This window comes from Equus quagga, chromosome 15, assembly GCF_021613505.1.
Source record: "Equus quagga isolate Etosha38 chromosome 15, UCLA_HA_Equagga_1.0, whole genome shotgun sequence".
NCBI lineage: Eukaryota > Metazoa > Chordata > Mammalia > Perissodactyla > Equidae > Equus > Equus quagga.
In genome coordinates, this window is record NC_060281.1 from 38,687,599 (window position 1) to 38,759,687 (window position 72,089).

At 37.8% G+C, this 72,089-nt stretch overlaps 1 protein-coding gene and 1 non-coding gene across 2 annotated transcripts; one reads left to right on the forward strand and one right to left on the reverse strand.

Moving 5' to 3' along the window:
- Positions 1-411: 411 nt before the first annotated feature.
- TRNAM-CAU (transfer RNA methionine (anticodon CAU)) lies at positions 412-484 on the reverse strand. Its single transcript has one exon. It is a non-coding gene; the product is annotated as a tRNA-Met (tRNA).
- Positions 485-20,828: 20,344 nt separating this feature from the next.
- On the forward strand, positions 20,829-44,107 carry ZNF322 (zinc finger protein 322). Its single transcript, XM_046640630.1, is given in 4 exon segments — positions 20,829-22,370; positions 23,190-23,276; positions 39,776-40,034; positions 40,037-44,107. Coding segments are annotated over 2 exon segments (1,302 nt in total). The 5' UTR covers positions 20,829-22,370; positions 23,190-23,276; positions 39,776-39,862; the 3' UTR covers positions 41,167-44,107.
- Positions 44,108-72,089: the final 27,982 nt, after the last annotated feature.

Genomic DNA, 72,089 nt, shown 5'->3' on the forward strand with positions numbered 1-72,089 from the left:
TGGACGCTGCAGGCGCCAGCCAGCACTCCGCACTGTTAGCTGTTTTGGGCAGGTGGTTATTTCGGAACTAGCTTTATGCTCCACCTCGTTTTTCAGGACTGCTAAGGATTCCCGCGCCTCAAGGCCACCAAAGCGGCGCGTCTCCAGAACCTCTCAGAAAACAGCTGTTGTGCGAAGCTCATGTTGAATGAAACTCTGAAACGATTACTGTGAGAAAGGTCTGGCACTAACATAGTTTTACTTTCTTGATATTTCAGGACAGAAAATACTACGTCCCAGCTTCAAATAAGTGCAGCTATCCAGGATGCTCTGTCTTATCTCTAAAAGGAGTTGTGGTTATCTTTTGTGGTTAGAACAAATACAAGAAAAATGAACATGCTTCCAGACGCCAGAGGGAAGAAAAAAAACACCTGCCCTCTCTGAGGCTCGAACTCAGGACCTTCAGATTATGAGACTGACGCGCTGCCCACTGCGCTAAGAAGGCAACGAAAACCAACCTTTGACCGGATTCTAAAGGAATCATCTAATTTCTTTGCCCGAGCCAGGCTACTTTCTGGATTTACAGTTTTCTTGACCCAGGGTTACTAGTTCTTCGAGATATTTCCAAATATCTTTTAGTCCCGCGCTCAAAAGAGCCTCACACCTGGAAAACGGGATGTACTCACTTCTTATTTTCTATTGATGTAGATCGTCGTTCCCACAGAGGTATCGATTCATTTTTTACTGTCATTAGTCTCCTCTGTCGGAATAGTCGACCCTCACTAAATAGGATTTGGATGAATAGCTCCCAAACACGTCTACAGTCTACACTTACCTATGGTAAGCCCACATTAAGTCAAAATATCAGAAACTGACTTTGTGTCTCCATGTTTTCTTCACCTCTACGTACCCAAAATTCTATTAAAGATTTTATTCACATAATTTCATTTAGTCCAATTTAAATTTTTTTGCCATAAATCTATATATCATTATCTCCACTTTACTGATGAAACCGAGGGGCAGCAGAATCAAATCCACGGCTGCTGAGTGGTAAAGCCAGACCTTGAAAACAGATTTTGTTGATTCCAAAAAGTGTGTTTTCTCTCCTCTAGATCACGTTCTCTCCACCTGGCTTCCCCATATCACCACATTCACTCATTAAGCAAATATTTATAGAATTATGGATTCTTTAGTCCACTCAACAGACATTAGTTCACAACCTGCCATGTGCCTGGCATCTGGGTTCAAAACTTCCAAGGCAACCTCGGCTCTTTGTCCCTCAAATCCCCAGAAATATGTTTAATCATCAGTTCTCAAAGTGTGGTGCCTGGACACCTGGGGGTCCTGAGACACTTTCAGGGTATGGGTGAGGCCAGCAATATTTTCATAATAATATCAAGGTTTTGTTTGCTTTGAAAAACGACAGTAGGTAAAACTGCTGGTGCCTCCTGTGGATTAAGGCAGTGACCAAGCGGTGCTGGCAGTTATTGTGTCCATAAGTGCCAAACATTCAGGAAAAAAAATATTTTACTTAAGAATATCCTTAAAAAATATAATTTTATTAGCTCTCACCTGTGCAAATAATAATTTGAGTTCTGAACTAATCTACCTGATTTTTTTTCATGGAACACCATTTTTACTTGAAAGAGTAAGTAACAGACAAAACTATGATATATTCAGACATTTTCTTAAAAATTAAATCAGCCTATCACTTCAAAGAAAATAATTGACAGAATTTGTTTGCAATGATAAAATAATAACTATTGATTTCTTTTTATATTTCCAGCTTTTGGTGAATTGGACTTCTTGAATCTTTCTTTTCCTATAAATCTTGAAATTATAGGTCAAAAAATCCTCATGTATTATCTGTTCAGTTTTTTAGTGTGAGTCCCATACCCAAACTCCTCTCCTTGTAGATAGAAGTTATCACAATTGTCACTGAACATGCCAGTGTTCAGTCATGTGACCATCCTGATAATCAGCAGAAAGGAATTGAGAGAGGCACAGCCAAGTGTTAGAAATGTTTGACTATTAAATAGCATCAACTTATTGCTTAAGATGAAATCCATATAGAAAAAAGGAGTAAAATGTTCCCAGGAAAAGAAAACACACCATCAGAAGCACTCTCCTAAAATAAATAGCAAGTATAAACTCTAGAGCTTCAAACTATAATGCTGGCAAGGAGTGACATCAGCAAGATGGCAGAATAGGAAGCCACAAAACTTATTCCCTGGCAGAGATACTAACTTAACATCAATATATCCAAAGGTACAAAAAGCCTTTATGAGAACTCCAGAAATCAGTTAAGAAGTTGCAAGACCCCAAGCAAGAGCAAAGCCAAGAACAGGCACATTGAAATGGATAAGGAAAGCCATTGCATTTTACCCACTATAGACTTTCCTCCAAGCTGGCAGAGCTCAGCAAAATCCAGAGAAAATGTTCAACTTACTGTTTCTCCCTTGGGAAGGAAAAAGAAAAATGAGATGTATGACCAACATTCTGGCTTTTGAGGGGGAGGCTGCACAAGGGACTGGTTTCTGTCTCACTTGACTAGGAGTGCTGACAGGGGACCTTCATCCATACTTTGGATGCCTGTGGGCTGCTGAGAACAAAGGAGAGCTTGGCAGCTTGCTGCAGCATCACAGAACCTGCAGCACCACAGATAATCACCAGAGGGAGCAAGAGATTATGAGCTTTGGGTAAAGCAACTGACAAACCTCTCTATTTGGGAAATTACATGCAAGAGCTCAGCGAAGACACACCTCTAAGAGGTCTTCAGAACCTCTAGCCAGGCCTATTGGTGAAGGTCTTCCCCTATACAAATAAAGTCTATAAAGACCAGGAGAAGTAGCTTATTGAGCTACAAGAGAAAGCAGATAACTAAATGAAATCAGGAAAATGATATATTAACAAAATAAGAATATCAATAGAGAGTTAAAAACTATTAAAAAATCATAAATTCTGGAGCTAAAGAATATAATAACTGAATTGAAAAATTCACAAGGAAGATTCAACATCGGTCTTGGTCAAGCAAAAGAAAAATTGGTGAACTCAAAGACAAGTCATTTCAATTATCCAGTTAGAGAAGCAAAAAGAAAAAAAATGAAGTGAAGAAAGTCTAAGGGATTTATGAGATATCATCAAACAGAGTAAAATACACATTATGGGAGACCCAGCAGAGAAGAGAGAGAGAAAGGGGCAGAGAGCTTATTTGATGAAATATGGCTAAGAATTTCTGAAATCAGAGAAAGGAAATGGACATTCAAATTGAAGAAGCTCAGAGGTCTCCAACTAGGATGAAACCAACATATACTGAGACACATTATAATCAAATTGTCAAAAATTCAAAGGCAAAGAGAGAATATTGAAAAGAGCAAGAGAAAAGTGACGTATCACATGCAAGGGAGCTCTGACAAGATTATCAGTGGATTTCTCAACGGCAACATTACATTCCAAAAGGGAGTAGGATGAGATATTCAAAGCACTGAAAGAAAAAACCTGCCAACTGAGAATACCATATCTGGCAAAACTGTCCTTCAAAAATAAAGACCTTCCCACATAAACAAAAGCTGACAAAGTTTATTACCACTAGACCTGCCATACAAGAAATGCTAAATTGAGTCTTTCAAGTGAAATGAAAGGATGCTAGACAGCAACCCAAAAGCATAAATAGAAAGTGAAATATCTCACAAAAGCAAAAATATAAAGCTTTCTGATAAAGGTCACTATAACACTGTAATGGTGGTGTGTAAATCACTTTTAATTCTGATATTTAAAAGATAAAAGCACTCAAAAACTATAAAACTATATTAATTGATACAAAATATAAAAAGATGTAATTTGTGATATTGATAACATAAAGCAGGGGCAAGATGTAAGGAGAAGAGTTTTTGTGATATCATCAGTTTAATACAGATTGTTATAACTATAAGATGTTTTATACAATCCCCATGGAAACCACAAAATAAAAACCTACAAAAGATACAAAAAAGAAAATGAGAAAGGACTAAAAGCATGTCACTACACAAAATCAATGAAACACAAAGGAGGGCAGGCAGCAAGAGAGGAAAAGAGGGACAGAAGCACTACCAGACATAAAACATTGAACAAAACGGCAGTAGTGAGTCCTTCTCTATCAGCAATTATTTTAAATGTAAATGTATAAACTCCCTAATCAAAAGACATAGAGTGGCTGAATGGATAAAAGATAAGATCCAACTACCTGCTATCTACAAAAGACTCTCTCTAGATGTAAAAGCATAGACAGGCCGAAAGTCAAAGGATGGAAAAAGATATTCCATACAACTGGTAATCAAAAGAGAGAAGAGGTGGCCATAATTGACCTTAAGTCAAAAACTGTCACAAGAGACAAAGGAAGGACATTATATAATGATAAAAGTGTCAAGTCACCAGGAAGATATACAAATTATAAATATATATGAACGTAGTAGCAGAGCACCCAAACATATGAAATGTTGTCCAAAAAAACAATACCAAATCCCCAGCGGGGAAAAGGACGTTACTCTGTTAATGTAGGACTTTGTGAAAGCAGGAATTCTTCACGCTTCTTTGTCACAATTCAACCCAGTTTGGTTGGTCAAAAAGGCCTGTGGGGTATGGAAACTGGCAGTGGACTATCATAGACTAGGTGTCAAGGTTCTGCCCTTGGCCCCTGTGCTACCAGATATCATCACTATCACTGAGACAGAGACAAACCATATCAGAGATCGGTACTCTGTTATTGACTTGGATAAAGACTTTTTCTCAATTTCCTCTTGGTATGAGGATCAGAACTAATGTGTGTTCACATGTATACTTTCACGGGACCACAAAAATATCTCAATTCCCCTGCAATATGCCACCAGTGGGTGGGACTTGACCTTCAATAAGTCTAAGTCCCCACAAAAGTTGTAATCATCAGTTGCATTGATGATATCCTGTTAGTAGGACCCACCAAAAAAAAGAAAAAACAAGTGGCTATGGGCTGTACTTCGTCATTGACACAATGATTAGTGCCTATTGGGCTATAAATCCAAATTCAGTCTAGGGCCCAACACAGCAGGTACAATTTCTAGAGGCCATTTTGCCAAGAAACCAAAGAAGTTTCCCAGATTCAGTCAAACAAACATTGTTGGCCCTGGTGAAACCCACTAATAAAAAGGAGGCCCGGGGCAGCCCAGTGGGGCAGCGGTTAAGTTCACGCGGTCTGCTTCTTGGCGGCCTGGGGTTCGCCGGTTCAGATCCCGGGTGTGGACATGACACCACTTGGCAAAAGCCATGCTGTGGTAGGCATCCCATGTGTAAAGTGGAGGAAGATGGGCATGGATGTTAGCTCAGGGCCAGTCTTCCTCAGCAAAAAGAGGAGGATTGGTAGTAGTTAGGTCAGGGCCAATCTTCCTCAAAAAAAAAAAGGAGGCCCAACCACTAGTATGCTTCTTTGGGTACTGGAGATAACATATAGCCTACCTGGGTGCTCTCCTGGCCCCTTTAGTCAGGGTGACCCACAAAGCCACCAATTTTAAATAGGACCCTTTGCAGCAGCAAACTTCGGAAGCTGTTTAACAAGCTGTGGACCAGGCACCACCTTTGGGACCTTTGGATCCTGCTGGCCCAATCAAACTACAGGTGTCTATAATCCCCCACATACTGATTGGGTCTATGGCAGCAGGAAACTGCCACTGAGGAGGACCAGCCTCTCAGATTTTGCATGTAAGTTTCCTGAGGCAGCTGCCAGACATACCCCTTTTAAACAGCAGCTCCTTGCTTGCTAATGGACACTCATGGAAACTGAATGTTTTATGGCCAGAGCACCTCATGTGACACTGTGACCTGAACTTCTCATTCTCACTTGGGTGTTTACAAACCCTACCAATAAAATTTCATAGGCTCAACAGAGTTCAATCATCAAATAAAAATGGTACATCCAAGATCACACTTGGTCAGCACCCCAAGGGACCAGTAGACTTTATGAACAAATAGTTACCTTACACAAAAGAGAACAACTGACCCATAGGGGATGCTTTGGCTCCTCCTATGGCTTCCAGGGGCCCAAGATTCAAAGACATGCCTGCCAATGGTATGAGATGGTTTACTGATGGCTCTATAAAACTAAAAGCAAATGGAGTCTGCTGGGCTGCAGCCACCATCTGGGAAACAGATGGCCATCTTTTTTTTTTTTTAAATATTGGCACCTGAGTTAACATCTGTTGCCAATCTTCTTTGTTTTTGTTCTGTTTTGTTTCTTCTTCTTCTACCCAAAGCCTCCAAGTACATAGTGGTATTTTAGTTGTGAGTGCCTATATTCCACTTGTGAGTGCCACATATTCTAGTTGTGCATGCCTTTGGTTGTGCTATGTGGGATGCCACCTCAGCATGACCTGATGAGCAGTGATATGTCCTCACCCAGGATCCAAACCAGCAAAACCCCAGGCCACTGAAGCAGAGTGGGCAAACTTAACCACTCTGCCATGGGGCCGGCCCCAGATAGACACCTTTTGAAAGAGATTGGACATGATGTTCTGCCCAACAGGCCAAACTACATGTAGTGGTGGTGGCTGTTCAGGCCACCCCTACCACCATACCTTGCTACATTTTCACTGTCTCATGGGCCATTGCCAATGGCATAGCTATCTGGTCAGGAGAATGGCAACTAAATGACTGGATTATTAAGGAATTCTCCATGTAGGGACAAAGAATATGACTGCAGTTTGCTGCCTGGGAGGGTCAAATCTATATCACTCATGTGGACACTCATGGCAAAGGACCTTTTAAAATGAAACATGAATGAAACTCTCATGCTGATCAAATTTGTGCCCAGTGGGTAAACATCAATCATCCACTGGATATATCAACAGGCTGGAAATGAAAGTCAACCTCAGATATAAGAATGGGCCAAGGCCTGAGGGATAATCCTGGAAGATGCCAGGACCAACTACCCAGTACAATCTTGTGATTCTTGCCAATATGCCTAAATTGTCCAAAGAGGAGAATTGGGACATATTAAATGAGAACTAGAATCAACTCAGGTCTGGCAGATTAACCACTTTAGACTCCTGGCCCCTAGCCATGGGTACCTATAGTGCCTCATTACAGTTGACATCTACTCAGGCTATGATATTGCCAATCTAGTCTGACATGTGAACACTGGAACTACCATAACCACCCTTGAAAAGCACTTTTGTTTTAGGTTATCCCATTGTACTTTACACTGACAAAGGAACATCTTTCATTGCCCAAGCAACACTACAACGGGCATACTCCATGGCATTTGGTGGACCTTCCATGCACCCTATCACCCACCAGCCATGGAGCCATAAAATGAGGGAATTGCTGACTCAAACAGCAACTGAAACAGGTCACCAATCGGGCAGCCACAAACCCAGGGTCAGGTAGGCACACACAAACCCAGGCTCTTGAGCAGGCCTAGCTCCAGGTTAACTACCACAGATGCAAGAATTCAACCAACCCCAGCACCAGGCCAGCCCCTGTGGACCCAATCTCAAGGCCTGATCCCACAAACCCAGGCTCCCAGTTATTCTAGTGCCCTTCTGGCCCTCACAAACCCAACCTCCATATTAGCCCCAGGATCCAGGTTTGCCCTAGGGCCAGGCCTTCATGATCCCAGCCTCCAGACTGGCTTTCATAAAGCCAGGCTCCCAAATTGCCCCAGTACCAAACCCAGGCAACAGTCTGGTCCCCATATACCCAAGCACCAGGCCTACCCACCTCCTGATCCAGGCACCAGATCTGTCCTCAGAAGGACTCCAACAGCAAGCCCACTCATGGACACCACCAGATGGCCCACTCAGAATCTCTGGAAAGTCTGAATTGTGAAGAGTTTTGCTCTCCCAAAGTGAGCCCTCCCAAAAAAGAAATAACAAGCACCAGAGCAGAAATAAACAAAATACAGACTAGAAAACACAATAGAAAAGATCAATGAAACTAAAAGCTAGTTTTTTTAAAAGATAAACAAAGTTGACAAGCCTTTAACTAGACTAACAAATAAAAAAGAGAAGACTCAAATAAATAAAATCAGAAATGAAAGAGGAGACGTTATAACTGACACCAGAGAAATACAAAGTCATGACTTACTTAACAATAGGGATACATTCTGAGAAATGCACACTTAGGCAATTTTGTCATCGTGTGAACATCATAGAGTGTACTTACACAAACCTGGATAGTATAGCCTACTACACACTTAGGCTATATGGTCCTAATCTTATGGGGCCACTGACATATATGTGGTCCATCGGTGACCAAAATGTCATTACATGGCACATAACTGTACTATGAACAATTATACACAAAAAAACCCAGATAACCTAGAAGAAATGGATAAATTCCTAGAAACATATAATCTATTAAGACTGATTCATGAAGAAATAGGAAATTTGGACAGATCAATAACAAGTAAGGAAATTGAATCAGTAATCAAAAACCTCTCAACAAAGAAAAGCTCAGAACCAGATGGTTTACTGGTGAAATCTACCAAACATTTAAAGTAGAATTAACACCAACCCTTCTCAAACTCTTCTCAAAAATTGAAGAGGAGGGAACACTCCTAAAACTCATTTTACAAGGCCAGCATTACTCTAATTCAAAAGCCAGGTAAGGACACTACAAGAAAAGAAAATTACAGGGCAGTATTCTCGATGAATATAGATGCAAAAATTCTCACCAAAATACTAGCAAACTTAATTAAACAGCACAAGAAAAGGATCACATACTGTGATCAAGTGGGATTTATTCCTGGGATGCAAGGATGCTTCAACATACTCAAATCAATAAATGTGATATTCCACATTAACAGAAGGAAAGATAAAAATCATATGATAATCTCAGTAGATGCAGAAAAAGTATTTAGCAAAATTCAACATCCTTTCATGATAAAAACTCAATAAATCGGGTATGGAAAGAATGTACCTCAACAAAATATAGGCTATATATGACAAACCCACAGCTAACATCATACTTAACAGTGAAAGGTTGATAGCTTTCCTGGTAAGATCAGGAACAAGACAAAGTTGCTTGCTCTCAGTACTATTTGACATAGTACTGGTAATCCTAGTCAGAGCAATTAGGCAAGGAAAATAAAAGGCATCTAAATTGGAAAGGGAGAAGTAAAATTGTCTCTGATTGCAGATGATAGGATTTTACATATATAAAATCCTAAGGAAACCATGACAAAAACTGTTAAAACTAATAAAGGAATTCAGCTAAGTTGCAGAATATAAAATCAACATGCAAGTATCAGTTGCATTTCTATACACCAACAACAAACTATCCAAAAAGGAAATAAAGAAAACAATCCTATTTAAAATAGCCTCAAAAATAATAAAATACTTAGGAATAAACTTAACCAAACAGGTGAAATATCTGTACGCTGAAAGTTACAATACACTAATGAAAGAAATTGAATAAGACACACACACAAAAAAATAGAAAGATCTGCGTTTGTGTATTGGAAGAATTAATAGTGATAAAATGTCCACAATACCCAAAGTCACCTATAGATTCAATGCAATCCCTAACAAAATTCCAATGTCACTTTTCACAGAAATACGAAAAATAACCCTATTCATATGGACCCACAAAAGACTCCAGACCACAAAAGACCAGGAGCACCTCTGACCACGGAAGTATGGAAGCAGGTAGCAATGGGAAAACTAATCTCTCCCTCTCTTGTTCTTTTAGAACACATAGTGGTGCCTAGACTGACAATACATTGATGAAGGTCAGCACAGGGCTGGGAGGAGGGCAGATGTGAAGCATTGCTAGAGCACTTCCCCACAGATGCAAATAGTCTATGCCTATAGCCAGTCTGAGAGGGATCCCAAAAGCCACCACTGGTTCTGACTGGAGAGTGACATCCTCTGTGCATGTTCAGATACACAGGATACCTAATATCTCATGTATGCAGCTAACTTTAAACATAGACATAAAATCAGAGGCAGACCTTAAATATCAAAGATTGCATGAAACAGTCTATACATCCTACAACTTTACTCTGCCACCTTACCCATGGTTAAACCAGACACTGCTTTGTACAAATGGATTAGAGACTCTTATAATGACCGTCCCCTAACCAGGGTGACATATGCTCCACTGGGTTATGTATTCCTCTGTGGGAACTACTGGGCTTTGGGAGTGCTTATCACCCTCATGCTGTTTGGGAATTTTGAGTCCTCAGGTATTTGTGGAAAATGATACTCTAAATGGGTAAGGCCCCACAATTCTGACACATCACAGGGTTGACAGAGACACTCTGCCAGGAAATCAAATAATTGGTTCCACTCTGCTGTCCATTTTATTATACCTGGCACAGATGTACATGCCCTGGAAAAGAATGGCATGCAGCTCATCATTGACTACGGTGGAGACAGCTAACACTACTGCCTGAGCTATTCAAGACCCACAGGACTCACTAATCTCACTAGTCAAGGTGGTGATGGACAACCAAATAGCTCAAGTATATGCTGGCAGAATGGGGTGGCATTTGTGTCATTGCCAATACTACTTACTGTGTATATATCAATAATTTGTGGAAAGCAAAAACTGAGTTGGAGTAAATCAACACTCAGGCAGGATGGCTGTCAGCTGTACACCTACAGTCCACCCTAGACTCATTCTTTTTTTTTTTCCAACTTTATTGAGATAAAATTGATATATAACATTGTATAAGTTTAAGGAGTACAACATAATTATTTTATATATGTATATATTGCAAAATGATTACCACAATAAGTTTAGTTAATGCTTCCATCACCCTACATAGTTTTTTTTTTCTTATGCTGAGGACTTTTAAGATCTACTTTCTTAGCAACTTTCAAATATCCAATACAGTATCATTATCTATAGTCACCATGCTGTGCATTATATCCCCAGAACTTATTTATCTTGTAACTGGAAGTTTGTACTCTTTGATCACCTTCACCCATTTCCCTACCCCCTACTCCCTATTTCTGACAACCACCAATCTGTTTTTTCTTCAGTTTTTTAGATTCCACATTTCAGCAAGACCATAGAGTTATTTGTCCTTCTTTGTCTGACTCATTCCACTTATCATAATGTCCTCCAGGTTCATCCATGTTGTCAAAGATGGCAGAATTTCCTTCTTTTTGTGGCTGAATAATATTCCAATATTATTTCAATAATAATATTCCATATATATCATATGTATATATGATATATATATATCACATTTTCTTTATCCATTCATCAGGCAGTGGATATTTATGTTGCCTCCATGTCTTGCCTATTATAAATAATGCTACAATGAACATGAGGGTGCAGGTATCTCTTTGAGACAGTGATTTCATTTCCTTCAGATATATACCCAGAAGGGGGATTGCTTGACTGTATGGTAGTTCTATTTTTAATTTTTGAAGACTCTCCATACTCTTTTCCACAGTGGCTGTACCAATTTATATTCCCACCAACAGTGTACAAGGGTTCCATTTTCTCCACAGAAATAAAAAAGATTATCAAAGAATACTATGAACAATGGTATGTCAAAGAATTGTATAACCTAGATGAAGTGGCAAAATACCTAGAAGCACTCAAATTATCTAAACTGACACAAGAAGAAATAGAAAATCTTGAAAGACCTATAACAAGTACAGACACTGAATCAGTAACCTAAAACCTTCAAGGACCAGATGGCTTCACTGATGAATTCTACCAAACAATTAAAGAAGAATTAACACTGATATTTCTCAAATTTTTCCAAAAAATATGAGGGGGGAACACTTCCTAAGTCATTCTATGAGGACAGCATTATCCTGATAGCAAGTCAGATAAAGAAAAAACAAGAAAATTATAGACCAATATCCTTTATGAATATTGATGAAAAATTCTCAACAAAATACTAGCAAACTGAATCCAATGGCATATTAAAAGAATTACACGCCATGACCAAGTGGGATGTCACAGGAATGCAAGGATGGTTCAACATGAGAAAATCAATGTCATATACCACATTAATAGAGCAAAGACAAAAAAAACCCCATGATTATCTGACCTGACACAGGAAAGGCATCTTACAAAATACAATACCACTTCATGATAAAAACACTCAGAAAACTAGGAATACAAGAGAACTTCCTCAACACAATAAAGGGCAATTTTGAAAAACCCACAGATAATACCATACTGAATGATTAAAGAACTGAGAACTTGCTTTCTGCAAGTTCTAGCCAAAGAAATTAGATAAGAATAAGAAGTGAAAAGCTTTCAAGTAAAAAAGGAAGAAGTAAAACTCTCTCTTTTTAGTAAATGACACGATCTTATATATAAAAATTCTGAAAGAATCAACAAGAAAGCTATCAGAGCTAATAAATAATTTAACCAAAGTTGCAGGGTACAAGATCAACACACAAAAATCAGTTTTGTTTCCATATACTAGCAATGAATAAAAAAAGAAAAGAAAATTAAGAAAGTAATCCCATGTACAATAGTATCTAAAAGAATAACATGCCTAAGAGTAAATTTAGCGAATGAGGTAAGAGATTTGTACACTGAAAATTACAAAACATTACTAAAAGAAATTAAATAAGACCTAAATAAGTGGAAAGACATTCCATGTTCACAGATTGAAAGATGTAATATTGTTAAGATGGCAATACTGCCAAAATGATCTACAGGTTTAACGCAATCCTTATGAAAATTTCAACAGCCTTTCTTTTTTTCCCAGAAATAGAAAAGCTGATTCTCAAACTCACATAGAATTGCAAGAGGATCTGAATAGCTAAAACAATCTTGAGAAAGAACAAAGTTGGTGGACTTACACTGCCTGGTTTCAAAACTTACTATAAAGCTACAGAAATAAAACAGTGTGATATTGGCATAATGGTAGACATATACATTAATGAAATAGAATTAAGAGTTGAGAAATAAACCCATAAATCTATGGGAAACTGGTTTCCCACAGGGGTGCCAAATACATTCAATGGAGAAAGAATGGTCTCTTCAACTAACAAGGCTGGGACAACTGGCTTTCCACATGCAAAAGAAGGAAGTTAGACCTCTACTTGACATTATATACAAAAATTAACTCAAAATTTTGATAAGATAGATATATTGGACTCCATCAAAATTAAAAATTGTGTGCATCAAAGGGCATTATCAAGAAAGTAAAAAGATAGCCTACAGAATGAGAGAGAAAATATCTGTAAATCATATTTCTGATAAAGGTTTAATATCCAGAATATATAAAGAAATAAAACTTAACATCAAAAAGACAAATGCCAATTTAAAAGTGAGCAAAGGACTTGAATAGACATTTCTCTAAAGAAGATATACAAATGGCTAATAAACATATGAAAGGATGTTCAACATATCACCAGGGAAATGCAAATCAAAGCCACAATGAGATACTACTTCACACTTGCTAGGACAGCTATAATTAAAAAGAAAATGGCAAATAGCAAATATTGGCAAGGATGTGGAGAAATTGGAACCCTCATATACTGCTGGTGGGAATGTAAAATTTAAATTGCTGTGTAAAACAGCTGACAGTTCCTCAGAAGTCTAAACATAGAATTACCATATGTCTCAGCAATTCTACCCCGAGGCATATACCCCAAATAATAGAAAACAAAGACCCAGAGAGATAGTGGCACATAAATGTTCAATGGAGCATTGTTCACAATAGCCAAACAGTAGAAACAACACAAATGTCTATTACAGATGAATGGATAAACAAAATGTGGTACATACACACAATGGAAATATTCAGCCATTAAAAGGAAGGAAATTCTGATCTATGCTAAAACATGGATGAAACTTGAAAACATTATGCTAAGTGAAATAAGCCAGACACCAAAGGGTAAATATTATATGAATCCACTTATATGAAATATCTAGAATAGGCAAATTCATAGAGACAGAAAGTAGATTAGAGGATATGAGGTATGGAGGAGAAACAGGTATGAGTGATTGCTTAATGAGTTTCTGTTTGGGTAATGGAAAAGCTTTGGAAATAGTAGTGATGGTGCAGAACATTGTAAATGTAACTAATGTCACTGAGCTGTACACTTAAAAATGGCATATTTTATGCTATGTTTATATAGTACTGCAATAAAATTTTTAAAAAAGAAAAAAATTTGATTTTTCAACAAACAATATTGCCCAAGAGCAGAAAATTAATCAACGCTGGAAAAAGAGGAATTCTGAAACGGCAAATGGCAGACTTCAAATCATTGCCTAAAAATTGCTTAAAATCAGCTGCTTCTACATAATCCACCCGAAATAAGGGGAAGGAAGGACTTGGTGCTGGTCTGAGTTTTTTCCCCCAGCCCACTGATCCAGCTCTGTCATAAATTTGAGTTCATATGCCCACTTTATAGCCTGTCTTCTGAAATAAGTATAAAGGTATTCAGCGAGGAGAGGCAAAAACATAGAGACACCATGGCTTAGAAAAGTTGTGTAAGCATACATGGGCTATACAAGAGTTTCCATTTGCTCATCTGAGCTGAAAAATGAGTCCTTTTGAAATCACCTTCTCATCGAAATCTGAACCTGACTCCACAGGACTCACAGGATTTTGACAAAATGACTCGTACCAGGATACAAAGGCTCCAACTGTATAAAACATAAAGCACAGTGAGGCTCACATATGGAATTCAAACAACACTCAGGTGCACTCACCACTACAATGGGCAATCTCATAAAGACTCAGCCTGTTCTGGGAAAGTACTTTAGGTTCTGACTTCCTTATGCTTTACCCTCCTCAGGTTATGATCATCCCCTCAGGGCTAGTTCTCCAAGTATATCTGGTTGAGGATGAATTGAATGAAAGGAATCACGGGAAAGAGAAGTAGGAAGAAAAATCTTAAAGTCAGTGAAATATAAAGATACAACGAAACAAGTACAGGAAAAAACAGAGAAAAAGATTTTAAACAGAAGTCTCAAATTGTCAGTATTTATTTGGTGTGTTTACTGGGCTCAGAACAGTTTGGATTTAAAAGGAACGGAAGACATAGATCCTGCCCTTTAGAGAAGTAACATTTTAATGAGTACCTATTTCATACCTGTGTTGGTATGAATGTGTTGGTCCATTTGCATAAATTACATTTCATCCTTCCCACAACTCAGGGAGGGAGGTATTGTTTTATGAATTTGTAACAGTCAAGATGGAAAGACAAAATGGAGAGTTGCAAAACAGATAATGTGGAGAGCTGGACAGAAAACACAGAAAGGCAATCAGATGGTATTCAGGAGAAGATAAGAGGCATCTTTATATGAACAGACAGATAGACTCAATGTATGAGACAAAAAGGTTAATTAAGAAGAGATGACATGGAGAAAAGACCTTCCCTTGACTAGATTAAAATTTACCTGGATTCACAGGTGTGAGGACAATCACCAGAACTCAGGAACCTGATGAAGCATAAAATGGAGACACTAACAGATTTAGTCTGACTCCTATAAAAGTCTTCATCAGCATTGCGTGTATCAGGATCCCAAGAATCACAAATACATCTGCTGCATAGACATAAGAAAAGTACATCTCCTCTCTGGAGTCCATTCCTGGTCTGGGTTTAGATTTGTGCAGAAAAACCTTATCATTTAACTCTTTCCAGAGCCCAATCGTTTCCTTCAGTGTCTTAGGAAGTTCCGCTTGAATCTCTATTATGTCTTGTCCCTTAGATTATCTGTCTTAGTGCATGTCTCAAGGGTAGAATGTGCCTGCCTCTTTAGTGTGGAAATGATTTAACAGCAAAAAAAGGAGGCTGCATGCTATGTAAGGAAGATTCAAAAGACTTTCCAATGGAATTCCAATGTATCTACAAAACACATCATTCAAAAAAACTCTCCTCTATCTCAAATCCATGAACCACTTTCCTCTACAATTCATCAACTCTCCGCACTTTACATTTACAAGCCCAACTCATACCCTCCTTACTGCTGACTTGCTTGCCTAACCATGTTTGTCCAACCAAAGTAAATTCATCATCTACCTATTTGAAGTCACTTCCTATCCAAACTCACCCTTCCACCTCAATATGGCCCACACACACCAAACCTCTGCTGGCTCCTTATCCTGCTCTTCTCCCTGAGATGTCCAATCCTTTATCCTTCTACCTACTATTAGCCCCAAACTTATATTTCTTCTTTCCAAAATCACCACATCCTTATTCTTTCCAAATACTTGACCCTAGCTAGAGATAAATCAATCTCTCTCTCTCTTATAATCAGATCTTATCATCTTAGTTGAAAATACTCACATGATCTAACTCTCCTATATATCTTCACCTTCCCAAATAGAGGCATCCTAGGAAATTTTGGAATTTTCTGCCTTATCACAAATTCTGCCACTTATAAATGAACTCCTTCCACACAACTTGTCTCTCTACAGAAAGGCTGCTTATAGAACTGACAAATAAAATACAGGATGCCCAGTTAAATTTGAATTTCAGATAAACAATGAATCACTTTTTAGTATAAGTATGTCCCATGCAAACAAGCATTAAAAATCCATAATTTATCTAAAATGTAACTAGGCCCCCTGCATTTTTTTCTTTCTAAACCTGGCAACCCTAGATACCATACAGTCTCCTGAGACCAATGTGGCATCTCACTTTCTAGTGTTTCATCTCAGAAGAGTCTCGGATCTATCAAACGTATCTGTCCAGGGGTTGCAGGTCATAATTTCTAACTTGTTTAACTCTAGTCACAATAGTCCTCCCTTACGCTTCATCTCTATCCCAAAAATCAGATGTTTTTTAGAACGACAGCAGTCAGGTAGTTTCCTCATCTCTTACCTGAAGTGAATTCCCAGATAGCAAAAACAAGTGACTCTGAGGGAAAAAGAGGAAAGGTCTGAAAGGAAGCTACCAAAATGAGGCACAAGAAGGAGAGGACAATGGCAAAGACAATAAAACATCAGTCAGAAAACAAACATTCTGGGGCCCAGCCAGTGGTGCAGAGGCTACGTTCACATGTTCCACTTAGGCTGCCCGGAGTCCATTGGTTCAGATCCCAGGTGCAGACCCACACACTGCTTGTCAAGCCATGCTGTTGCAGGCGTCCCACATATAAAGTAGAGGAAGATGGGCACGGATGTTAGCTCAGGGCCAGTCTTACTCAGCAAAAAAGAGGGATTGGCGGCAGATGTTAGCTCAGGGCTAATCTTCCTCAAAAAAAAAAGAAAGAAAACAAATATTCTGAGGAGGAAGTGAAAATTCAAGCTTAGGAGAGGAGTCAATTCTTTTAGCTTCTAAACTACATGCTACTTCCCTTCACCTCCCCTGCTCACACTCACATACTTTCAAGAGAGGAAGAGCATAGTTGAGATAGAACTGCAGCTGATTATAATTATAGAGAGAGCCAGACAGGCAAGTTCAGGTACAGGATACTGAAGAACTGAGAGAAAATAAAGAAAGTAGAGAAAGTGGAGAGTTTGGGTTCTGGGATCATAAGAGTTCAAGAAGGGTCAGACTGCTTCACCTGCTGGCACTTAAGTCTTCATGGAGGCCTGCATTTCTTGGTGTCTTCCTACCACCACATTTTAAGGTTTGAGTCAGTAACATCCACCTAATAAGAGACCTAATCTGCAACAAGGTAACTACTGTCTATAGCTGTCACAGGATGCTGCTTACTTTTCACACCAGGGAAAAGCCAATGATCACTTTCAAAACATGTCCCAGACACTGCCAAGTGTCAGTTTGTCAAGGAATATGATTTGTACCCAGTAAGGAGAGATATAAGTCTATTTCAGCAAGATAAGGGGCCAAGAGGTTGAGGGCCAAGACAGAAACTCTACCTACTCCCCTGAATTCTTCTTGGGAGAGAAGCATGTTCTAGTGAGGAAGGAATGGAGCCGTTACTGGAATAGCACAGGATATACTCAGGAATATCCCTCTGCTATTTCTCCCCTCCAGACTTGAGCTAGTTCCATCCACTTGAGCTCGTTTGAAAGGAGACTTTAGATACGGTCAAATCTCCAGTTGCTTTTCATCAGATTTCCCAAAGGAATTCTGCCCTCTCCATATACTCAACTTCCTCTCTATCTACTGGGCCCTCTAGACTACCAACTTCATCTCTTGTTACTTCTTTAAGCCAATTCTTTTCAGGTTTTCTTACCTCTCTTGCACCTCTTATTCAGTGGATATTACTGTCTCATCATCCTAGCTGCAAAGGAGTTAATTTTTATTCTGCTGTCTATATACTTGGCAAAAGAACTTGAGGTTTTATTCCTATGGAAGAAGATGAATGTGCATATTACATGTAGGGGATAATAGCTACAAGAGTCAGGCAGAAAATAAAAAACACACCACTTAACCTGATTCCAGTATTTCCTACACTTACTTGACACAACAACCATTTTCTGTCTCCTCTCTTTTTCCTTTCTCCTATCCCATAGTCCCATGTAACGTCCATATTTATCTTCTTCCACAGGAATAGAACTTGCAATTAGGCGTGGCCATGTGACTAAGATCTGGCCAATGAGATGCAGGTAGGATGATTGTGCGGCAGCTTCTCGGAAACTTTAATAAGAGCTAGTACATGCCCTTTGCCTTTTCTTCTTTGTCTCTTCATCCATCTTTCTGTCTAATACTTGAATATGATGGTTAGAACTCTACCTACCAGATTAACGCCACATTCCAAGGGATGGTGGAGAATGAACCGGAAGAAATCTGGTTCCCTGAAGACTGTGGAACAAAGCGATCGTAACAGCCATGAACTGCCTAACTCTTTTTTGTAAAGTCTCCTCTGATCTCCCTAGGCAAAATAACCCACTTCCTCCAATACTCTTATGCACTTTGCACAGATCTTTCATCTAGTACATATCCTATTGAATTAAACTTGTCTCTTATGCACACAGATAGCAAATCAAAGCCCATTGTGACTGACGGACAATGGATATGGTATTGAGAAGGAACCTGAGCTTCAGTTCTTGCTGAGTGGAAAAGTCACAACTGATTGGTGTTAGCTGCCATGGATAAAAGGGAGACTAGTAATTTGCCTCATAGATTTGCCACCTCTGACCTAGGCACATATCTATTTCATTTTCGATTATGATTTATAAAGGGTAGGAACTAACCGTTCTTAGTTTTCCATTTCCAGTGCCCAACTAGATCATAGGGTAGAATGCAAATTGCATGAATTTTAAAGATAAAATGAGACCCCCAAATTAATTTTACACCTGTGGTAAGCCAGTCTAAGGCACTTGTTCATCCTCCTCTTGCTTGGGTGTACTTCAGTGGGAAAATCTGAGATGCCCTGGCAAATCAGGAGGTGAAGAACAGCAATGCTACCGGATTGGAATTGTTGAAGCACTTGTTTTTTAAAAAATATGTTATTTGTTATTATCTTTGGATTGGATCAGACAGATTTTTCTCTTTTTTGTGAGAAGAATATGACTTCTCTGAATCAAGGTTCTGGTGAATGACTAATAGAACAGATTGGAGGGATGATAAATATGGTGCCTAAGGCTAGCTGGATTACTCCCTCCATATTTTAAAAGTAATGGTTTCTGAACAAGACCAAAACAATACAGATATATTTACCTTCCTCTGATCTCAGATTCCTCTCTCGTTCAAGACTAATTCTTCTCCAGTATTGCAGATCCCAGCCTCTCCTATCTCGAGTGGCCTCCCTATATCAAATACTCCTTTCCTGAATCCTCTTCTCTATTGACTTTTTCTTTTGGCAGCATATTCAGATGTCTCCCACCCTGAATTCCTAGGCCCTGCTTCCTGTCTGAGTCCGTGTTCTCTGCTTGTTCATCTTTATAGCCAAGTTTCTGAAAACAACAGATGATACTGCCTGTGCCTCTTCTTCCCCTTCTCCCACACTACATAGAGGCTGCTCCCACTAAAGATGAAAATCTTCATTCTTAAACTCCACAGCTCGTCTTCAGAGAGGCAGTAGAGTATGGTGGTAGCAAGTACAGATCAAGCTGGACTGCCAGGGCTTAAATCCCCATTCTGCCTCTTATCAGTTTTATGATCTTGCCCAAATTATTCGACCTCCTTTTCCTCATCTTTAACACGGTTTTTTTTTTTTTGAGGATTAAAGCACACAGGGTTGTTGGATGGTTAAGTGAGCTAATACATATAAAGTGCTTATAACAGTGCCTAGAACACAGTAATTATCATGTTAACATTATCCGATATTCCTTGGTGCTTATCTCATCTTATCTCTAATATTCCACATTGCTGTCAAAAACCTTCTAATTGAAAGTCTCCTCCCTTGGTTACTGTGATTCATTTTTATTTGTTTTCCTCATCATTTACTGGCTGCTCCTTCTTATTCTTTATCCTTGTCTCCAGCCTTCCAATTTTGCTTTTCTCTCTACTTAAAACTAAAATAAAATCATCTTTCTAAAGATATTACATTTGGAGATAATTGAGCTATTCCATGAATGGCTTCCCATTTCCCAAAGGATAAAGTCCATTAATTGAAATCACTTTCAAATATCTCTGACTTTTCCCATCTTTCATTCCTGTCCCATCTTCAATTCTTTGCTTTTATTCCTTCAAGACTCATCTCATGCCCCACCTCCTAATGGGAGTAATTTCTGATCCCTTCTCAAAGTCTTAACTAAGTGCTCCTTCTCTATCCTTCCAGACTACCTTATGTAACTTTACCTCTATCACACCACTTATGACACCTGCTGTCTCCATGCTAGCTGTGAGCCATTAGAGGAAAAGGACTGAGTTTTCACCAGCCTTTAATTTCCTAATACCCAGCAAAGCCTCAGGTGAATTGGAAGTGCTCAATAAGCACTCGGCAAGTGAATGAAATAATGAATAAAATGAGCACTATGCTTGGGCCAATGTCTCTTGAGAGAAAAGACAAAGAGTTCAATGCTTACTGGGATTTTCTTATGTGCAGTGCAAGGATCAGAACCCAGTTCACTTCATCTTTATTCCAGTATTTTTCCACAATACACTCACCACTAGTGGCCATATAAATAGTGATTGCATGCACAAGCTCTGATATCAGACCATTCATATTTCAGCTTCACCAGTTACTTGGGCAAGTTATTTAATGTCTCTGGGCATCAGTTTTCTCCTAAGATAAAAATAATAACACATCTCATAGAATTCTTATTACAGGTTAATGAGATAATACACGCAAAGCGATGAGAACAGTGCCTGGAACATATCAAGTACTCAAAAGTAATTAAAAATTATTTAAAATATTAAGATTCTGGATAGAACATTTTGACCTTACTTAGAAGTTTTCATTAAAAGCAAACATGAAACGAAGCTGCAGCTGCTGTGGGGAAGAACTCCAGAATTAGGAACATGATTAGTTAACCTCGAACACGTGACTTGTTAAGATCCTGATGACGCTCTCACTGCTCCCTAACCCCAGTACTTTGCTCATGGGGCAAGTCCTTGATCACGCTGCCCAGCCTTTAGTCCTCCACATTCCTCGTACTTATTCTTCCCCTTTAACATCTGAAGGCTTTTAAAAAAAACTTTTTTTCATTGAACGACTGAGCAGGGAAAACATATATATACCTATTTCACTCTGAAGGAAATCGCATTTCTGCTCCACCCTAAACACAGGTGATTACTCTTGGTTGATTCCAGGCCAGAGACATAATTAGAAAGGCCTGGAGAACCCCCTCCTGTCAGAGTAGTCCCATCCTTCGCTGCAGTTGTCTCCACCCACGCAACGCCACCACTACCCCCTTTTTCATCCATCTCGCTGGCCACATCTTCGGTGACTGAGCGCTTCCGCTGTGCTTTGGGATCCTCCATCTCTTCCAGATCCTTCGGGGCGTCTTCCTCAGAGTCGCCAGCATCCATCTCTGTCACGCTACTCCTGGCTCGAGTCCCCTTTCAACAGCCTCAAGGAAAGAAAAGAGAAGTTGGAAACTGCAATACGAACTGAGCAGTTTCTTCTTAGACAAGCCGCAGTGGAGGGTTCCCTTAACCCAGCGCCCTCCGTAGCGTCCGAAAGGCCCTCTATGCCTTCGCCGGCTCCGCCCCGAAACGCCAAAGGCCCCGGAGCGCAGGCGCCCCAGGGCCCCGCCCCGTTCTAGAGACTCGGCGTCTATTGGCCCAGACGCGAGGGGGGGGGGGAGTGGAGCGCCCTAGTCGCTAAGCGGGGGTGGTCATGTGACTCGCGGGGGCGGGGCTGCGCCGGCCGCTTCCCAGCCAGGCTGAAAGGGCTCGCGTAGCCGGCCCTATCGGGCCTTAAAGCGCCCGCTGGGCGGCCTGGGCCCGACTCCCCTCGCCGAACTGCGCAAAGGGAGCTGCTCCTGGCTCTCCTTGGCTCCCCAGGTTTGCTTTCCTTCTTTTCCCGAAGGTAGGCCCTCAGGTCCAGCGCCGTGGAGCCTGCGGCCGCCGGGAAACCCAAATCCGAGTGTCCGGAGAGTAACCGGAAGTGCCGTCCCTGGCGGAGGGGCGGCGCCGGGGGCTGCCGGGGTAAGCACGGCCGCCGGGCCTGGGAGGGGCCTGGCCTGCGGGACCGGGGACGCGGGGAGGGGCGCGGCGGGACTGGAGACCCCCGCGGCCTCAGCTTGGTAGGAGCAGCCTCTGTTCCTCGCGACCGATTGGGGTCTGAGACCCGCTGACGGCAGACTGAAAGGCGGTCAATGAAAAGTTGGAAGAAGAGGGCTTCATATCGTCGTTCCAATAGTAGTAAACACTGCCAGGCACTTTTCTAAGCGATCTAGGTCTTTCATATTGGGAAAGAAAACCCAAGGACGTTGAATGGAGTCCCCCCTGCACTTTAATGCAGAGATTAGTTATGTTGCAGTCGTATCTATGTGCAGAGGGATATGGTTTGTGTAATTATTCCATAACCATTTTGGGAAACCTCCATTATATATAACTTTTTATTGTATACGCCTATCAACTACATCTTGGGGTTTAGAGTGTTAGAAGAATGGGCTCCTTGACCTTAGAAGTTGAAATAATAACAAACAAAAAACAATTAGCAGAAGGATAAAAATTAAAGGAAACAGGACTCAGGGCTTTATTATGAAGTTAAAGTTAGTCATCACCCAGAAGGATTCTTGATATTCTGTCTAGAGCTTCTTGGGAAGGAACTGATTGCTCCAGTGGCAGGTACTTCTGGCAGGAGAAACAAAATGTAAGCAACGGTGGGAAGAGGTAAGATATGGTTGAAGGATGCTGACCAGACTGGGGAGTAAATGGGACTAATATTTAGATGTCCAGCTCCAGAAAAGTTATAAACTTCACAAAAATTGTAAATTTCTATATTATTGGTTTTTCCTCTAGGAGAAGGAAGAATTGAATGTTATGAATATTATGGACTAGAGACCTTGTGGACCCAAAGGAAGACAGTTTTGAGTCTTTGTTGTTACGGTAAGTGGGATACCAGGCTGTTTGTTTCTGTATAAATGTGGTGGATTTTGGAGGGGGTTGGAGAGGAGCACTGGGGGAGGCCAAAGAGGAATGTCAGAAGATACCTGGAAAAAGCGAATGTCCCTTTGTTAGCTCTTCAGATAGCAGAGTGATAAAATTTGGTCCTATCCTACCCATTTAAGTGTAGCTTCTACTCCTTTCCAACATACATATTCGCAGTAGGCTTGTAGGAATTGCTTCTTGATTGATTCGCAGCCCAAAAAAGACAGTATGCCCAATGCTTATGCTGACTCTGGAGTCAGAGGGTGGAGATTTAAATCATGGCCTTGCTACTTATTAGCTGTGAGTTCTTGGGTAATTATTTAACTGCCCTAAGCGTATGGTTTTCTATCTGTAAGGTGCAAACATTGGTATTAATACGTACTTTACAGAGTTCTTGGGAAGATTAAGTGAGGCAATCCATGTAATCAATGGAAAATAAATGAGATAATCCATACCTAAGGCCTGATACAGTAAGCATTATGTATTTTTTTAGATAATGCTTTATTGACTTTGTCTGCTTGTCCCATATATCTTTTAACTGTAAGGATAACCTTGAGCTTTGAAGTTCTATATTCATCCTGCCTGCTTGGACTTTTATTGCCTGTCTGCCTATTCTCTGCACTCTAACCTTAGACATGGAAGACAGAACCAGATTTTTCTAGGATGAAGTAAGAGAAACCTCTTAGGGGAGGTACTCTGAAGCTAAGACTTGAAGGATTTATTTGAATCTGCCAAATGGATCAGCCAGAGCTACTAGCCTAGCCTGTTAACATTCTACTGGGGCTCCAAGGATGATGATGGCCCTTTTTGCGCTCTAGTATTTATTCCTTTATGTTTTTTATTCATTCAACAAATGTATTCTAGATGCTAGGGATATTGCAGTGAACAAAAGGCTGAATCCTGACCCTAATGGAAGTTATATTCTAGTAGGAGAGAGAAACAAATGAACGAATGTAAAATATAGACTACACAGACGATGATGAGTGCTGTAGAGAGAAATAAAGCAGGGTAAGGGGAGGCAGCTGTTTTAGATAAAATAGAAAGTGTCTCTTCTTGAGGAAGTAATTGTCAGTCAGAGACTTAAATAAAACAGCAAGCCACCTGGGGGAAGAGCATTCTAGGCAGAAGGAACTTGCAAAGGTTCTGAGGAGGCTTGTGAAGCTGAAGACAGCTGGATGTGCAACGTTATGTAGAGCAGTGAAAACTTTGGGTTTTATTCTGAGTGTAATAGGAAACAATTACAGTGTTTTGAACTAGGAAAGTGTCTTGGTGTACCTTAAGTTTTGACAGCCAGACTGTTTTCTTTTCTAGGTACTGACATCTAAAAGACTTAGATATGAATAAGAAAATGATTTCCGTATTTTAAAATTTTTTTCTTCTTGATGCCCCACAGTTTATTGGATATTTAAGGAAAATATGAATCCTTGGGCTGATAGCTTTAGGGAATACTCTGATTCATTTGCTGGGCTATGACCAAGCTCAGAATCCTTTATTTCCGTTCTTTTCTCCTTTTGATCTTAACAGTAATACATGTTTTAAAAGACAAAACTCCCATAAGCCCACTATCTTATACTAGCTATTTGTCTGTATGCCTGCATATCTTTACTTAATTGTGATTCTGAATTCTTCCTTTTCCTCCTAATTCCCTATAAATATTTTTCTGGTTTTTCAAGATCTTCTTATAAACCATTAACTGGCTGAGTTATGTTATTATTTATTATTTATTTAATTATTTTAAATGTATTTTGAACAAGGCTTTCCACAAGAGGCAAGTATAGAGGATGGACTCAATAAATGTTAGGGGTTTTGTGCATGCACAGTTGGAATTACGAAAGTAGTAGAACCTACTTACCATTTATGGAGCATCTGTTGAAACCCAGCGTTTGAGTAGAGTCTTTTACTAACAGTGTCGCAGTTCTCATAACAACTCCTTGAGGCATGTAATAATATCTTACCTATTTTATCAAAGGGGAAATTGAAGCTGAAGGAAGTCAACTTCCCAAATTCTCACAGCTACAAAGGAGCAGAGTGGCAATTTGAACCAAAATCTGATTTTAGTGCTTAAACATTCAGTTTAAACTAGTGCAATATACTAACTCTCAGCTGCCATGTTCTTTAAAAAACAAAGTAAAATACCTTTTTTTTTTTCTTTGGTGAGGAAGATTGTCACTGAGCTAACATCTGTGCCAATCCTCCTCCACTTTGTATGTGGGACACCACCACAGCATGGCTTGATAAGTGGTGCATAGGTCTGCGCCCAGGATCTGAACCTGCAAACTCCGGGTCATCAAAGTGGAGTGTGCAGACTTAACCCCTACACCACCAAGCCAGCCCCCAAAGTAAAATACCTTTTAATTTTGAAATAATTTCAGACTTTCAAAAAAGTTGCAAATAGTACAAGATTGCCTATATACTCTTCACCTGTATTCCCTAAATGTTAGCATTGTGTTTGCTTTATGATTCTGTTTACTTGTCTCTCTATACACACACACATATATGTGCATTTTTTTTCTGAACCTTTTGAGAGTAAGTTATATACATAATATCTCTTCTTAAACTATGGGAGAATTAAGCCCTAAAGTCCTAAGGTGTATAGTGAATTAACGTCTCTCCCGTGCATGTACAATGCTACTAACTACATGTCATCCTTGGGAGAATTGAAAAATAATTAGTCAAATCATTTTCAGAACTCTATTTGAGAAAGCGTGTCCTAAACACCAATAGTTTATTCCTAAAAACAAGGCTGTTCTCTTACATTACTGTTACAATTATCAAACTCAAGAAATTAACATGTATATAATACTGTTATCTAATTTCCAGACCTTATTCAAATTTAGCCAATTGTTCCACTAATGTCTTTTTTAAGAAAAGCAAAAAAAAGCTTTTGTGTTGTCCAAGATCTAATCCACCATCACTCATTTCATTTACTTGTCATGTCTTTTTTTTTTTTTTTAAAGATTTTATTTTTCCTTTTTCTCCCCAAAGCCCCCCAGTACATAGTTGTATATTCTTCGTTGTGGGTCCTTCTAGTTGTGGCATGTGGGACACTGCCTCAGCGTGGCTTGATGAGCAGTGCCATGTCCGCACCCAGGATTCGAACCAACGAAACACTGGGCCGCCTGCAGCGGAGCGCGCGAACTTAACCACTCGGCCACGGGGCCAGCCCCTGTCATGTCTTCTTTATTGTCGAACATATCCTCAGACTTTGTCTTTCATGACCTTGACATTTTCTTAAAAAAAGAGTTTAGGCCACTTATTAAGTAGAATTTCCCTCAATTTGTGTTTGTCTGACGTTTCCTTATGATTAGATTCAGGGTATACATTTTTGGGAAGATAGCACAGAAGTGATGTTTTCTTCTTGTCTTTGCATCATTTTAGGAGGCAAATTAGATGTCTTGTTACTGGTGATGTTCACTTTGATCACTTGGTTATGGTGATGTGTTCCGGGTTTCTATACTGTGAAGTTACTCTGTTCGTCTTTGTATTTCTTCAATATCTACTGGGTAGATATTTTCAGATTGTGTAAATATCCTGATTCTCACAAAACTTTTTACCCTCTAGATTTTTTGCCTGAAGCAATTAATACTCTTCTTTCGATTGGACATGGTGATTTTTTAAATTCTTTCATTTCTTCTACATTTAATTGTTGGCTTTTTCAGTTAAGAAAAAACTTTCCCTTCTTCCTCTTTATTCACTTTTTTTAAAATGAGTATGGATTTCCTGGAGTCTTGTTGTGTTACTGGCTTATTACTATCATTTATTTTGATGTTCTATTTCTTCCAGATTTGTTCAGTGGTAGCCCCTTCAGCCTGGCTCCTGGGTTCGTTTGGCCTATTGTCACCACTTTGGGGGCACTTCCTTATTTTCTGGCACAACAAGATCGTCCAGCCTCATCTTGTTTGTAGTCCCTGGAATCAGCCGTTTCTCCAAGGACCCTGATTCCTTTCAGTGGAGAAGGGTGTTTGGAAACCAAGACTGAGTGCTTCGTCTGCTCATTACTATCAGGAAATCATTGTTTCTGTGACCTCTCAGCAGACATTACTAGAAAAAAATAAACACACACCTTCACATGTACACCATTTCTGTTTTTTCTATATATAATTTAAAACCTTGACCTCATACTGATACTTCTGATTCCAGTTAAACAGTACTGAGTTCCATCTGTCCTTTCCCTCTGCTAATGTTTGTAACTCCCTTCTCTGACAGTGAGGAATCTGGGTGCCATTACCCATACTATGTTTACTTAATTGTTCAGTCCTAGGATATACATTAAGTAGTGTATCTTTACCACCATTAAAGTTCAGTAATTGTTCCTAGTACTTTTTATTTTTAGCTTGAGTTTGTGTAGTCCTAATAGTGTGTTAAAGAGTTATTTGAGTTATTTTTTTCCCCTTCTGAGTGGTTGTGTTATTCTTTTGAAACACAGACTCATTTGTTTTTCTTTGTATTCCATTTTAGTGTTTTCCTCCCCCATTTTGTCTGTTTAGTTAGTTAGTTTATAGAATACATGAAATATAGCAGCTCTAAAAGTAAAACTGGGGACCGGCCTGGTGGCGCAGCGGTTAAGTTTGCACCGGGGTTTGCCGGTTCGGATTCCGGGTGCAGACATGGCACACTGCTTGGCACGCCATGCTGTGGCAGGCGACCCACATATAAAGTAGAGGAAGATGGGCATGGATGTTGGCTCAGGGCCAGGCTTCCTCAGCAAAAAGAGGAGGGTTGGCAGCAGATGTCAGCTCGGGGCTAATCTTCCTCAAAAAAAAATGTACAAGTAAATATGTGTGTTACAAAAATGTATACTCAGAGAATTGTGACTCTCTCTGCCTCCACCCTCCGCCAATTCCATTTTCCTGTCATTTTGATCCCATTTTCACCTACCTTGTGATAATAACCAAACTCAATAGTTTCTTCTTTATCTTTTCTGAATTTCTTTTTGGCCAAATGAATAGATACATGTATAGTTTTTAGTTCTACTTCATTCTTACACAAAATGTAGGACTTTTTTTTTATACCGTTGCTTTTTAAAATTTGTAATTTATCCTGGAAATCACTCCACATCAATTCATAAAGATTTTCTTTGTTCTCTTTTACAGCTGCGTAGTACTCCATCATATGTGGATATACCAACTTTCTTCAGCTGTTTTCCTATATATGAGCATTTAAGTTGTTTTAAATGTTTTCAAATTACAAACATTGCTACAGTGAATAACTTTATGCATGTGTATCTTCATATTGTTGGAGATGTATCTTTAGAGTCAGTTTCTAGAAATGGGATTGCTGAGTCAGATGTAAATGCATATCTGGTTTTATTAGATATTGCCAAATACCCCTCCAGAAGGCTTGTGCCAGTTTCCATTCCCTCCCTCCAGCATTGCCTACAACCTTGACAGCAAAATGTGTTGTCATACTTTTTAATGTATTCCATTTTGATTGGTGAGAAACAATATTTCATGTACATTTTTTTATGATTTCATTTTTTTAATAGATTTTTTTAGAGTACTTTTAGGTTTACAGCAAAATTGAGCGGAGAGTACAGAGAGTTGCTGTATACCCCCTACTACCCTTCCTCCAGCCTCCTTAACTTTCAACATACTGCATCAGAGTGGTACATTTGTTACAATCAATGAGCCTATGCTGAGACATCGTTATCATCCAAAGTCCATAAACTACTATAGGGTTCATTCTTTCTTTTTTGTATTTTTGAGGAAGATTGGCCCTGAGATAACTACTGCCAGTCCTCCTCTTTTTGCTGAGGAAGCCTGGCCCTGAGCTAACATCGTACCCATCTTCCTCTACTTTATATGTGGGACACCTACCACAGCATGGCTCGCCAAGTGGTGCCATGTCCGCACCCAGGATCCGAACCAGTGAACCCTGGGCTGCCGAAGCAGAATGTGCGAACTTAACCACTGCGCCACCGAGCCAGCCTGTTTACCTCAATTTTTAAGAGATCTTTATATAACAGGTATATTATTCCTTTGTCTCAAATATATGTTACAAATATTTTCTCTCAGTTTGTCCTTTGGCTTTTGACTTTGTTGTTTTTTTTTTTTTTTACATGCAAAATGTTTTTATTTTTAATTAAATGATCAGTCTTGTGTCATAGGCAGGAAACCTTTCCGTACACTGTAGTTAGAGCAGAGTTCACCTGTGTTTTCTTCCAGTACGTGTATGGTTTCAGTTTGTAAATTCAGATCCCTAATCGATTTGGAGTTGATTTTGGTATTTGGTGTTGGGTATAAATCAAATTCTATCAGTTTTCATATTACTACCCTGATATTCTACATCATTTATTAAAAAGTCTGTTTTTTCCCCTGGCGATTTGAGGTGTCATCTTTAGCGTACACTAAATTTCTATATATATTTGTGTCTGTTTCTGGATTTCCCACTGTATTCCACTTGTATTTTTATGTATTCATGTACCAGAACTGCATTATTTTAATATTAGAGGTTTTATAGTATATTTTAATGTCTCATAGGGTTAGTCACCCACCCCTCAATCTTGCTTTTCGTTGTTTACAGGCTATGCTTGCGTCTTGGTTTTTCCAAGTGAACTTGAATAATAACTACAGCTCAGGCATTGTTGAATTTTCTGTATAGGGCCGGAAAGTATATATTTTAGGCTTTGGCGGTCATATGCTCTCTGTTACAGCTATTCAACTCCGACTTATATGAAAGAAACCATGGAATACATTAGTGAATAAGTGTGACCTTGTTTCAGTGAAACTTTATAATAACAATCTGCAGGCCAGAATTGGCTTGTGGGCCATAGTTTGCCGACTTCTGGTCTCGTTCCATGAAGAATCTGTTTTAATTTCGAGTACAGTAATTCATGAATCTTCTTAGGAGGAACTGGCATCGTTATGATACTGAGTCATTCTGTCTAAGAACAAAAGACATCCTTCCATTGGTTCAAGTATACTTTTGGATCTTTCAGCAGTGTTTGAACTTTTTCCTTTTCTTCATTTTAAATAATTATTATTTAATTTATTTCTAAGTATCTTATATTTTTTGTTCTTGTAAAAGGAGTATCTCTATCATTGTACACTCTAATTGGTTATTTGTGTATAGAAAAAGCCTATTCATTTCTGTGTGTGAATTTCATATCCTCCTACCTTACTGAATTCCTTTACTATTTAAGTTTTAGCATTGGTTCTCTCTAGGATTTTCTAGTTATACTTTTATATATCTCCAAACAGATAATTTTACCTCTTTTCAATTATTATACCTCTAATTGATTTCTCCTTTTCAATTGCATTAGCTAATACTTCCAGGTCAGTGTTTAATAAGAGACGAGATAGTGGTAATTCTTGACTTGTTCCTGATCTTAGTGGAAATGACTCTAGTTTTTCTCACTTAGGTACTGGCTGTAGGATTAAGGAATGTATATTTTATCATGTTAAAAAGAATATCCACTAATTCCTACTTTCTTGAGTATTTTCATCAGGAATGGATGTTGATTTTTGCTGTGAGTTCTTTCAGCATCCATGGAGATCATCATATGATTTTTCTCCATAGATGCAGTATTATGTTAATGTATTTCCTAATATTGAACCAATCTTGCATTACTTGAATATTACTTTCTGTTATGGTGTTGGATATTTGTTAGTAGTTTTCACATTGATACTGATATTGGGCTGTAAAGTTTTGTTTGTTTGTTTATTTATTTATTTATTTAATTTTTTGAGGAAGATTAGCCCTAGCTGTCACCAGTCCTCCTTTTTTTTGCCGAGGAAGACTGGCCCTGAGCTAACATCCATGCCCATCTTCCTCTACTTATATGTGGGACGCCTGCCACAGCATAGCTTGACAAGCAGTGCCATGTCCTCACCCGGGATTCGAACCGGTGAAGCAGAACATGCAAACGTAACCGCTGAACGCCACCGGGCCGGCCCCTATAAAATTTTTTTATACTCTCTTCATCTGGTTTAGTTATCAATGTTAAACTTTTTTCACAAAAGAATTCGTTTTTCTTCATTTTTAGTGCTCTAGGAAACATTTATGAAGCATTGAGTTTATTCGGTCTGTGTAAGTTTTTTAGAATTCATTTATGAAACAATCTAGGGCCTAGTGCTTTTTTGTGAGATAGTTCGTTATTAACTTTCTCTATTTATTTTGTGCATATTGTTGTTTTAAATCTTTCTGCCTCTAATGAGGTCGACTTTGGTAAATTGTGTTTCCCAAGGAAACAGTCTATTTCATAGGTTATCTGTGTACAAGTCTGCAGAGTGGTCTATGTGTATGTGGGCTTTTCTGTTTTGGTGTTTATTCCTTATCTTTTCTGATTTTGTAAATGTGTGCTTTCTTCCTTTTTTCTTCATTAAGTTAGCCAGTAGTTTATCTGTCTCTTTAAGGTTTTCAAGATAGGTAGTATTTTGACTTATAATTAGGTTTATTGTTTTTCTCTTTAGTTCATTGATTTCCACTTGTATGTTTATTTTTTCTTATTTCTTTTGATTTACTTTTTTCTTAGCTTTTTGATCGGAATTTAGTTTGTTCATTTTTTTATTCATAAAAAAGTATTTGACTATAAATATTCCTTTGATCACTGCTTTAAATTTATTCGATAGATTTTAATATGTAATACTTTCAGTTATCAATATTTAGAAATTCTGTTAATTTTTCATTTCCCCATTCACTGAAAAGTTGTTTGAACTGTTTATTTTTTCCCCATGTGGGAGGGGTGTTTGTTAATTTGATATTTTTATAAATTTCTAGTCTTACTGCAGAGTTTTGCTTATGTCGCTTTATGGAATTTAGTGATGCTTTCTTTATGACCTAATATATGACAGATTTTTGTGCCTGATTCATGTGTGCTTGAGGAGAAAGTTTATTCCCTATTATTTAGGGTGTAAGGATCAATAGATATCCATAACATTTACTTACTAATTAGATTATTTAGGCTTTCTGCATCATTACTTAATTTTGGTCCTCTTTGTAAGTCCTTTTACTGACGGTAATATGTTGTTTTGTCATTATTAATGTTTTTATCTATATTTCTTGCTATCTGTTATAGTTTTTGCTTTATAAAGGTGACTGCTGTGTAATTTGGTACACAGATAATCATAGCTATTATAAGCTTTATTGTAATTATGGCTTTCAAAATTAAAAAGTGTCCTTTATCATATTTAATGCTTTTTGGCTTGAACTTTACTTTGCCTGATAACTGGAATACGAGCCCTACTTTCGTTTCCATTTGCCATTTTTCCATCCCTGTATTTTTAGCCTTTCTCAATCACTCTAAGTGCCTCTTGTGTTTAGCATGTAGTTTGGTCTCGCTTTGTGAGTCGCAGTAAAAATGTCTTTTAATAGGTGAGTAAAAATTCATTCACATTAGTTAAAATAATTGATATGTTTGATCTCAACACTCTCATATTATTTACATTATATTTGTCTTGTTTTTTTCTACATAATGTGTTTTCATTGCTCTTTCATTAAATTTTTTTAGAATGTTTGATTTTTGTTATAATGGCTAGCCTTATATTTAGATTTTTTAATGCATTTAGTCCCATTATCTTATTTAGCCTTTAATCATCTGGTTTCCCAGTTTTTAATAGTGTTCTTTAACTCCTGCCTGCCATTCACGCAATAATCAGTGAGGTTATTTTACTTTGTTCTTCCCCTCTTTCTTCTCCTCCAAATTTTTAGTTGAATTATTTCTATTTTATTAGAACATAAAATGTTTAACAAGCTTGCTAATTCAGCTGCACTTTACCACTTTTGCTATTGTGCTAATTTTTTTTTAAACTAGAAGGCGTTTTTAGGAGATTGGAGATAGATGGTACATTTTAAAAATTTTCCTTCATCTTGAAAGACCTTAAATTTCTCCTTATTCCTTTTCTCCTTCACCGTGCGGTCCAAAACGGTCCTCTGCCTTCCTTTTTAGTCTCTTTCTTCCTAAAGAATTGACTTTCCAGGACTGCCTCTTCAAGCCCTGTGTGCACACTAAGTCTCTTCCCTGTGTGCTATTCTGATCAGAAATCTTTTAAGTTTTTTTGTACTTACAGTGGGGTTTCCCTTTCCAGCAGTGAATTTTAGATTGATTTTACCCACTGCTAGCTGTCCTCCTGCCTTCACCCCACCTTCCCAGGTTGCCCTTGCTCTCATTGATAACTTGCAGCTAGATTATGAGAGCTAGCTAGATAGGACTTGGTGAGGATCTGGGTTTTGTGTAGTGCATTTGTTTTTTCCCGTGTTCTTATTGCTTTTAAAGGATGTGTTGGGAGGTTTGGATTTCTGCAGCCACCATTATCTTCTCTCTAACTTTGTTTTCTTACCATTATTTCTTCTTCCAGATATATTTTGTTCTTTCTTTTTCCATATTTAAGTCAGTTTCCTGTCCACTGAATAGTCAATTTTAAATCGTGGCATGGAAGCACATAAGTTTGCTGAAACATCCCAGTCAAATTATGTTTTATAGTTTTCCAGACTTCTGTGTTTCAGCCTGCATTAAGTTCAGGCCAAGGGATACTGAAGCAGCCAAAAAAATAGTAAACTCACTGCTAGGTAGGTTGTGCTTTAAATTTTGGTCTTCCTTGATCTGCATGCTTTTAACTTTTCAGAGTCCTCAAGTAGGTGGGCTGTCCATTCTGTCCAGATTTCATATTGTATTCAGTGGGAGAACAAGGGTGGCATGTGTTTACTCCATCTTACCTGGAACTAGAACCATGAAACCATGAACATCTTAATACTGGCAGCTGTGGACTAAGTGTCATAGAGAGCCTCAGCTGTATGTCCCATGTGTTGTCTAGATCTGAGTAGTTCCGTTTTTGCTTCTGATCCTCAGTAGCAGAAAGGTTCTTGAGGGAATGAAAGTCTCAGTCATCTGGAATAAGGCAGGTTAAAGCTGCTGAGGGAAGAAATCAAAGGATAATTCTGGGCTCTCTAACTTTTTCTGCCCATAATTGACTGCCTCCTGAATTGTTTATGACTGAAATAAAAGTCCATGTAGGCTGTTGTAAATTTTGAATAACCAAAGTTGTGATGATTGCATGCCTTCAGTGCTGATAGTAAGGTGATGGTTTTGTTATAGTCTCAAGTATACTGTGTCATCCCTGTTGTCCTTTAGATGAGGGTGGCCTGAGTTCCTGCAGGGAAGGTGATGTCTTAGTGTTTCAGTATACCACTGAAGTTTAGTGTTAGGGGCCCTTTCCTTCAATGTTATGATCCCAAAGAAGCATAGGAAACAAGGTAGATTGTTTGGATGGTTTAGATTATCATCTTTTTTCTCCAACAAATCATATAGGTTGGCTGAGGACTATGATTATTCTCTTCAGAATTGAAGTTAAGGGATTGTATAAGACAACCCATCTACTCGTTTTAAGGAGGCAAGGTTTACCCATTTTCAAGTTCTTTGAGTGAAATGATCTAGTGCTAAATCTTCTCGTTTATGATTCTTTATCCTTTTCTTGTCCTGTGTTTTATAGAATGTCATCTTCCTTGAGAAATCAAATTCTTAGGACCAGGAAGTAAATGCTGTTTTTCTTCCATCTAGATTCTAGATAAGCTACAGTTTCTTCAATCTTTTGAAATGTACCTTCTCTCTCCTAGACTGCATCTCATCAGAGTAGCTCCCATCCCCTGTGGCATTCAGTCCTTTTTCCTTTATCAGATAAGGACACAAGTAGAATTTCAATCAGGATTCATTCATGCACTCAGCAGATGTTCATTAAGCACCAACTGTGTGCCTGGCACTGCCCTGCATACTAAGCAAAGAGCAGTAAACAAAACAGACAAATATCCTCGCCATATTCTAGCAATAGAGAATAAAAAATAAGTGAATTATGTAGTATGTTTGAGGTGATAAGTGCGGTGGAAAAAAATAAAGCAGAAAAGGGGGTTAGGGAATGCTGGGGCATAGGGGCAGTTCATAGTTTTACATAGGGTGGTGAGGAAATGCCCCCCTGAGAAAAATAGTAGAAGTATCTGAGAAAATAATCAAAGGAATTAAGAGAGAATTGTGCACATGCCTAGAAGGAGAAAGCTATAAACACAAGAAAGGAAGGGCAAAGGCCCCAAGGGGGTTGTGTCTGGATGAGGAACAGCTCAGAAGCCTTTGTGGCAGGATTGGAATATGCAGAGAAGAAGAGTAAGAGAGGACGTCAGAGAGGCAGTGGTAGAGGTTGGCAAGGCAGCTCATGTTGGCCTCTTGGGCTATTGTGAGGACCGAATGAAGAGAAAGCCATTGAAGGGAACAGAAGAAGAACATGATCTGGCTGCTGTTGTAACAGGATTTCACTGGCCACAGCATTGAGAATTAGAATGTGGGGAGGGTAGTGGTAGAAGGATGGTAGATTAGTTGACTAGGGCTACCATGACAACATACCACAGACCGGGTGGCTTAAACGGCAAATTTATTTTCTCACAGTTCTCAAAGCTAGAAGTCCAGGAGCAAAGTGTCAGGTTTGGTTTCTTCTGAGCTCTCTCTCCTTGGCTTGCAGATGACTACCTTCTATCTGTGTCCTCATACTGTCATCTCTCTGTGCACATACTTTCGTAGTGTCTCTGTGTCATAATCTCCTCTTGTAAGGATATCAGTCAGATTGGATTAGGGCCCACTCTAAGTCTTCATTTTAACTTTGCTTTTTAAAGGCCATATCTCCAAATACAATCACATTCTGAGGTAATGGGGATTAGAGCTTCATTATATGAATTTGGGGGGGCACCCAGTTTAGCCCGTAACAGGTGGAAACCAGTCAGAAAGTTATTACAGTAATTCAAATGAGAAATGAGAGTGGTTAGGACTGAGGTGGTAGCAGCAAAAGTGGTTGGATTTTGATTTTGAAAATGGAGCCAGTGAATTTGGTGATGGTTTGATTGTGGAATGTGAGAGAGAAGAGTGCGGGGTGATGCCAAGGTTTTGGCCTAAGGAAATAAAAGGATGGATTTGCCATGAACTGATAGGAGGCAGGTGATGAGTGGAATAGATCTGGAGTTCAGCTCCAGTGTAGGTCTTTTGCTGACATCCTTTGACGTAAGGCAAGAGCAGATACTAGGCTAAACGCTACTGTATGAAAAAATAGGAGTGATGTTCTTGGTGACACTTTAGGCTTTGAAGGTTGATGGTGGTAGCAACAAAGTCAAAGTATACTCTGGTGCCGAATACATTGTATATTGTTATTAGTGGTTTTCTTGATCACCGTTTCTGAAGAGGCTCATGGTTCATGGTTAGTTAAAGCTGTGTTTTCTACAGATACCTGCCATTGCAGGCAATCCCTTGGAACTCTGAGGCCCACTTACGTGAATCAACAAGGTGAACTCTTGGTAAATACATAGAATAGTATTCATTCTCTACATAGGGATGAAAACATGCTGATTTTTAAGATATTTTATTGGGTAGCAAGGGTTCATTTGATGAACCCTTGTATACTTATTTCCTAGGATACCCATTATCAAATGAGCAGAGAGAAATGGTGTTGGAGTGTAAGGAGTTCTTCTATGATAGTATGAGAGTCACTTGAAAGGTGTAATTTGGACCAAAAAAATATAATTTCTAGAACAGTTCAGTAGGTCATGGTGACATGATAGAATATTTGAAATCTTGGATTTACATCATTGTATTTAACATAAAAACATGCTCTCTTATTTGTTTAGCTTACCTCCTTCCCTTTCTCAAAGTTTATTTGACTTCACTACTCTTAGCCTTGCATCACATTTTTCTCCCTTTCTGTCCCTGGTTAGTTTCAATGCTACATTTCTTGCTGATCTGTATGTCTCGACTCTAAAGAAACTACACTACTTATTGCTCATTCAATTTTCTCCTATCCCCTACAACTAAATTTTAGAACATTTTTGAGTTGACATTTGAAACCATGGGATCTCTGTTTATATTTATAAATAACTTTTTTTTATTACAGGGACTGTCTCTGTGTCTTACACATGGAAAGTGTGCAGATTATTAAATGAAAGTGGGCAAAGTGATAAGCAAATTGAAGAAGTAGAAAGTCATCCATTTTAGTGCCACGTCTTCTAGATCCTTTTGACTCATGTTTCCTCTGAGTTCAGGTGTCCATTGCCTATTCTTCTTGTATAGCTGTTTTGTTTTGAGTTCTGGTTCATTACACGTACTAGTGTGCTATATTCAGTGAGCTCCAATGCTGTTTTCATTTCATGTGAATATGTAGGCTCCAGTCCTACACATCACAGTTGATAAACTGCGGACTCTCTCCCCAGAAAAACGTACGTATACCAAATAACACTTTGCAGTCAATTTCAAAGCTTTCATAGGTTATTTAGGAGGCCACAGATGCCAAATAAGAACTTCTGTTCTAGTTTTGACTGCCTACTCTGTCCCAGGCACTGTCCTAGGTGCTGGGGACACAGCACCGAATGAAATGAACAAAAATTTCCATCCTTTAGGAGTTTACCTTCTATAGAGAAAAATAAAACAGGAAAGGAGAAGAGGAGTGCTATATGTGTGAGTGAGCTGGGATAGAAGTGTGTCGTAATTTAAAATAGGATGGTCAGACATGGCCTCACTGAGAATATGACAATTTAGCAAAGATTTGAATGAGGTGAGGGAGGGAGCCTTGAAGATCTTCAGGAAGAGCACTTCAGCCAGGGAGAGGCAGCAACATGGTAACTAGGAGTCAGGTTTCTTGGTGGCGTAGTAAGTTTCTAATAGGAGCAGTTTGCTGGAGTCATGATGGTAAGTGTTTGATTGGAGTATGTTCCAGAAACCTTGGAAGACAAGAATTGGTGACAATGAGCAGATTGATTTTTTTGAGACATTTTGCTGTAAAGAGGAACAGAGAAGTGAGATAGTAGCTCGAGGGTGAGGTGGTTGAGAGAAGTTCTCTTGTTGGTTGTGCTTTTGTTTTAGGAGAGAGGTAGCAGTTTGCTAATTAGTATGATCCAATAAAAAAGAACAAATTGATAATGCAGGAGAGAGAGGATAGAATTGCTGGAGTTATGTTCTTGTGGAGAAAGGGAGTGGAATCCAGTACACTAAGGGACAGGTTGTCCTTAGATTGAGAAGAGGCAGTTTGTCATCTGTGGTAACAAGGAAAGATGGAGTATGTGACCAGACTTGCAAGAAGTAGGTTGATGTGGTGGGAGCATGTAGAAATGGTTTTGTATATTTTTGTTTTGAGTGTGTGTGTGTTTTGTTTTGTTTTTTTGGCTTAAATTTCACAGGGAAATAGGAAGCAAGGTCATCAGCTTTTATTTCTTAGATGACAGAGGATTTTTAACATGTGAGGACAGGGTTAAACATGAAATGCTCATTGAAGAGTAAGTGTGAAGGATATGGAAAATGGTGGTTTTGCCACTTTTGTTTCTCATGTTTCTTCTTTAGTATATTGTTGGCAGTTGATAAATGTAATGGCTTATAATTCCCTCTGTACTTCTCTCTCAAATCAGCCCAATGTTTTTTGTTAGCATTAGTCTATATTTCTGTATTTCCTGTTGGCCGTGACATCTTGAACTCATCTAGTGGTACTGCTTTAGGCAAAATAGGTTTTGAGTAGAAAGACCTCGATGTCTCTCTCCTCTCTCTCTCTCTGTTTAATCTCCTAGTCATTTGAAGATGTGGCTGTATCCTTTACCCAGGAGTGGAGCATTTGGAGCCTCATCAGAGGGCCCTTTTCAGCAGTGTTATAAAGGAGAATTATATAAATGTGATCTTTCTGTGTGTAAGGACTTACTTCTTTAAGATGCTCCATCCTTAGGTATTTTAATATGTGTGCATCCCTCTAAATAGGAGAAAAACTTTTCTGGATCTCTTCACTGTACAGAGAAAAAGACTGGCATAAAATTAGGTTTGATGCCTAGGTTTTTATCTTTAGTCAGTCAGGATTTTTCTTTTTGAACAAGGTTTGTGCTCATATCAAAGCAGACTTGTAGGCTCCTTTATCATAACAACAGTGTTTATAAGAGCTAACACAGATTGCTTACCATGAGATGTATAGTGATTAACTTATTATTCAACTCAACCATGTGAGGTAATTTCTATTATTAATCCATTTTACAGAAGAAGAAACTAGGTAGAGAGTGGTTAAGTAACTTGCCTATCATCACACAGCTAGGATGCTAGTCATACGAGCCTTTCTTCTCCCTCTGTGCACTGGGAATTTGAATGATCATTAACCATTTCCTTTCAAACTCTTCTACAGAAAAGGCTGCATAGATACTCACAGTCCCTTTTGGTTTGTTTTCTTCATGAGCAGGCATACTAATTATTAGACTTGTCTTGATTACTCAACTGAAGCAAAGGGAAGAACAACAACCCTGGTTTTGAGATGACCCAAGGTCATAAAAGAAACAGTTCTTCCTGGTACTTTCCCCATTGTTGTGCTGATGAGTTTTATGTTAGCAAAGAGAAAAACTGATTTCAGCCTCTGCAAAACCTAGAGCACTTATGGATTCTGACGCAGATTTCTGTCTTTTCTGCAGTGATTTTAATTTTGAGCATTCTTTTCTTAGTCATAGGAATATAATATTTCTCCTTTGTCTCACAGGGTTGGAAATACCAAGTAAGGAATTAGTGTATATGATGCTGGAAACTTGTAGAGACCAACTGCTCATGACCGAAAGGCTGGAAACAGATGTATCTTTCAAGTTCTTATCAAGAAAATGACTGTGAAGAAAATGATGGGTCAAGAAGACCAGTGGAAAACTCCCTAGGAGAGAGCCATAGAAAATGTACACTTCAGAAGAGAGATATAATCAGAGAACTCAGAAAAGGAAAATATATCATGTACGCCCTCAGAAGGGTAAAACGATTTTTATTCGTGTGCATGAGATCACTCAAATAGATGATCAGATATACCAGTGCCTTGAACGTGAGCAAAACTTGTGTGAAAACTTAGCTCTTATTATGTGTGAGAGAACCCACACTGGGGAGAAACCTTATAGATGTGATATGTGTGAGAAAACCTTCATCCAAAGCTCAGATCTTATTTCACACCAGAGGATCCACAATTATGAGAAACCTTATAAATGCAGCAAATGCGAGAAGAGCTTTTGGCACCACTTAGCCCTTTCAGGACACCAGAGAACACATGCAGGTAAAAAATTCTATACCTGTGATATTTGTGGCAAGAATTTTGGTCAGAGCTCTGATCTGCTTGTCCACCAGCGAAGCCATACGGGCGAGAAACCATATCTATGTAGTGAGTGTGATAAATGCTTCAGTCGAAGTACCAACCTCATAAGACACCGAAGAACTCACACAGGTGAGAAACCATTTAAGTGTCTGGAGTGTGAAAAAGCTTTTAGTGGGAAATCCGATCTTATTAGCCACCAGAGAACTCATACTGGTGAAAGGCCCTACAAATGTAATAAGTGTGAGAAAAGTTACCGACACCGTTCAGCCTTCATTGTTCATAAAAGAGTTCATACTGGGGAGAAGCCCTATAAGTGTGGTGCCTGTGAGAAATGCTTTGGCCAGAAATCAGACCTTATTGTGCACCAGAGAGTCCACACAGGTGAAAAGCCGTATAAATGCTTGGAATGTATGAGAAGTTTTACTCGGAGTGCCAACCTAATCAGGCACCAGGCAACTCACACTCACACTTTTAAATGCCTTGAATATGAGAAAAGTTTCAACTGTAGTTCAGACCTTATTGTGCATCAAAGAATTCACATGGAGGAGAAACCGCATCAGTGGTCTACTTGTGAGAGTGGCTTCCTCCTAGGCATGGACTTTGTTGCCCAACAGAAAATGAGAACTCAAACAGAGGAACTGCATTATAAATATAGTGTATGTGATAAGAGCTTCCACCAGAGCTCAGCCCTCCTTCAACATCAGACAATCCACATTGGTGAAAAACCATATATTTGTAACATGGGTGAGAAAGGTCTTGAGCTCAGCCCTCCCCATGCATCGGAAGCCTCACAAATGTCTTGATCAGACAAGAAGTTACAATACCATAAAAAGTGCATTTGCATGTCAGAGAACTCATTGAGATGAAGAACTCTAGGCAAATCTTAGACTTTCCTCAGAGCTCAGACTTCAGTGGGGACCAGAAAATCTGCAATGGTAGGAAGTTGAGAAGTGGAGTACCCGTAGAGCTGCTCTAACAGAACACCTTATCAGTTACTCCAATGAGAAACCTTACAATGCCCTGAGTTTTGGAAAACCTTTAGTCCGAGCTCATATCTGATCACCCACAAGAGGATTCATACAGGTGGGAAACCTTGCAAATGCAGTGAGTGTCAAGAGCTTTCTAGCAATGCTCACCACTCCTCATTCTGAGAGAATTCCCATTGGAGGAACTTTTTAAATGCTCTCAGTGTCAACCTTGCTTCAGACACATGCACATCACATTGGATGCCAGAAAGCCCACAATGGGGAGAAACTCCAGCAAGTGTGAAAAAAGCTTCTAACAAAACTATGACTTTCTTAGCCATCACAGAAGCCATACTGGTGAAAATTTGTTTATTTATCTTGAATGTGGCAAAAACATTAGTTGGAGAGCCTTCTTGGGTTTGTACCAGAATAACCCAATCTGAGGAAAGACCTTTCAAAGTCTCTGAATGAGAAAAGCTTCTGTCAATGATCAGCTCTTGTGGTACACCAGGGAACTCACAGAAGTGAAAAACCCCATAAATACCTTGAGTCTGAAAAGCCTTGCTAAAAACTTCTACCTTATTGGGCCCCAAAGAACCTACTTTGAAGAGAATTTTGCTCTAGTGAGAGATCTAATTGTGGACTGTGTACATATAATAGGTATGAGAAGAACTTTTCTCATAGTTAGTTGACCCATATGGTAGAGATGACTTTTAATGGAGTCAATATATGTAAACAATTTTTTAGATACCCAGAAGCTTGTTCTGGGAGGAGCTAGAGCAGGTCAGAGTAGGCCTGATGGGTAACTCAGGTAAAGATGCTTTTCTTTTATCTGAACCACTTAATGAGTGCTTTACTTTTACTTTTTAAAATTTGGAAATACAATAAAGGAAAGGACTGCAACCTTGTAATAGAAGGTGTGGCATGTGTTACTGTTGGGGGAAAGGAGTATATTGACTTTGCCTCTTTTGATTTTTTTTTTCTTGTCTAGAATGGGGACTAGTGTGTTGATAGTAGCATGGGAACCTTTTGCTGGTAGTGAAAAGAACTAAGCAACTAAGGAGTAGTTATCCTAGATCAAAAGTTTCCCCTTTAGAGGGCCAGCCTCATAAAGAGGCAGAGTACTAAGCTTTTTACTTAAGTGTGAGCTGAGGCATACCCTCGAAAGTTTCATTTCACTAAAATATCTTCAGATGATCACTGATATTTGAAATTTCAGCTTTAGAGATTCATTTCTTTTCAACTCAGAAATGCAAATTCCAGGATAATAGTTAAGATGTTGCTAGTATTCATATTTTTATGATTTTATTTATCACGTCTCTTTCAGTGATAAGATATACTCATCAGCTCCTTGCACAATGGTTAAGGGTAGACCGAAAGAAAGGTTTAAGCCTGAGTAGGTACAGAGTAAAACAACATGATGCATTATTAATGGAGGAGCTAGACTTTTTGATTTTGAGTATCCTGACTCCAAAGCTGGTGTTTTCACTCCATTGACCTGCTGTTATAGCAAATGAAGCCCCATAATGATGTCTTTCATTTATTTCAGTTCTGCCAAGGAAAGAGGATACTTTTATTCCCAGGGAAAGGATAGCAGTCATCACAATATAAAGTATACATTTGGCTTGGAAAGTAGGCTTCTAAATACTGGAAGGGAAAAGTAGTTGGCAGATTCATCAGAGGTTTAAGGGTAAGCACTTATCTCCAGCTTAACAGGATAATTATGATTATCTTTAACATTCTCCAGAAATACTATAATTAATCCAGGGATCTATAAATGGACACTTCTGAGGTTCTTTTCTTCCCTCAGATTAAAAGACATTTCATATAAATACTTAAGATTCCTGCAGTATCTGGGATTCTAGACTGGTGAGTAAATATTTTCTTGCCGGTCTGAGTCCTCTGGTTTGTCTTAGCAAATCCCTGAACTTCATAGTGCTGGCATTTGAACTCATGGAGGTAGGCAGCTGCTACCTTGCGTATGGCTCTAAGCTTTGATCCTAATGACTCATTGATGAGCTTGATAATCTTAGGGTCAGTGGATATAGCTCATAGTGATAATAAGGAATCTGATTCTAGGGTGTTTTTTCCTTCTTTCTTTTAGAAAACAGATCCTGGATGTTTATTTGATCTGATGTGTTTTAGTAATTTTCATAAATAGCTCTTATACCATGGACAGTTAGCCCATGTGATAAAACATACAAGATGTATTTGTTTCTCTTTGGTAAAAATCATGCCTATCACTCATGTATGTTTGACGGTTGTAATACTAAAATAGTATTGGGTGTATGGCATAGTGGTGATGAAAATTAGTCCTCATGGCTACTTGTTAGTCATTAGAACTCAGAGAAGGAGACAGAGTTGGTATCATTGGCAGGGCAATGACTTGACCCTTCTTTCAACTAATCTTACTGGTAATTGTCTCTAGTCTCTAAATAAATTAAGAATGGACCATCCCTCAGAGAACTTTGGGGGTATGGAACAGGTCTGAGGGCTTTTAACAGTGGGGAAAAAGGTGTTGGTATTATTCATCTAGCATAACCTGAGGTTGGAGAGGACCACTTGGGAGCCTGTAACCAAAACTAGAAGGTAACTTCTGGGATGGATGGAGGTTCTCTTGAAACAGTGCCAACCTAAATCTACCTCAGGTAAGTAGTTGGAGTAACTTTTTCAGGATTTCAGACCAAACGAGACAACTTGTATCAGTCAATGTATTCCTATGCTTTAATGTTTTTGTTTTCCCTTAATTCTTTAAATAAACATTTGTTCTGAAAAACTCCATTTTTGTCTCCACTGTCCTAAGAGAAAGCATTTCCCATACACTTACAATAGAATAAAGCAGATATTCAGGAATCCTTTCATAATGTATACATATATGAGATCATCACAATGTACACTTTAAATATCTTACAATTTAATTTGTCAGTTATACCTCAGTGAAGCTGAAAAAAAAATAAAGTGGATATTCATGTGACTCTTAGCCCTGGTGGTAGCGATAGCCATTGGACCATGGCTCGAATTCTAGGAGTTTTTGATGCTAAGGCAGAGAGTGAATGGAAACCTGGAAGGAATATTGTCTCTGCTGTGGATATTGGATCGTTTTGGAGCCTGCCCACTGCAGTACATAAATAGCGTAGGGAAGAGTAATAGCTTCAACTGACCGTATTTGGGGCTAAAACTGAGTAACAACAAAACCATCTGCTCACGTGAATAACCTACATCCTCAAAATTGAGGAAAATTTTGAATTTGCAATTCCCAGTGGAATCCACATACAGCTCCAAATCTAGCTCTTCCCACCTTGTCTTATCATTTGCTGGAGCAGGGCAAGGGAGGTGGTGTAAAAATGGTGGCACCTGTTTACCTTCTGCTAGGAAATTTGCCCCAGTTTAGATCCGTTTGCTCTGCCAACAGAATAGATCCCAGGGTTTTAAGCGGCTTTCATTGTGAGAATGAATGAGGGAGTTGTAACAGTTGGATGGATGAAAAGGGAAAGGGAAAATGGTAGAATTTCAAGTTTTGTTTTCTGACGTTCATATAGAGTGGTGTGGCTAGAACAAGGCCTGCAGCCTACATGCTTTTTTCCCCCCACTTAGTGATGCTACGTCCCAACATTTAAGTGGGCCCTGGTGGGAAATATTTCTGGGAAAAACACTAGCCGTGTCCCCTACAAGTAACGAAGAGAAGTGGTGCCCGAGTGTCTCTGGGGAAGTAGAAAGGGAAAGGTGCATCCCAGTAAACACATACGCCAGTAGTGTTTCTTGAAGTAGTTCTTTACATTACTTGTTGAGAAAAGAAACTTGCAATGCAATTGAAGCTTTCTTGTTTTCTACCCAAAACATTAGCTTGTGTCTTCACTTTACCTAAGCAGACATTTGGACTTAAAGGGATGAGGGAAGTTGAAGGCAGTTAAAGTTTGCAGAGGGAATCCTTTTTCCATCTGGCAGAGGAAACTTAAAAAGTACAATATGTTACAGGGGTTCCACTATCAGTAGTGACTGATACATCAAATAATTGATGGTTAGAGTCTAATGAGGAAAAGAGACGACTCCCTTGGAGTAGCTCCTGTTTATCTTTTGTACCCATTTTCAAATACTCTGCAAACCTCTTCTATCCAGGACTCCTGGTCTTAATTGCCTGGTTCAGAAAGTTGTGTTAACATATCTGAAAATGAGGAGAAGCCTTTTGTATGGAATTGAAAGTGGACCTTCCTCTTTATTGAATCCAGCGCCTCTTCTCAATGAGGAGCTTCGGTTTTGCAGGTGCAAGAAGTTGGAGTTGCTTTGGGAGACGTGGGGGGCAGTTGGTTGGGGGGCAGTGGGGCCTTATGGTTCACCATTGGGCAGTTTAAACCAGACCAGTTGTTTCTGACTGGGCAGGGGACCAATAAGGGAGTTGTATGGAGCAGTTGCTGCTGCAGTAACTATCTTGGCTCCTTTGCTGATGTCCCAAGCCCACACTCTCAGCCCTCATTCTCCAGCCCTCTGCAGCCCCCCAGAGGATCATCTACCAACGGAGAAACATTTCTGGCAGGCAGAGCCCTCCTGACCACTTCAAAACAAATCTCTTTGTCTGTCCTACCTTTCTTCTCCCAAAGGAATGAATGTCCTCACTCCTTTAACATGCCAAGCACATTCTCCTGAACAACCTCTTGAACCTCTGTTTGTCTCTTCCGTAGGTTTCTTTTGGTTCACTTCCTCCATTGAAAATGAATAAATATGTATGGAAGCCTCTTGTTTTCAAATATGTATAGAAGCCCTTTCATTCTCTGTTTTATTTATTTTTAAAGTTTAGGTTGCCCTTAATATGCTAGTTTTTCTTTTTCCCCCTTCCAGAATTCACCAGCTTAAAATCTATACTGCTTCAATTTCTGTGTTCATTTCCTATCATGCTACAATCTGGCTTCTCTCAATTTTCTATGTAGCTGCTCTCTCAAAAATCACCTGTGACCTTTGAACCAAGTGGAAGATGTGCTCTCCAGCATGGCACTTAAGTTGCTTGCCCCTACCCTTTTTATTTTGTCCTTAGCAATACAATTGAGTACTAATTTTTACCCTGTTTCCCTGACATTTGTTGTCAACTCCTCTGTTGGCTCCTTTTTTCCCTATCTCATAAAGTGTAAGCTCTGATCACCTGCTTTCTCATCCTCAGAAAATTCCTTTATGTGTATTGTATATCTTCTAATCAAATCTAAACAAACTCCAAACTCTCACTCCCTGAAGTGCCAGTTTTAATTTTCAGTTTAATTAAATAATTGAAAATTATTCAATTTTTAATAATCCTCATGAGTCATTTCTTTTAAAAGCTCAAACCACGTAAAATCCAACTCATTTCCATTTTCTCTGGCCCCTTCTGTGTTCCACTTGTTCCGTTGGGTTTGATGGAACCACCTTTACTGAGCTGAGAACTGTCTGTGACTTCCATTTCTCTCCCACTGTCACCAGACCCTATAATATTTTCTTCGTCTCTCACACTTATTCATTTGCATTCTTCTTATAACCAGTCTAGTCCAGAAATTTGTTCATTTGTTTTGATTTGGGCAATAATCTCAATTGTTTCACCTCTTTTTCTTCATCCTTCTCAGTTCAGCAGGTTTACCTGCTTTTACCAATGCTTTTTGCAGGCTTAAATAAATTGCTCTCCATTACTGATAGCACCAAATGTATGTTTTCTAACTTAGCTTTTAAGAAGCCTAAAATTTGATCCTTTTTTTAGATCTATTTTTCACAATTAATCTAGAGTGGACATCTCACCCTCACCTGTTGTGTGGCAGGAGTGTGGCTTGGTGAATTGAGGGCAAGGTCAAGCTTGAAATACCATTTCCTTTGTCTAGCTTGTGAGCCCAGGCTTAAGCTAATTTAGCACCTAGCCTTACCCTGATTCACATTATTGGTCCAGGATAGGCATGTGAACTAAGTTGGCCCAATTAAAAAAAAGGAAAAGTATTATGTAAACCCCTCCTCCACTCCACTCCGCAGGCACAATCTGGCTCTGGGGAGTGAAAGAATTCAGAGCTGAGAGAATTGTTAAGAGATGGGTCATGAACCGTGCCTGAACTGGACTATTGCCTTCCAATTATGTTTGCCAGTAAATTTGCTTTTGATTATACCTTATTGAATTGGGTTTCTATTACTTATAACCAAATATATCTTGATGTATTCTGTAAACTCTTAGGTACATATTTGTTTTTTGCTTATTCTACTTTCTGTACCTGGATTGTACTTAATATTGCTTTCTATCTATTCAAATCTAAATATCTCGATAAAATATGAATTTGTACGGAACTCATACATAGGCTCCAGTTAATGGACCACCTGAAATTGTATGCCAAAGTTTTAGAGGAAGAAGGCCCATATCTTCACCAGATTCCCAAAGAACTGCATTGACCCACCAAAGGTTAAGATACGCTGCTTTAAATCCCATCTCAAGTTGCAGATCCTCTAAAGAGTCTCCTTTAGACTTTTTACAACTTTCTCAGCATATATCTATCCACTTGATCTAGAATGACCAATCCAGGAGCAATAAATCCTCCTGCACCTACATTTGTTCTTGAAACACATCTCCTGTTAAAGGAACCAGGGGTATTTGGAGAAATGACTGGAAATGTTCAAAATGACTCTGTAACAGCATGACATACCAGATAGCAAAGAAGTTATCAAATACTAGGGTGTGTTAAAGGAACTCAAGCCAACATGCAGGGGCTCCCACTGACTGAAGATAGAACAGTTAAAGCACCAATAAGAATAATAACTACAATCGGTTGAAATACATCAAATATTACGTGTTTATAATGAGAAGCAAACTAATTGGACACGTTTGAGGGGTTGTTAGTAAGCTAAAACATTTTGGAGATCAATAAATGGGGAAAAGAATCTTGCATTTATCCTACCTTTCCATACAAACTATGCCACTAAGAATCCAAATAGTTGGGAAGAGAAAACATATCTTGATAGAAGTATTCCAAGCAATCAATGCAGAAGAGATTAAGGTAAATTATAGAAAATTAAAGTTATGTTTCTTGTGTACCTGGATTTTGTGGCCTGAAAATTTCTACTGAGTCTACAAAGTTTAGAAAATCAAAGGATCCTTATATTTAAATAAATGGAACAACCTAGACATGGTTAAGACTAACAAGTTTCATGTTTAAAAAACCCATTGGTGACATTCCAACATTTAGAATATAACTCAGTATTGTTAACATCTTAATAATATTTCATGTCCTTTAGAAAAGTCCTACCCAAAATCTAAGGAAATAGAGCTATTCTTATTTATGTAAAATAGCATTTAGCAATTATTAATAATGAAAGGCAGCAACCAACCAATAAGCCAAACATTGAAGAACAGTGTAAAGCCTTTTAAAATGATTTTAAATAGAAAAAGCAAATGTCAAAATGTGCACACAAATTGGAATCCACTTGTCAGCAATGTTAACTCAGTATGTTTGGATAATGAGTAATTTTTACCTTATTTCATGGGATGTTGCAAATTTTCTGCAAAGATGAAGTGCTATATTTATAATAAAATTAATAATTTTAAAAAGGATATGTTCTTCTTCCAATCTCTATCAGTAAATCCTTTGATGCTGCCATCAGGAGCCAAATAGACAGCAAAGTCTGTGTATTCTAGGATGGTTTTGCATTTCATTATCTTTTCTTTCTTTTGAGGTCACTCTGATTTCAGCTGAATTTCTTTTCAGTAATAGAGTAATGACTAAAATTAGCCTGTATCTTGGAATTTTCTTCCTGTTGCAGACTGGATTTGGGGCCCAGGAAACACCTTTCTCCTTTTCCAGTCCATCTTTATTTACTGGCCAGAAACTTGGGTATTTAAACCTGATCCTTGTTCACCTAGCCTTGACCAAGACCATGCTACTTCTCTTCAAAGGAATCTCTTTAAGTATACTGAATTGGGGAGGAGGAGAATTATTTTCCAAAAGCTGCTGGATGTAAACTTGATTTCTGTCCAGTGAGTTGAGTGTGGAATGCCTGTCTGCAGCACCTACATACTTAGCAACTTTCAGGCTCTCATCATTAGTAGCAACATGCAGTGTGAGTAGCATACAAAGCTAATGGCTCAGGTATAGCACCCTCTCCTGTCTGTCTTGCTGGATGCTTAATGCACATGTGTGAGTGTCTGTGTGTCTGTGTGTGTGTAATAGAACCAGGAAAGCATCAGATTCTCACAGGGACAATTAATTTAAATTACTGCTTCTGGCTTTCTGGTTTTGTTTTTATAACAATGATGTCTAACTTCTGAGACATATTTTTTTTAGAACTCCTCATCTATTCTTGTGGCTACATGATGTGTTGTCTGCATAGTCATCAACAGAAAATCAAGCATGTTCATAAATATCCAAGACCATAAGCTGATATCCAAGCAACTAAAACCACTCTGCTTCTACTTAGTGCCTTTGTCTCTGTTTATGACATTCATTGCAGCTTTCACCTGTGGACTGTGTACTTTATAACTTCTACTGTATGGCTTTTGAGTACGCCAGCCTTCATGACCTTTTGTTTCCCAGCAGGAAGCCCTTTTGTTTCAGTAACCAGGAACAAACTGTTATCCAAGTTTTATTCTATTCACTGTGAGAATTTAAGCCACTTTTGATGGTGACTGTGTGATTTTTCCAAGGAATAAGCCAGATACTACTTCTTTACTCAATGCTGCAGTTGTAATTCATCTAAAAAGGAAAATTCTGGAGCCGGCCCATGGCCAAGTGGTTGAGCTTGTGCACTCTGCTTCAGAGGTCCAGGGTTTCACCGGTTCAGATCCTGGGCACAGACATGGCCCTGCTCGTCAGGCCATGCTGAGGCAGCGTCCCACATAGCACAACCAGAAGGACCTACAACTAGAATATACGACTATGTACTGGGGGGCTTTGGGGAGAAGAAGAGAAGAAAAAGAAAAAAGAAGATTGGCAGCAGATGTTAGCTCAGGTGCCAATCTTTAAAAAAAAAAGAAAATTCTAATTCAATACAAAAATGTACTATTTCTCATGAGTACTAGTGATCTATGCAGTGTCAGTTGTGTTTACAAGATACGAATTACTGATGATAATATAAAGTTAAAAAAATATATAATACGATCTATATTCTATCTTCCACTTCAATGAATTTCTCTACTCTGTATGTGAATAGAACAAAATTTTCACATAAGTTCTATACTCCAAAACAAATTCTAAATGAATGAATCCATTATCTTCTACATACTACATATAGAATAATCACATTTTAGAATTTTCTGATCCCTAAAGTATGTAAGATTTCTAAGATTAGGACATAATGATTGATATAGTAAAATTTATGTAAATAAATATTAAAACTTCAACTAAAAAAGTAGAATAAAAGTAAAATGACTGAGTAAAGCAATAAAAAATATTTGCAGAAGTACCACAAAAAAATAATAACATTTGTATACAGCAATTCCACAAATTTGACAAAAACAAACTTTTTTTTTAGTGAGGAAGACTATCCCTGAGCCAATGTCTGTTGCCAATCTTCCTCTTTTTTTTTTTCTCCCCAAAGCCCCAGTACATACTTGTAGATCCTAGCTGTAAGTCTTTCTGGTTCTTCTATGTGGGATGCCACCACAGCATGGCTTGACGAGTGGTGGTAGGTCCACACCCAGGATCTGAACCAACCAACCCCAGGCCACCAAAGCAAGCATGCGAACTTAACCACTCATCCATGGAGCCATCCTCCTTAAATGTAATTTAATGTGAAAATATCAGACATATGATTTCTAATTATAAATAACATTATGCTTCTCTGCATTTATAGAGTGTTATAATTGATTGGGTTTTGTTTATTATTTGAATGTGGCACCTAATATTGGTTGAATGATCCTGTAATATTTTCTTTCATATCACTGGAATTTATTTTCTATATTTTAATGGATTTGGGAGTTCTATGTTCATGAAATAGTCACTTGTAACTTCCTTACCTATAATCCTTTCCTCAGCTTGTCATATCAAAGAAAAGCTTTTGGAAAGATTTTCCCTCTTTTTCTCAAATCCTGAGAATTTTGCATTATTCTGGAATTATATATTCTTTAAATACTTAGGATAATTTACCAGTGGAACTATCTGAGATTGATGTTTACTTTCTGGGAAGATTTTTGAATACTGATTTAAATTTTTAAAAGATAAAAGACTATTATATGTTTTTCTTTTTGAGCCAATTTTGGTATTTTTAAAAAATAATTCCTTCTGCATATACTAACTGGGATTTTTGTATAAAAGAAACTTCCCCTCATCAACTATTAGGTTCACTGAGGTATGGTACAACAGGAAGAGAAGGATGAATGTTTAATTCTGCAGTAGTTAGCAATTTTGTTAACTTTTAAAAAGAATTTGTACATTTTGTCTATATTTTAAATTTTACAGGAATACAGCTGTTCATGTTATTCTTTTATTATGTGTTTATTATCTGAAGGATATGTAGTTATGTCTACGTTTTTACTCCTGACTTTACTAATTAGTGTTATCCTATTTTACTGTTGTTCTGTCTTGGTAAGGATTTATCAGATTTATTATTCTGATAAGAGAAATATCTATTGGATATATAGGTAGTATTGGATGCACATACATGCGCACATCTATATTTCTAGATCACTATTTCTGTATATATTAAACAAATGAGTACACACCATGAGTATTAAATCCAATTCCAATCCTACACTGCAGGGCTTGCCCTTTGTTTGTAACCACCTTCTCTGACAGCGATAAATGCAGTTCCCATTACATACTATACATTTATTTATTTCTTCAATGCTGGAATATATATAAAGTGGTTTCACCCTGGTAAATGTGAAAAATTATTGTGTGTGAAAAATCAACTCATTCACTGGAATTCCATATTTGTTCAGAGTTCTTTTTGTCTTAAAACTGAGAACATACAGTCAAAATGCCATTTTATAGGCTGTACTTAGAGTGGAGATAAATATGTTCAGGTGCCCATTGTGAATTTATGTAATATGTCATTAGTTAATGGCAACTATGTGGAATCATAGAGGATGATTTCTTTTCCCAGTGGATAGAGTTTTAAATGAGCAGGGATTTTTTTTTAACTGAGAATTTGGAAAGACTCAAGCAATAAAATTATTCTCATTCACTTGAAAGTTGCTTTTTTTAATGCAAATTATTATTATTTAGAAATTCAGTCAATAGGTTAGTACAATATAATAGAACTCTTTTCAGTCGAATAGAGTTCCATTTCTGTGTAAATCGTATGTTGATCACTCAGGTTTTAGCGATAAATTTCTGGCATAAAGGTCTTGATTAAGCATGAAGGGATTGAATGTAGTGCAAAGTAGAAGTGTTGGCCCTTAATCATAACATGATCAATTTATCAATAGGAACACAAAGGAATAAAGAATCTGAGGACACAAAAACTAGTTGATACATATGTGCAGGATGATATGTTGTGGAATTTTTATTCCTCTTGCTGCCATGTTCTCAGTGAAACTGAAAAAGAAGATCTTTAGTTATTAGTGAATATATTTATCTGTTATAGAAATAATAAGCAGCTATATGATATAAAAAGATTTTTCTTCTTCCCTCCCTCTCTCTCTTTCTCTGCCATGTGAGCACACAGTGAGAAAGCAGCTGTCTGCAAGCCAGGAAGAGACCTCTCACCAGAACCTCACCATACTGACACCCTCATCTTGAACTTCCAGCCTCCAGAATTGTGAGAAATAAATTTCTGTTGTTTAAGCTACCCAGTCTATGGTATTTTGTTATGGCAGTCTGAGCAGACCAAGACAATGCCCAAAGAAGAACAGATCTGAATGAAATTGTAATGAGAAATATTGAATTAAAAACAGGGGAAAAGCAAAATAATAAATAACAAAAAGAAAGAAGTAAAAATAGATAAGTGGGTAAAATTCAAGATGGGAAAGAAGATCCAACAAAGAGATGACAATGCAAATCCCTGAAGAAGATCAAGAAAACAGTGGAGAGGTGATGTCACCATCATGGGAAAGTGAACTTTCCCGTAATCTTCCCCCTCCAGCATACAAGGAAAAAAGATCTGCACTTCAACAGAGGACATCCAAACACAACACAAATAATGTCGGAGAGACACATGCAGCCACACGACAGAGGACAGAGACGCTAGAACCCACCTTGGTGAGGTGGAACGGGGTAAGAGAAAACTTCACTCCCCCCGCAAAAGACTGCAATCCGGAACCGCGAGAGGCCTCTGCGAGGGAAGGAATGGGGGAAAGGGTGTTCATCCGTGGGAACATCAAGGATCCTGGTGGGCCTATGTAGCCTAGAGGGAAGACCTCTACTGGGGTGAGAGCTTTCGCAGGGGGTGACTTCATCAAGCCAACACCCCAGGAGAGCAGATAGCAAGAGCAGAACAAGAAAACCCCAAGAACACGCAGGAGACATCATCTGTACCCGCAAGCGCCCAGTGCCTGGGATCTCAGCTGAAGGCCGAGGCCTCAGAATACATGGCTCTTGACCCCCACCCAGTGGCAATATGAGGTAACTGCAACCAAATAATACTAAGATGCATAAAAACAGAGCTGCATTATATCAATGTCAATCATTACATCAAATCTCCAGACCAGAGATAAAATAACAGGTACTCAGAATTCAGTCCTGAGGACACAGAAATATGTAATCTAAATGACAACAAATTCAAAATAGCTATCATCAAAAACTCAATGAGGTAAAAGAGAATGTAGAGAAACAATTCGACGAGTTCAAGAGCTACTTCACAAAAGAGATTGAAACTATAAAGGAGAATGAATCAGAAATATTAGAAATGAAAGACACAATGGAAGAAATAAAACAAAATACAGAGTCCCTAAATGCTCCAGTGGACATCATAGAGGAGCATATCAGCATAATTGAAGATAGACATGTTGAAATGTTCCAGACGGAGGAGAGAGAACTAAGACTAAAAAGAAATGAAGCAAGTCTCTGAGAAATGTCCAACTCCATTAAGAAATTCAACATAAGAATAATAGGTATTCAAGCTGGAGAAGAGAAGGAAAATGGAGCAGAAAGCTTGTTGAAAGAAATAACAGCATCACATCAGTGATATTGGACTGTAATTTTCTTTTTTTGTTGTTGTCCTTGTCTGGTTTTGGTGTCAGGATAACGTTTGCTTCATAGAAGGAGTTAGGAAGCTTCTCCTCCTTTTCAATTTTTTGGAAGAGTTTGAGAAGGATAGATATTAAGTCTTCTCTGAATGTTTGGTAGAATTCACCAGAGAAGCCGTCTGGTCCTGGACTTTTATTTTTTGGGAGGATTTTGATTACTGTTTTGATCTCCTTACTGGTGATTGGTCTATTCAAATTCTCTATTTCTTCTTGACCCAGTTTTGCAAAGTTGTATGATTCTCAGAATTTATTCATTTCTTCTAGATTATCCAATTTGTTGGAGTATAGCTTTTCATAGTATTCTCTTGTAATCTTTTATATTTCTGAGGTGTTTGTTGTAATCTCTCCTCTTTCATTTCTGATTTTATTTATTTGAGGCTTCTCTCTTTTTTCTTGGTGATTTTGGCTAAAGGTTTGTCAATTTTGTTTATCTTTTCAAAGAACAAGCTCTCAATTTCATTAATTTTTTATATTGTTTTTAGTCACTATTTCATTTATTTCCACTCTGATTTTTATTATTTCCTTCCTTCTGCTGATTTTGAGCTTTATTTGTTCTTCTTTTTCCAGTTCCTTATGGGCACTGTTAGATTTTTTATTTGGTATTTTTCTTGTTTGTTGAGGTAGGCCTGAATAGCTATAAACTTCCCTCTTAGAATCACTTTTCCTGTAGTCTATAGATTTTGGCATGTTGTATTTTCATTTGTCTGTAGGTAATTTTTGATTTCTCCTTTGATTTCTTCATTGACCCAGTTGTTGTTCAGCAGCATTTTGTTTAATCTCCATATTTTTGTGGCTTTTCTAATTTTCTTCTTGTAGTTGATTTCTAGTTTCCTAGCTTTGTGGTCAGAAAAGATGCATGGTATTATTTCCATCTTCTTAAATTTATTGAGACTTGGCTTGTGGCCTAATACATGGTCAATCCTGGAGAATGTTGTACATGCATTTGAAAAGAATGTGTATTCTGTGGTTTTTGGGTGGAATGTTCTGTATATATCTAAGTCCAGCTGGTCTAATACATCGTTTAAGGCCAATGCTTCCTTATCGATCTTCTGTTTGGATGATCTATCCATTGGTGTAAGTGGAGTGTTAAAGTCCCCTACACTTACTGTGTTTCTGTCTATGTCTCCTTTTATGTCTATTAGTAATTGCTTTATATATTTAGATGCTCCTATCTTGGGTGCATAGATATTTACAAGTGTTAGATCCTCTTGTTGGATTGTTTCCTTTATCGTTATGTAGTGTCTTTCCTTATCTATTGTTACAGTTTTTGTTTCAAAGTCTATTTTGTCTGATGTAAATATTGCTACCCCAGCTTTTTTTTCTTTGTCCTTTGCATGGAGTATCTTTTTCTATCCTTTCACTTTCCGTTTGTTAGTGTCTTTAGGTCTGAAGAGTGTTTCTTGTATGCAGCATATATATGGGTCTCGTTTTTTTATCCAATTGGCTACCTTATGTCTTTTGATTGGAGCATTTAGTCCATTGCCATTTAAAGTAGCTATTGATAAATATGTATTTATTACCATTTTGTTACTTTTTTCTAGATGTTTTAGTAGCTCTTCTCTGTTCCTTTCTTCTTCTCTTGCTCTCTTCCCTTGTGGTTTGATGGCTTTCTTTAGTAACATGTTTGATATCTTTCCTCTTTCTTATTTGTTTACTTACTACAGGTTTCTGGTTTGTGATTGCCATGAGGTTCCTATATAATATTCTACACATATAGCAATCTACATTGAGTTGATAGTCTTTTTAGCTTGACTTCTTTCTAAAACCTCTACTCTTTTACTCTCCTCCTCCCACATTTTGTTTTTGAAATCATATCTAATCTTTTGTTTTTTGTGTGTCTATCCATTAGCCGCTTGTCATTGAAATAGGTAATTTTAATACTTTTGTCTTTTAACCATCATATTATCTTCATAGATGGTTGATCTGTCACCTTTACTATATTTTTGCCTTTATCAGTGATTTTGTTGCCTGGTTGTTTTTTTTTTTTTATAATTTTCTTATCCCTGTTTGTGATCTTCTCTTTCCAACTTACATAAGTCCCTTCAGCATTTCTTGTAGAATTGGTTTCTTAGTGATAAACTCCTTTAATTTTTGCTTCTCTGGGAAGCTCTTTAGCTCTCCTTCCATTGTGAATGATAACCTTACTGGATAGAGTATTCTTGGCTGTAGGCTTTTTCCTTTCAGCACTTTAAATATGTCATGCCACTCTCTTCTAGCCTATAGGGTCTTGGCTGAGAAGTTTATCAATAGCCTTAGGGGATTTCCTTTGTATGTCACTTGTTGTCCTTTTTTTGCAGTTTTAAGATTCTTTCTTTATCTTTAATTTTGGACATTTTAATTATAATGTGTCTTGGTGTGGGCCTCTTTGTGTTTATCTTGTTTGGTGTTCTCTGTGCTTCCTGTACTTGGACATCTGTTTCCCTCCTCAAATTAAGAAAGTTTTCAGCTCTTATTTCTTCAAATAGGTTCTCTGCCCCTTTGTCTCTCTCTTCTCCTTCTGGGACACCCATAATAAGAATGTTAGTGTGGTTGACATTGTCCCAGAGTTCCCTTAGAGTGTGCTTGTTCTTTTTAATTCTTTTTTCTTTTATCCGTTCTGCTTGGGCAATTTCCTCTAGTCTTTTGTCCAGCTCAGTGATCCATTATTCTGTATCATCTACTCTGCTATTCAGTTCCTCTAGTGGATTTTTCATTTCCAGTATTGTATTCTTCATCTCTGATTGGTTCTTTCCTATATTTTCCAATTCTTTGTTGACGTTCTCACTGTGTTCATCCAGTCTTCTCCCAATATCAGTGAGCATCATTATGAGTTTTTGTTTGAACTCTTCGTTAGGTAGATTGCTTATTTCTGTTTCGTTTAGTTCTTTCTCTGGGGCTTTGTCCTGTTCCCTTGCTTAGAATGGATTCCTTTGCCTCATTATGCCTCTTTCTCTGGGCTTATATCTATGTATTAGGTGAGTCAGCTATGTTTCCTGTCCTTGGAGAAGTGGTCTTATGTAAGAGATGCCTTTTGAGGCCCCTCAGTGTGGTTCCCATTTGTCACCAGTCCAAATGATCCAGAAATGACCCCTGTGTGGCCTATTTGTGTCCTTCTGCTGTGGCAGGGTTTCTCTTACTGCAGATATCCTTGAGTCTAGTCTTTCCCTCCCTGGCCCTCTGTTTGTAAATCAGGTTTGGGAAGCCCCAGCACCATTGGCTACAAGGTCTAATGGCACACTCCTGTTTCATTTTTCCTGTTAATTTAGTAGGTAGCAAGTGCAACTAGTTGCTAGGCTCAGGGGCTTACACTTGCTGTAGGCCTCAGGCCTGCAAGGCTGTCCTCAGCTCTCTTAGGATTGTAGCTGAGTGGGGCTGGATCTATGCACAGGAGCACTCAATTGTTTCAGGCTTCAGAAGGTGGGGCCAATCCTCTTTGTGGCTGTTTGTGAAGCACAGATCTTCTTCCACTGATAATCCCCACCCCCTACAGTTCCACACACACCATCAACACAGTCCTGATCTGTGCACACTTCCCATTGCCCTAGAGTGTACCCAGTCACCCCACTGTAGAGGCCTCGACCTCTCCACCAATGCCCCCCACAGTTCACACAGTCCTCACACAGGCCCTGCCCCACAGAGGTGGACACACTCATCTGCCTGTAGAGGATCAAGGCACCCAGTCACTGCAGGCTGAAAAGTAGCCTGAGGGCTTCCTGTTGGGTGGGGCCAGTCCTTAGGGCAGGCTGCCTGCCCTGGCTGAATTGGATTAAATCTGTGCTCCAGTGGGTATGGCAGACCCCTGGGCTAACAGGCCAGGAGAAGAACTTCAATGGTGTCTGCCAGCATCTGTCAGCATGCCTGTATTAGGTCACAACAATGGCTACCACTAATGTCTCAGTCTCTGGAAAGGTCTCACCTCTCACCAAAATGCACCTAGAGCTTACCAGATGAGTCTCTTTTCACAAAACAACTGTGCAGCTTTCTGTCTGGTGATTTTATGTTGCTCTCTGAGATGAGTAAATTTGTGCATGGGCCCTTTAAGAGCCAAGTTTTTTTGGCTTTTATCCAATAGCTTTTTGGGGGTATTCCCCCATTGCAGTTAATAGCCAGGAAAGCCAGATTGTAGGACACTCGTCTCAGTTGTGTTGAGTCTGAAGGCTGCTTATTATGGTATCAGGACCCTGCTCAGGTCCCCACTTCTCCAGGGAGGGCTGCATACCTTAGGGTGGCTCCCACATGGTGGGCTATGACTCCCCATGGCTCACAAAGATGGATTTTTTTTTCTCTCCCGGACTTTCTGCTTCAGTCAGGACTGTCCCTTTGATGGGGGATTCTTTTTATCCAGTTTTCAGTTTCCTCTCCAGGGTAATTTTTCCAAGAATAGTTGTAACCTGATTGTGTTCATGGGAGGAGGTGCGTTCAGAGTCTGCCTGTGCTGCCATCTTGATGAGATCTCTGCATGGATCTTTTAAATTTCATTTTCCAAGTGTTTGCTGCTAACATATCTATATATATCTAATTGTTTCTTGTGTTGACTTTGTATTTTACTTTGTAGAATCCTTAGAATTTTCCAAGAATTAAATTATATCATCTTGAAATAAAGAGTGTTTTCTTTTCCTTTGTAAACTTTATATCCATTACTATGTTATATTGTCTAGGACCTCCAGTACAATCTTGAACAGAAGTGGCATGATAAGAAAGCATTGCCTTCTTCCTAATATTATGGAGAAGGCATTTGGCATTTCATCATTAAATCTGGTAGTAGTAGGTTTTTATTGTACGTGTCTTTTGTAAAATTGGAGAAATCCCTTTTATCCTTAGTATGCTGAGAGCTTTTATTCATGAACAGGTGTTGAATTTTATCAGATATTATTTCAGGATCTATTGAGATGATCCTATGGTTTTTCTCCTTTCTTGTTTTAATATGTCAAATTACGTTGATTTTACAAAGATAAATATACTTGGCTTGCATCCCTGGGATGAAACCCACTTGGTCATAATTTATTACCCTTTTCTATATTCTCAATTCAATTCTCCAATATTGTGTTTCAGAATTTGCATCCATGTTCATGAAGGATATTATTTTCTTGTGATTAATTGATGAATTCTGGCAAAAGGGTATGTTGGGTTCATGAAATAAAATTGCAAATGTCCCATTCATCTCTATTTTCTGGTAGATTTTGATTAGAATTGGTATTACTTCTATCTTAACCGTTTGATACGATGTACCAGTGACTACCATCTGAAACTAGGATTTCATTAAGAGAAGCTTTCTGACTATGAATTCAATTTCTTTAGTAGGTATGGGACTACTCTGAGTTGAAATTCTGATTGTGTCAGTTTTGGTAATTTGTAGTTTTAAACGAATTTTTAAATTTAATGTAAAACTTCAATAGGTATATCATATTGATATTATTGCCTTATTATCCACTTAAGATCTGTGGCATCTCTAATGATAGACTCTCTTTCTCTGCTAATATTTATAGTTTGTTTCTCCTCTTTATTTCTTGATCAGTTGTGCTAGAGATCTGTCAACTTTACTAATATTTCCAAAGAAAGAACTTTCCGTGTTGTTAATTTTCTTTATTTTGGTATTATAATTTAATGATTTTAACCCTTAGTTTTACTCTTTCCTTCCTTCTACTATTTTGGTTTGAATTTATTCTTTTTTTTCTCTTATTGATGTGGAAATAACTGATTTTTAAACTTCTCTTTTTCTCAAACATAAGCATTTAGTGCTCTTTATTTTCTTTTATACATTGCTGTATATACATTTTCTTTTGTGGATTTTATGATGTTGTGTTTCCATTACCATATAGTTCAAAATATTTTCTTCTTTGACTCATGGGTATTTTTTATTTCCAAATATTTGTGGATTTTCTTGGTATATGTTATTGTTTATTTATTATTTTTTTAAAGATTTTATTATTTCCTTTTTCACCCCAAAGCCCCCCGTTACATAGTTGTATATTCTTCGCTGTGGATTCCTCCAGCTGTGGCATGTGGGACGCTGCCCCAGCGTGGCCCAATGAGCAGTGCCATGTCCACGCCCAGGATTCGAACCAACGAAACACTGGGCCACCTGCAGCGGAGCACGTGAACTTAACCACTCGGCCACAGGGCCAGCCCTATTATTGTTTATTTTTAATTAATATTCTGAGAAATTTCACTTTTAAATTTGCTATCCCTTATTTGAGGACTCACCATATGGTCTGTTTTGGTGACTATTTCATTTGTACTTGGCAAGAATGTATATTCTTCATTTCTTGGGTGTAATGTTCTACAAATGTTCATTATGTCATGTTGGTAGATAGTACTTTTCAAATGTTCTACGTGTCTTTTTATGTTTTTTATTACTTATCTGGAGTAGGTTGTGCTGACCGTATGCACTGAATGCCTGAAAGCAGCTGCTCTGCATATTATATTAGTTTCTTATTGCTGCTATAGCAAAATACTACAAACATAATGTTTGAAACAACCCAAATTAATAACCTTACAGTTCCAGAGGTCAGAAATCCAAAACCATTTTCACTGGGCTAAAATCAAGGAGTCAGCAGGGCTGGTTCCTGCTGAAGTCTAAAATGGAGAATCAGTTTCCTTGCCTTTTTCAGCTACCAGAGGCTGCCTACATTTTTGCCTTATGACCCCTTCTTCCATCTTCAAAGCCAGCAGCATAGCATCTCTTCTCCTCTCTGACCCCTGCTTCCATCCTTTCATATTTTCTTTTATTGTCATCCTTCTACCTTCTTCTTGTTAGAACCCTTGTCATTACATTGGGCCCACCTGGATAATCTAGGATAATCTGAAGGTCCTTAATTTAATCACACCTGCAAAGACCCTTTTATCATGTACAATAACATATTCACAAGTTCCAGGAATTAGGATGTGGACATATTTGAGAGGCTATTATCCAGCCTACCACATATATTTTATCCAGTTCACGATTTTTTACACCACAAGGCCAGGCCTTGTACAATTATTCTATCATGGCTGGAATTGGTTGTATTTTTTTTAAATCTTTACAGAGAACTTTTGTTTTTACTTTGTCAATTGTCTTTTACTGTATGTTTTCTCAATTCATCCTTTTTTGTCTTCCTTGTATTTTCTTTGGGTTTGATTTCCTCTTCTTTTTCTCACTTTTTTGAGTTGAAAGCTTAGATTGTGTATTTTTGGGCATTCTTATATTCTGTAGTGCATTCACATCTATAAATTTCCCTTTTACTTTAGCTACATGTAAGTTTTAATATGGTGTGCCTTTATAATTATTATGTAGTAAAAATATTTGTATATCCATTGTGATTTCTTCCCTGGTGCCTGTGTCATTTAGAAGTGTGTTGCATAATTTCCAAGCAGGTGTAGATTATCTGGTTACCTTTTAATTATTGATTTCTAGTATAATCCACTCTAATCTAGAAAAAACTTTGAATGATTCTAGTCCTTTGAAATGAGACCTGCACTATGACTCAACATATTGTCTATTTTAGTGTGTTTTCAAGGAACTCTTTTTTTTTTAATTTTAGTTAAGATAGTGTACGTTACATCCCTAGCTCTTATTTATCTTATTTTTGACCATCTTTGCCCATTTAGTCCACCCTCCACCCCCTGACTCTGGCATCACCAATTTGTTCTCTGTATGATTTTGTGGGCTTTTTTTTTTATATTCAATGTGTACGTGTATGATTACAGTATTTGTCTTTCTCTGTCTGACTTATTTCGCTTAGCCTAGTGCCCTCAAGGCACATCTATGTTGTTGCAAATGGCATGATTTCCCTTTTTTTATGGTGGAATAATTTTTTAAATCCATTTATCTGTCAAAGAACACTTAGGTTCCACGTCTTGGCTATTGTAAATAGTACTGCAATGAACATGGAGGTGGAGATATTTTTTTGGAGATAGTAATTTTGTTTCCATCAGCTAAATACCCAGAAGTGAAATTGCTGGATCATATTGTAGCTCTATTTTTTATTTTTTTGAGGAACTCCACACTGTTTTCCATGTTGGCTTCACCAATTTATATTCTCACCAGGACTTGTTATTTCTTGTCTTTTTGATAATACCCATTCTAACAGGTGTGAGATGATATCTCATTGTGATTTCAATTTGCATTTCCGTGATGATTAGTGATGTTGAGCACCTTTTCATGTACCTATTGACCATATGTATGTCTTCTGTAGAAAAATGTCTATTCAGATCCTCTGCCCATTTTTTAATCATATTGTTTGGGATTTTTGCTATTGAGTTGTATGAGTTATATATATATTTTTGCTATTAACCCCTTATCACATATCTGATTTCCAGATATTTTCTCCCATTTGGTAGTTTGCTTTTTGTTGGTGGTTTCCTTTGCTGTGCAGAAGCTTTTCAGTTTGGTGTAGTCCCACTTGTTTATTTTTGCTTTTGTTCTCTTTGCTTTTGGTGTCAAATCCAAAAAATCATTGCCAAGACCAATGTCAAGGAGCTTACCCCCTATGTTTTCTGCCAGGAGTTTTATAGTTTCAGATCTTGTGTTCCAGTCTCTAATCAATTTTGAGTTGATTTTTATGTATGGTGTAAGATGGAGGTCTAGTTTCATTCTTTTCCATGGAGTTGTCTAGTTTTCTCAGTGCAATTTATTGAAGAAATGATCTTTTCTCCATTGTATATTCTTGACTCTTTTGCCATAAACTAATTGACCAGATAAACTTGGGTTTATTTGGGAGCTCTGTATTCTGTTCCATCAATCTATGTATGTATATTTATGCCAATATCATGCTGTCTTGATTACTATAGCTTTGTCATATAGTTTGAAATTAGGAAGTGTGATTCCTCCAGCTTTGTTCTTTTTTCTCGAGATTGCTTTGGATATTCAGGGTCTTTTGAGGTTCCATCCAAATTTTAAGATTGTTTGTTCTATTTCTGTGAAAATTGCCTTTGGAATTTTGATAGAGATTGCATTGAATTTGCGGATCACTTTGGGTAGTATGGACATTTTAACAATATAAATTCTTCTAATCCATGAGCACATAACATCTTTCTGTCTATTTGTTGCTTCTTCAATTTTTTTTATTAATGTCTTATAGATTTCAGTGTACAGGTCTTTCACCTCCTTGGTTAAATCTATTCTCAAGTATTTTATTCTTTTGATGCAATTGTAAATGGGATTGTTTTCTTAATTTCTCTTTCTGATAGTTCATTATTGGTGTATAGAAATGCAAATGATTTTTGTCTATTGATTTTGTATTCTGAAAACTTTACTAAAATCTTTTATGTGTTCTAACAGTTTTTTGGTGGAGTCTTTATGGTTTTTACACATAATATCATGTCATTTAAAAACAGAGACAGTTTCACTTCTTCTGTTGTAATTTGGATGGATTTTATTTCTTTTTCTTGCTTAGTTGCTCTGGCTAGGACATCCAGTACTATGTTGAATAAAAGTGATGAGAGACAAAGACAAAGACAACATCTTTGTCTTGTTCCTGATCTTAGAGGAAAAGGTTTTATCTCTTCGCCATTGAGTATGATGTTAGCTGTGGCCTTGTCATATACAGCCTTTATTATGTTGAGGTATACTCCCTCTATATCCAGGTTGCTGATAGTTTTTATCATAAAACAATGTTGACTTTTGTCAAATCTTTTTTTTTTTTTGCATCTATTGAGATGATCATATGATTTTGATTCTTCATTTTGTTAATGTGGTATATCACATTGATTGATTTTCAAATGTTGAACCATCCTTGCATCCCTGGAATAAAACCCCACTAGATCATGATGTATGATCCTTTTAATATATCATTCTGTTAAATTTGCTAATATTTTGTTGAGAATTTTTGCATCTATGTTCATCAGGAATATTGGCTTGTAATTTTCTTTTCTTGTACTGTTCTTGACTGATTTGGGTATCAGTGTAATGCTGGCCTTGAAAAATGAGTTTAGAAGTGTTCTCTCCTCTGACTTTTGGACAGGTTTGAAGGACTGATATTAATTCTTCTTTAAATGTTTGGTAGAATCCACCAGTGAAGCTGTCTGTTCCTGGGCTTTTATTTGTTAGAAGATTTTTGATTATTGATTTAATCTCCTTACTAGTAATTTGTCTGTTCAGATTTTCTATTTCTTCATGATTCAAGCTTGTTCATGCATGTTTCTATGAATTCATCCATTTCTTCTAAGTTGTCCAGTTTGTTGATTTATAATTTTTCATAGTAGTCTCGTGATTCTTTGTATTTCTGTGGTATCAGTTGTGATGTCTCCACTTACATTTCTAATTTTTTTTTTTTTGCTTGAGCTCTCTCTCCTCTTTTCTTGGTGAGTCTGGCTAAAAATGTGTCTATTTTGTCTGCTTTTTCACAAAACCAGCTTGTAGTTTCATGGATCTTTTCTATTGTCTTTTTCTCTCCATTTCATTTATTTGACTCTGCTCTTTGTTATTTCCTTCCTTCTCCTAACTTTGGGCTTCATTTGTCCTTTTTCTTCTAGTTCTGTGAGATTGAAAGTTAGATTGATTACTTGAGATCTTTTTGTTTTATTATGAGCTTTCCTCTTAGAACTGCGTTTGCTATGCTCTATAAGTTTTGGCATGTTGCATTTCCATTTTTATTTGTCTGAAGATATTTTTAAATTCTCTTTTGATTTCTTCTTTGACCAATTGGTTGTTTAGTTAAGGTACTCTTTTTTTTTTTTTTTTGAGGAAGATTAGCCCTGAGCTAACTACTGCCAATCCTCCTCTTTTTGCTGAGGAAAACTGGCCCTGAACTAACATCCATGCCCATCTTCCTCTGCTTTATACGTGGGACACCTACCACAGCATGGCGTTTGCCAAGCAGTGCCATGTCCACACCCAGGATCTGAACCAGCAAACACTGGGCCACAGGGAAGTGGAACGTGCGAACTTGACCACTGCACCACTGGGCCAGCCCCAAGGTACTCTTTAAAAGAATGCTACTCATTATTGCTTGTCAAACTTTTAAAAATGTCAGTTATGTCGTGTCTATCACTTATATTATTCATATAATACCCAAACAGGTGTGCTTAAGAAATAGTTACCTACTGTAAATCATGAGGGTCTTATCCTCTTTTCTTCTTAAAAATTTAGCTCTTTATCTTTCACATTCACCTCTTCAATCCTTATGTGATTTCTTTTTGTAAGTTGTGAGTTAGTAAGTTAATATTTGCTTATTATTTTACATATAAATATCCACTTGTCTCAGTATGATTTTTTGAACACCAACCTTTCCTCATTGCATATAATTGTTATTAATCAGAGAGTTTTCATTATTAGATATTTTTACTGTGTATAAAATTCTAGTTTAGCAGTTATTTATATTGAGCCTTTCTAAAATATTACATTTTCTTCTGGCTTCCATCCTTTCTATTTATAATCAGATCTCAAGTCAGGTTGCTCTTTTGAAAGCAATATCTTCCATCTCTTTCTGATTTAAAGATTTTCTTATTGTATTTCTGGGTTTTTTTAACTAGTCTGACTATGTTGTTCCTAGGTTCTATCTTTCCACTAGTGTGAGGTTTATAGACATCTTTAATCTGTGGATTTATATCTTTCATCAGTTTTGGAAAATTCTGTTCTACTATCTCTTCAACTATTTATTTTTTTCTATTCCATCTTTTCTCCTTATGGTATTGCAATTGCATGTATATTAGAAAAATTTTAACTATGCCCTATAGATTTCTTACGTTCTTTTATTTCATGTTTTTCTCTGAACTTAAATTTGAATAGTTACTATTAACCTGATTTTCAGCACACTAGTCATCTCTTGTGCTGTGTCTGCTATACTATCAAACCCATCTATTCAATTCTTAAGTTTTGTTATTATATTTTTTATTCCTGGGTTGTTGTTTGATTATTTTATTATCAATTCTGAGTCACTGGTGAAATACTACACACTTTCATCTAATTTTTCCATTCTGTATCTTTTTTTTCTTCAACATGTTTCAAATAATTTTATTAAAATACTTGACTCCTAATTCTATTTAGTGGATTACCAGGAAGTCTATTCCCATTGTCCTCTCTTCTCTTTGTATTCATTTATATGATCCTGTCTCTTTACATGTCTCTTTATATTGATTGAATGTCAAACATTTTGTATAAAAAGGTAGAGCTTCCCTTTGATGTTATTCACCAGGGAAAGCTCCATCTTTCTTCTACTAAACTAATAAAGTGGTGATGTAACACATTAATCTCAGAGACTGAGATGAAACAAGGTAAGTAGAATTTTGGTAACACTCCAATTATCCCTCATTTACCACTTATAGGGAATAGCCCTCCAGCTCTTCTGACTCATAGAGTTACTGAGGCTTCTGAGTATTTACTGGGGCTTGTACCCCCATGGGTCCTTCTCATGGACATGATAAGATTCCACATTTCCCAGTGATCAGAGGAACTAATACATCATCTCTCAAAACTGTCCAATTGACAATAAGTATCAGGTATTTGAATATGAGCTTTCAAAGTCTCCTAACTAGGGCTAGGCAGGAATTTGGAGGGGAGGTCATTCAGAGAGAGAACTAAGAACATAACAACTGTTGAGTGAAGGACCAATATTTGAATCACTGATATCATAAGAAAAAAGAAACTAATAGTGACTGATGATGTCCATTTTAAGACAATGTGTGACCATTCTTAAACGTTGTAAATATTCCCCCAAAAATGGTGAAAAAAAGGTACAAAAAAGGAAAAACCCCATTATCTCAGTAATCATCTCAGGCTTGATGCTGATGAGGTAGCATATAATTCTGCTTCTTTTCTCAGCCATGGTAAAGTGTCTCTGGCAGAAAGCTTATGGATTATATAGATAAGGTATTTAATGACTAACAAACATGTTTTGGGTTTATTAGTGGCTTAATCTAAAAGTGTCAACTGAAAAATAAATATGAGGGGCAAAAATAGCTTATTGAACATGTTTTACCATGGAACAGAGAACAATAGAATCCAAGGACCAAGATGGCATTGTTAACTTTGGAAAGAGTGGAGCCTACACAATAGCATCAACTGGGAAGATTTTAAAAATAGCAATGCTTGGCCTCGTCCCAAGAGATTCCAATTCAATGGGTGTCAGAAGGGTCTGGTCCTGAGAAACAGTTTTTAATCTCTTCAAGGGACTCTAGTGAGTATCCAAATTTGAGAACCATTGGGATAGGAAGCATGAGAAATTGCTAAGAATTTAAAAGCCAGGCATTAGACAGGTGTATATTTCAAGCAGTTTATATTATTAATGATGAAAGAAAGTGATAATTCTCTATGATCTGGTGTGAAAAGTAAAGCTTATACTGGAAACAAGAATAATTACCTTGGTGACCTAGGAAAAAGTCAGAAGATAACTTCACCACTATAATTAAAGGCAAGAGACTGAATCCCTGTGGACTAAGAAATTTAACTAGAAAAAAATCTTAGGAATTTAAACCCTTTTATTTACTCAGTCAGTGCTATTGTATCTTCTTGGGAAACATCAACAGGTAAGATTGCAAAAAGAAGTTTAAATTAGAAAATTTCTGGGACCTTCTTAGTTTCAATGAGGCAAAACAGGTGAAAACCTGTACTATTTTGGATACTTCCAAAACAATATATCTATTTTCATCTTAACTTGGCATGCATTATTTCATCCCATATTTAAAACTTGAGTAATGTTAATCTTGTATAAATCTTGGGGGTTTTAAAAGGGTATTATGTGAATGCAAGACATTATTTTGATTTGATTGTTTTATAATGTATGCTACTTTAAAAATCATTCAGAGAATCTCCTCATGGATCTAGTCCATTAGTTCAAGACACATTTTTTGCTAGGAAGCACATTTTCAACTCTGTGTAAAGCATACTTTTATTTGCTTAAAATAGTATTTTAAAAATGGAGGACATATATTTTACCTTTCAGGGGCCTATACTCTAGTTGAAAGAATAAGTCATTACACAAAATAGTAGGTGGTAAATAAAGATGGAAATCAATAGATGTGTTCTGGATTGAACTGTGTCCCCCCAAGACTTATATGTTGAAATCCTAACCCCCAAAGTACTCAGAATGTCACCTTATTTGGAGATCTGGTTTTTACAGAGGTAATCAACTTAAAATGAGGTCATTAGGATAGGCCTTAATCCAAATGACTGGTATCCTTGTAAAAAGAGGAAATTTGGAGACAGACATGAAAACAGGGAGAATTCCATGTGAAGATGAAGGAAGAGATCAGGGTTTTGCTTCTACAAGCAAGGAATACCAAGATTGCCAGAAAACCACCAGAAGCTAGTGAGAGGCATGGAGTTCATTCTTTCTTGCAGCCCTCAGGAAGAACAAACCCTGCTGACGCCTTGAACTGAGTCTTTTAGCCTCCAGAACTGTGAGACGATAAGTTTCTATTGTTTAGTTCACCCAGTTTGTGGTACCTTTTTATGGAAGCCTAACAAACTAATACAATATGATTAAATGTAACAATTGTGATAACGGTAATGATTAAGACAATTGAAGTTCATATTTTCTGAGTTCATATTTTGGTCTCAGCTTTATACTGAGTGATTTATAAGAGTTATCTTTTGTTATCTTTACAACAATCCTGAGAGATACATATTAGCCTCATTACAGGAATCTCACTATAGAAATTAAACAAAAATAGAAGGCCTAATGGTGCCACTTTTGACAGTGGAGTGATGATTGAAACTCAGGCAAGTCTGATCTCAAAATCTATGTCCTTGTTCAACACTCTGCAATACTTTTGGTAAAGAACAATAGAAGAGGCCACTTGACTCAGTTTAGTGGATGAGGAGAACCTCTTGAGATCGTGAGTGAAACTTCTTGTGCGGTATCCTGAATGCCAAAAATAAGTAGTTGCCATTTGCTTTTCTGACAATTTGGAAACTGTGGAGGCTTTTGAAGAGAGTGGCATAACTCAATGGTACTAAGAAATGTAATCAGGGAATATAGAATATTGTATCCAGACAATGAGAAGTAAAAGATTTACTTGGAAATTGGATGAGGTTACCAGGAAAGGCATGGGAAATTTTCAGAAGTAGCAGTGTGTCTTTCCAATAGACACTAGCTTTTCTCTACTTTGGATGCTGTGAGGAGGTCTCCTTTGAAGGCAAGAAGTTAGACTACATCAGTGGTTCTCAAACATTACCCAACATCCAAATCACCTGGAGGCTTGTGAAAACATATTTCTGGGCCTGACATCCAGAGTTTCTGATTCAGTAGCTCTAGGGTGGTGCCTGGGAATTCACATTTACAACAAGTTCCCAGCTGATGCTGATGTTGCCTGGTTGGGGTATCACACTATGAGAACCACTGGACTAAATGAGTACTTTTTAACCATCTTAGGAGACATTCTTGTGTGCCACAATAATCCACCTGATGTGCTGCAGACTTTCTACCGTGTTCTGCAGGAGGATGGTGTTGCTGAGTTTATAACTGAGGGAGAATGCAAATTAGGAGGTACTGTGGCATCAACACATGAACTGACCTTTTCATGCTTGATATGCCCCGACCACGCCCAAATTCTTGTCTGTCCTCTCCATATGGTCTCTCCTCTATTTCTTATTCCTCTCAGGTCTCTATTTTTCCTCAAAATTTATACTAATTCAATCATCTTCCTCAGCACAGGTTTTTCTCCTTTCTTTTATTTTCCTTTTACATATACATATTTGGAAGAGTCCTCTTTCTTGTAAGTAGGGATAAAGCTCAGTATAATCTTGTACTCTAATTAAATAATTAGGTATAGCTATATAGTGTTTTATGATGCCGTGTTTGTAAACGTCATTGATACTAGGGAACTTAATTCAGGATTATATAGCATGAAGCATTTTGTGAGAATTTGAATGTGAATTTTCTTTTGTAAGAAAGAATTTACAATGCTTTACAAAAGATTGAATAACACAATTTAAGATTTTGAGTGTATTACTGCATATGAGCTCTTTTTATTACTGTTTATATAACTAAATACAGTCTATGGTGTTTTTGGAAATTACTTAACCACAATCTTATCGGCTACTAATATTCTGTAAGATACAGTTTTTCAGGTGGGACAGTACTGAGATTTTTTAATCAGTTATTTCTTTAAAGTCTCTAGCAAACTTAAAAGATAAGTTTTTGATCACAAATTCTTAATATAATTGTAAGGGATGAAGAAACTCTATCTGTTCCCAGGGATAGTGACACACACACACACACACACAAGTAAATACGAGTACATTCCCTGAAATAAATAATCCTGGGAGAGCTATTAAACAATGCCCTTGTATGATATTGAAAAGACACGCCTTTTTTGAATTATTTCAATGTTGTTTAACATATTCCAAGGACAGTAAATATGCTCGCTTGAATGAGGTGCTAGTTGCCTACGGAACATTAAACTTTGTTTAGTAAGTAGAGCACATCCTTGAACACTTCAAATGTTAAGTTGAAATTTCTGAAGTTTGTGAAATACAATGATGGTCACTGATGTACGCGTAAGGATGAAGTGGATTTAAGAACCTTCAGAAATAAAGCTTAATTAGCTGATATAATAACTATTGGTATATGAGGATTAGGTTGTTATTATAGACATAAGAACAGATGTGTCTGTATGAATGAGAGAGTTTTAAGAACAAATTTGCATGACCGGGTGACTGGGTCTTTGGGAATAAAAAAAAAGAGTAAAGAATCTAAAGTTGTGATTTATGATTACTGAAATGTACATCTAAAGAATTAAGGAAGACGGTGGTCAAAAATATTTTGAAAAGACAGAATAAGGAATTGGTAAGGACACTGGCAACAAAGCATTTATGTCTCATGAAGGTGAGAGCATATATGTACATGTACATATGCATAACATATATACATATATAAAAATTGTAAAGGTACAATTTTATAAGTGCTACTGTAGAGGTATGTTTAGAAAGTTATAGGAGGGTTTCCAATTCAAGAATACCGAGGAGTATATGTAGCAATAAACAAAGACAGTGATTATGGGGGAAGAGATGATGAGCAAATTAAATATTATGAGGGACACATGGAAGGATCAAAAAACATAGATATCTGATGAATAAAACAAACCAGAAATTGCTATAGTCGTGAATTACACGCAAAGGCACAATTCAAAAAACATTAGCTGAAGACATGTTTAAAAAATGCTATTCTAATAAGCCTACCACCATTCTCTCTGTTCCTCACTCCTCATTCAGAGCAATGGGCGGCAAGGTGCATACCTGGAAGCAAAACAAATGAAAGAGAGTACCGCTCTCTAGGGACAGCAACCAAATCGACTGAGAGGACATAGGCTTCTCCTGGGGTGTTGGTCCCCTTACATCAACCTCTCATTTCAGTCTTCAGCCAGTCTCATTTTAAGAGTTAGCTTTCCACTTAAAACACCCAAATCTATCATTCACAGGGTCTTCTGAAGTACCCAGTATTCACAATTCAGCTACCCCTTCAGGGTGGTGGACTGTAGATGAATCAGTCCTGTCTCTACAAAAACAGAGTAATTTGTGCTCCTAAGATTTGCATGGTCTTAAAATTACAAAATTGTATTGGCATTACACTATTTAAATCTATAGACAATCATTACATGATCTTTTTATAAGATATTCTGATAAATGTTACCAACACGGACAATATTTGGTTATAGAGGGATGTTGAAGTAACACAGTGAGAGATATAGGTACTCATATTTTTTTCTTATAAATCTAATAGAAACAGCAATGGAGTGTTAAATATGTTGCACA